Raw genomic sequence first — 61456 nt, forward strand, 5'->3', positions numbered from 1 at the left:
TATGTCAACGAAGCAGATTCACTTGTATCACACCTTATACCACATTTATACCTTAAGCCATATTATAAGATGAGTGCATTGTTGAAGTGTAAAATATATAATTCTGATTATTTTAAATTATTTTTCTTATGTACATAAAGCCCATGTGGCCAAGAAGAGAAGTAATGCAGAAAATTGGTTGGAAACATTCATTGACAATCTCTCAGATAAAATATAATTGAGTTGGAAGATTGCTGAGGTGTAGAAAATGATGAGCTGGTTGAGTTAGAAAAGCATAGAAAACTTGGACTTATAAAGAAAAATGCAATCCACCTTCAGAGACATAGATGATAAAGTGAAAATGAACATAGTAGTGTCTTTCATATATCTGTATGAATGTATGTGTGTATATTTGTATGTATAATTGTAGCCTTCTGGAAAAATAAAGTAAAAACTGCACAGTAGGGGGGTGAAAGAAAACCTACAAGGAAGCAAAGAAAAGCTGGATAGTTTTGAAAAAAAATGTCAAAAATTTATTTTATTATTTTTCTTGAAATGAAAATTTATTGCTTTATATTAAATCCTCTTATGTTCTGCTTTGTACATGGAATTTTTTTTCTTATCTGTATTTAAGTTTAAAATAAAATTAAAACTTAAAAAAAAAAAGATTCATCCCAAATCCACCACCATTCCAGAAGGATTTTCTGGATGGCTCACCCTATCTCTATTGACCTCTTTGAGATTACTTTTCATTTTGACTGTATTTATATTATGTGTACAATTGCTTGAATATAATTTCCCCTATTAGAATGTGATCTCCTTGAAAATAACTGGTGTGTTTTTCTTTTGTTTTCATCCACAGCACTTAGAACAGGGCTGAGAACATATTAAACTCAACAAATGCTTGGTAATGAAGTGAAATGCTAAGAGTAGGTAGAGATGCATTGGAAAATAAATGATATGGAATGAAATATGTCAGTTTTTAAGAATGCACATTCTTAAAAGAATTTGAGAAAAAGTAGTATTTCAAGAAATACCCCCAAATGACTGGACCCTAAACATTTTTATGACTGTGGAATTATAGGTACTTTTTTGGGTTAGAAGCATTAGAGAACTGTAATGCTGAAACAGACACTTAGAGACTATTTTTCTTTCTTTTCTTTTAGGTGTGCATTCATTATTACAGTTCAACAAGCTATTATCTAGTTATGTCTCTTCTTGGGCAAGATATGTTCTGTCTGGAATGCCTACCCACCTTGTTAGGGTCCTTAGTAGAAACTCAATATCTGGGGGATTGTACTTTAGCTGGGGGGAATCAGGTGGTCTCAATGTCACAGTGGAACAACAAACTACAAAAGAGAAATGCTATTATCTGCTCCAGAAATGATGACAAAGACCAAGTGGCCCAGAATGCATTGCACCTTAGAGTCACCACAGGAAGAATAAAGTGATTTTCTTTCCTAGAAATGTATTTTATAAAATTCTTTTCTTCAACAATGAAAAGTAATTCTGTACAATGTGATTATTTGGGAAATATCTCTCCGTTATTTTCTGCTTTGAGCCTCTTTTACCTGATTTTCCAGGGCTCAGGCTATAAAAGTGAGTAAAATGCATGACAGAGAGTATGGTAATGATATAGCAGACTTTTCTGTAACATCGGAATTTCAATAAGGATAAAATTTGTCTACAAAAGCGGACAGTGATCTTTTCACAAATACTGTCCTTTGTCCTGAGGCACACAAAGTCCCTAACTCCCTAAAATATTTCATTTCAAGATAAGATAATTTTACTCCTGCCTGGGCAGCAAAAGAGAACCATCTATCAGATATAGCTGGGAAAGTCCTGTTGCTCAGGGAGAAGATAAATTAAAGGTTTCTATCTTATCTGTATTTCAATTAAAATTTTATTTTTTTGGTCCCCAGCAGTGCAGACAGTTGAAGTCTTGCAAAGTGAAAACACCCTTACAGTAGGTGTATAGAAAAGAAATTTTAATGGTGATGGTACATGTGATACGTTTGATGTACATTTCTTTTCATTTGAGGTTTATAAGACATTGATAGAATATTTTTTCTTTAAATGACAGTGGACACAGCAGTGAGCACCACCATCTCAGTGAACTCTTTATCATGGGGTCTTTTTCTTTTGACCTTATTTTAATCTTTATAAATCTGACTAAAAGGATTCCATAAAAGATCTAACAAGATATTCTAGTTAACAGGTCAGTAACCATGTAAACATTATTGTCTATGTGTGAAAAGTGACTAGGCTGTTTATAGCCTTGATACAACAATCCCACTGAGTATATACCTTAAGGATGTTAATAGTAGAAATACAATTACCAAATATATTCACAGATCACTTTTGTTGTAGGAAAACACTGGAATAAAGTGGGTGCCACAATATCAAGCAATGCCATAATATTTTTCATGTTTTTGATAAAATATAATTTTATTGTAATAAATGAGGGATATGAGGATTTTGGATAAAAATTAGAAGATTGGGATGAATTGATACAAAGTAAAGCAAATATGGGGCAGCTAGATGATGGTACAGTGAATAGAGTATCAGTTCTGGAGTCAGGAGGACATGAATTCAAATTCAGACTCAGAAATCTGACATTATCTGTATGATCTTGGGCAAGTCACTTAACCCTGATTGCCTTATTTCACACCTCCCAAAGAACAAAAAAAGAAGAAGAAAAGTAAAGAAAGTAGTACTAGGAAAGCACTTTATAAATCTCTAATATTGTGAACCAAAAAAAAAATTAAAGCAGTCAAATTGTTATTATTTTCAATGATCAGTCCCAGAACCAGAAAATAAGTAATAGAATATAATTCCATCCTGTTCATGGAGGAATTGGGAGAGTATGAGTACCTAATTTGCATAAACCATCTGTTATAAGGTTGATAGTTCATTTTGCATGACTGTTTTACTGTGTTATAAGGGAGACCTTCCTAAATAAGTATATTGGGAAATGGCTGTAGTTTGAGAACAAATGGCATTGATGAACTTAAACAAATTTATAAAATGATAAATATGAAAAGGTTAAAAGAAAAATTTATTCCTTTTTTTTTGTTTGCCTTTTGGAGGGCAATTGGGGTTAAGTAACCTGCCCAAGGTTACACAGCTAGTTGTGTGAGGGTGTATGTGTGTGTGTGGGGGGGTGTTAAGTGTCTGAGGCAGGAACCAAACTCAGATCCTCCCAATTCACCAGGGCCAGGGCCGGCACTCTACTCACTGCGCCACCTAACTGCCCCCAAAAATTTATTTCTTAAACTACTCATTTACTTTTTAGAGCAAAATAGTCTTATGAAAAGAGTGATAGGGTTGAAGTCAGAGATACCTGATGTTAAGTCCAACAACTTATTAATTATATATAATCTTGACATGGTACCTCCTTTCTTTGAAATTCAGTTGTCTCATTTATAATATAGGGCTGGCAACACAGTATTATTTTGAGAAACAAATGAGCTAAATTTATAAAGAAATGTATAAATGTCAGCTTTTACTAAGTATTAATATATAAAAGTGGTTAAGAAAATCTTAAAAGAAATGAAGTGAAATGCAAAATATAAATTTAAAAAGTAAAATAAAATTGAAGTGACATGTTTTCAAAATACAAAAAATAGGAGAAAATACCAAAATCATAAAGGAAGACTTTATTATTATTAATTTATTATCCCAATCATCCAATCTATAACTGGGGCTATAGTAGGTATGCTTTCAATGAGCCTACAGAAGATGAACTTACAACTTAATGTTTTATTTAATTACAAAATAATTATTTTGTTCATTTGTAAAAACTCTCCAGAATGTTATGTATATAATCACAATGCCATGATACCCATTTATCCCAAGAATATGGAAATTAGCTTGAGTACCAGAAGATGAATATAAAAGCATAGTAGAGGGGGAGTCGAGATGGAGGAGTAGAAACAGGACTTCCGTGTGTCTATGGGTTCCACCTCCTCCAAAAAATGACTTTAGAAAAACGTTGGAGCTACAGAACCCAAAAAAATGACAGAGAGAAGCTAACCTCCTCCTGAGGACAGCCTGGCAGACCTGCAAGAAGCAGCCAGCACAGCACTCTGGGAGCTGAGTCCAGCCCTGCAGGAGCCCATGGTTTTAGCCACAGGGCGGCTTGACCACTATGGAAATGTTTTGCGTAGCTACACATTTACTACCCTTTGCTTATCTTCCCAGTGAGGATGGGTGAATAAGGAGGAGGGGAAAGAATTAAAAATTTTAAAATCAAATGTTTAAAATACATATATACATATTATTATTATTATTATTATTATTTTACATGTAACTGGGAAATGAGATATACATGCACTGGGGCATAGAGATACACCATGCCCTACTGGAAAATCTGAGGGGAATGGGAGGAGGATATAGGAGAGAACAGATTGGGGGAGGGGATATTCAGTGGGATCTCTGTTTTGGCATGGTGGGTAGGGAAAAATGGAGGGAAAATTTGTAACTCTAAATCTTGTGGAAATGAATGATGTAAACTAAAAAATAAAAAAGAGAAAAAAAGCATAGTAGAATCCTATGAAAAAGTGAAGTCAAGCTTAGAATGAACTGAAGCTGGTGCAGGCTTTTAAGGATAATCCAGGACATCTTTTCAACTTTGAGAAGAAAAATTAACATTAAAGGAGAGTATGACCCTTTATTTAAATGATAGGGAAAATGGTAACTGAGAACAGAGAACACAGAGCTGCTTAATATAACCTTGTTTCCATTTTCTCTGCTAAAGAGAAAATCAAATTAGAAATGTCAGAACAAAAATCACATTCAGAGAATTGATAGCCAAGTAAGAAAAGTGTAAGAGAGGACCTAACTACACTTGATAAATTAAATTTACCTAATTACATCACTATATATTGAAAAAACTGGCATGTATGACCACTGAGTAAGTTTTTAGTGATGTTTGAAAGAGCACAGAAAATGGGAAAGGTATAGCAAAAACTGGGAAAGAGAAAATTCTGCTTTGATTTGTTTATAAAATTGGAAAAGGTCAAGGTCTGCAAACCATATATTGAAATGCTTAACCAGGATTCCTAGGTGTATTCTACATTGCATCATTTTAGAGAAGATTGACAAATACCTAGAAAGTAAAGCATGAGCCCAATGAATTAGCATCACTTCATTAAACACAGGCCACATTGCACTAATGTTTTTTTCTTTTTTTCCCTTTCTTGATAGGTTTACTAAAGTGGAAGGTGTAAAAAAAATACTGTAATTGTGTTTTACCTAATAAAATAATATCTAAATAAATTTTAAATAAAATATTTTATTCTATTCCTAGGAATAAGATAAGAAATATCCATTAGATAATAAATTCAGAAATTATTTCATGGCTAGAATAAATTAGCAATTGTTAGTGCGTTTATTTTAAAGTGGCAGGAGGTCTCTAGAAAGACAACTCCAGGCATCTATGCTTGGTGCTGTACTATTTATCATTTTAGCAATACCTAGGATGAAAGCATAAATAGCCTGTTCATAAAATTTGAGATGGAACAAAACTGGAAGAAATAAGCAACAATGAATGACAAAGTCATAGTACAAAAGGATCTTGACAGACTGACTGAAAGAAAATCACATCCGATAAGGATAAATGCAAGATTTATAGAGGGGCAAGATTTGCTCTGTTTGCCATCAGAGAACAGAAGTTGGAACAATGGACAGAAGTTGAAAAGAGATATTAGTTATCAATTTAGGGAAACCTTGTAAAAAGTTAACACAGCTCAAAGGTGAAATGACTTTCTGCAAGAAATGGTCAATTCACCCATCTTGGCGGTTTTTAAACAGAAGTTAGACAATCCTTTTCAAGTATATTATAGGTGAATTACTGTATATATTGGTCAGAATAGATGGCTTTCACTCTTCCTTTTAACTTTCAAATTCTGTGATTCTGTAACAATTTCTACCTGTATTCTATTAAACAAGATTTAAAAATAAGCCTAATCTGTTATGAGTGATGAAGAGACAAAGTTTGAAATTATTAATAAAATTATGGTCACAAACCCAACCCACTTTTCATACTGGGAACTGGAGAGATTGAAAGCCAACACCAACTAGGATGATGTACAGCGGGGACTTTCAGTGACTTGAAGCCATTACCATAGTTGTGACTGCCTGGAAGCAACTCTGAAATGCTTACCAATTAGATTCTTACAAAACTATACCAACCAGTGTCATATAATTATTCTTTTTTTATTTTTTTTAATTTACTTTTATTTTACAACATTCAATTTCAAAGTCCCTTTAGTTTCGTTTTTCTCCCCCCCCCCCTTTTTCCTCCCCCAACCCTATCATGGTGGCATGCACTTAAATGTGGGAGCTACATATATCTTCATATTAGTCATTAGTCAGGTTGTACTGAAGGATTGTAACTGATGGAATGATCAGTGGGAAAGAAGAAACACAACCAAAAAAGGAAAAGAGAGAGAGCAAGTAGTTTGTTTCACTCTGCATTCAGACTCTGCATCTCTTTCTCTGGATGTAGGTATCTCTTTCAGTCATGAGTCTTTTGGAGTTGTATTATAACCTTACATTGATGAGAAGGACACAGTCTATTGATGTTGGTCATCACACATATTTTGTGTCTGATTGTGTAGAGAATTCTCCTGGTTCTGCTCTTCTCATTCAGCATCAGTTTATATAAATTTCTCCAGGTTATTGTGAAGTCCATCTGCAACTCATATTTATTTATTTATTTTAAAGCAATTGGGGTTAAGCAACTTAAGAATAAGGTTACATGGCCAGTTATTTCTGGGTGTGGTGCTAAGTATCAAAGCCCAGATTTGATCCCCAAAGTCATCCCAACACTGAAGCCAGTGCTCTTATTTGCTGAGCCACCTGGCCTCTCCTAAGAAATTGCGGTTAAGTAACTTCCTCAAGGTTAAACCGCCAGGTGTTTCTGGGTGGGTGCTAAGTGTCTGAGCCTGGATTCAATCGTCAGTTCATCCCGACTCTGGAGCTGGTGCTCTTACTCGCTGTGCTACCTGGCCTCCCCTTGCTCCTCATTTATTATAGCACAGTAGTATTCCATTACATTTACATACCACAGCTTGTTCAGCCATTCTCTGATTGATGGGCACCCCCATGATTTCTAATTCTTTGCCACCACAAAAAGAGTCACTATAAATATTTTTGTACATATAGGTCCACCTCCCATTTCTTTGATCTCTTTGGGATATAACCCTAGAAGAGGTATTGCTGGGTCAAAGGATGTGCACTTATTTATAGTCCTTTGAGCATAATTCTAGATTGCTCTCCAGAATGGCTGGATCAGCTCACAACTCAACCAACAATGTATTAGTATTCCAGTTTTTCCACATCCCCTCCAACATTTATCATTTTCCTGATTCGTCATCTTAACCAGTCTGGCTGCTGAGATGTGGTAGCTAAGAGTTGTTTTGATTTGCATTACTCTAATCTCTAGTGATTTAGAACATTTTTTCATATGCTTATAGATATCTTTAATTTCATCTTCTGAGAGCTGCCTGTTCATATCCTTTGACCATTTATCAACTGGGATGTAGCTTGTATTCTTATAAACTTGATTCAATTCTTTGTATATTTTAGAAATGTGGGCTTTATCACAGACATTGATTGTAAAGATTCTTTCTCAATTTTCCACTTCCCACTTAATCTTGGTGACATTGGCTTTATTTGTACAGAAACTTTTCAATTTAATGTTATCAAAATTGCCCAGTTTTCATTTTATAATGCTATCTAACTCTTGTTTCATGATAAAGTCTTTCCCTTTCCATAGATCTGACAGGTAAACTATCCCTTGCTCTCCCAGATTGTTTGCAATATCAGCCTTTATACCTAAATCAGGCATCCATTTCAACTTTATTTTGGTGTACAGTCTTAGACCCAGATAGTGGGTTTATGCCCAATTTCTGCCATACTATGTTTCAGTTTCCCCAGCAGTTTTTGTCAAATAATGAGTTCCTATCCCCAAAACTGGGGTCTTTGGGTTTATCAAACAGTAGATTACTATATTCATTGGCTTCTGGGGCTCCTGTACCCAGTCTATTCCATTAGTCCACTACTCTATTCCTCAGCCAGTACCAGCTAGTTTTGATATCTACTGCTTTGCAATACAGATTAAAGTCTGGTATGGCTAGCCCACCTTCTCTAGCATTTCCTTTAATTAATTGCCTTGATATTCTGGACCTTTTTTTCTTCAAAATGAATTTTGCTACTATTTTTCTACCTATACAATGTAATTTTTTGGTAGATTTATTGGTATGGCACTAAATATGTAATTCAACTTAGGTAAAATTGTCATTTTTATTATATTATCTCAACCCAGCAATTAGTATTTGATGCTTTTTTTCCAATTAGCTAGATCTGACTTTATTTGTATGAGAAGTGTTTTGTAATTTTGTTCATATACATCCTTGGTTTGTTTTGACAGGTAGATTCCCACATATTTTATGATGTCTACAGTAACTTTAAATGGGATTTCTCTTTCTATCTCTTGCTGTTGGATTTCATTAGAGGTATATAGTAATGCTGAGGATTATTTAGGTTTATTTAATATCCTGCAACTTTGGCAAAATTGTTTATTTTCTCAGGTAGTTTTAAACTTGATTCTCTAGTATTTCATGAGTATATCATCATATCATCTGCAAAGAGTGATAGCTTAGTCTCTTCTTTGCCTAACTTGATTCCTTCAATTACATTTTCTTCTCTTATTGGTACTGCTAACATTTCTAGTACTATATTGAACAGGAGGGTTGATAGTGGATATCCTTGTTTTACCCCTGATTTTATTGGAAATGCTTCTAGTTTATCCCCATTGCATATAATACTTGCTAATGATTTTAGGTAGATTCTACTTATTGTTTTAAGGAAGACTCCATTGATTCCTATACTTTCCAGTGTTTTTAATAGGAATTGGTGTTGTATTTTGTCAAAAGCCTTTTCTTCATCTATTGAGTTAATCATATGTTTTCTGCTAATTTTTTTTGTTGTTTTTGTTGATGTGGTCAATTATAATGATAGCTTTCATGATATTTAAACACTCTTGCATTCCTGGAATAAAACTTACCTGATCAGAGTATATTATTCTTGTGATGAGTTGCTGTAGTCTTTCTGCCAATGTTTTATTTGGAAATTTTGCATCCATATTCATAAGGGAAATTAATCTGTAATTTTCTTTTTTCAGTTTTGTCTCTTCCTGATTTAGCGATCAGTACCATATTTGTTTCATAAAAAGAATATGGTAGGGCTCCTTCTTCTCCAAGTTTCCCAAATAGTTTGTAAAGTATTGGAGACAATTGTTCTTTAAATGTTTGTTAGAATTCCCTAGTAAAGCCATCTTGCCCTGGAGATTTTTTCTTAGGGAGTTCCTTTATGGCTTGTTCAATTTCTTTATCTGATATAGGGTTATTTAAGTAGTTTATTTTCTGTTCAGTTATATTGGGCAGCTTACATTTTTGTAAATATTTATCCATTTCACTGATTGTCAAATTTATGTGCATACAATTGGGCAAAATAATTCCTGATTATTGTTTTAATTTCAACTTCATTGCAGGTAGATTCACCTTTTGTGTTTTTGATATTCATAATTTGATTTACTTCTTTCTTTTTATTTAATGCATTGACTAAGGGTCTATCAAATTTGTTGTTTTTTTCATAATACCAGCTATTAGTTTTATTTATTAATTCAATAGTTTTCTTAAATTCAAAATCTCTCCTTTGGTTTTCATTCTTTCTAATTAAGTATTTATTGGGGATTTTCAATTTGTTATTTTTCTAGCTTTTTCAGATGCATGTCCAATTTAGTGACCTATATTTTCTCTATTTTATTTATGTATACATTCAGGAATATAAAACTTCCCCTAAGAACTGCTTTTGCTTTATCCCACAAGTTTTGGTATGTTGTCTCATTATTGTCATACTCTTTGAATCAGTTTACCGATTATTTTAATAATTTCTTGTTTGACCCACTCATTCTTTTGGATTAAGTTATTTAGTTTCCAATTAGTTTTCAGTCTATCCTCCCATGGCCCTTTATTACATATAATTTTTTATTGCATCATGATCTGAGAAGGATGTACCTAATATTTCTGCCTTTCTGCATTGAATTGTGAGGTTTTTATACCCTTGTACATGGTCAAGTTTTGTATATGTGTCATGTACCGCTGAGAAGAAAGTATATTCCTTTTTATCCCCATTCAATTTTCCCCAGAGCTTTATCATATCTATCTTCTCTATGATTCTATTTACCTCCTTAACTTCTTTCTTGTTTATTTTGAGTTTATATTAAGCTCAGGGAGGGGGAGATTGAAGTCCCCCACTAGAATAGTTTTGCTATCGATTTCTTCCTCTAACACCCTTAACTTCTTTTTTTTAAATTCTTTAATTTATTAATTTGTTTGTTTCCTTTTAGTTTACAGGATTCATTTCCACAATTCCTTGAATTTCACATTTTGTCCCCCTTCTCCCTCCCCTCCCCCCCATGGCATCTTATAATCAAGTATAGGATCTGTAGATACTTTCACATTATACAATGGTCAGGTTATAAGGATGGATTGTACCAGCTGGGATGAAAAATGGTATAGAGGACATAAAATCAAATAAGAGAATGAAAAAGATCAGGTATTTTGCTTCCACCTGGATATAAATTTAGTTCTTTCTAGTTCTTTCTCTGGATGCACGTTTTTCTCTCCATCATGCGTCTTTTGGGATTGACTTATATCCCTGCATTGTTGAGAAGAGTCCAGTCTATCAAAGTTGGTCATCACACATATGTTGTGTCTGTAATTGTGTACAAATTCCTCCTGGTTCTACTCTTCTCACTCAGCATCAGTTCTTTTAAGCCTCTCCAGGTAAATATGAAGACTGCCTGCTCCCCATTTCTTATAGCGCAATAATATTCCATAACATGCATATACCACAACTTGTTCAGCCATTCCCTAATTGATGGACACCCCCTTAATTTCCAATTCTTTGCCACAACAAAAAGAGCTGCTATAAACATTTTTGTACATATGGGTCTTTCTCCCATTTCTATGATCTCTTTGGGATATAACCCTAGGAGTGGTATTGCTGGATCAAAGGGTATGAAAGTATTTATAGCCCTTTGGGCATAGTTCCAGATTGCTCTCCAGAAAGGCTGGATCAGTTCACAGCTCCACCAACAATGCATTAGTGTTCCAGTTTGCCCACATCCTCTCCAGCATTTGTCATTTTCCTGTTTTGTCATCTTAGCCAATCTGACTGGTGAGATGTGGTACCTCAGAGTTGTTTTGATTTGCATTTCTCTAATCAATAGTGAATTAGAGCATTTCTTCATGTGCTTATAGACAGCTTTAATTTCTTTCTCTGAAAACTGCCTGTTCATATCCTTTGACCATTTGTCAATTGGGGAATGACTTGTATTCTTATAAATTTGACTCAGTTCTCTGTATATTTTAGAGATGAGTCCTTTGTCAGAGACATAGATTGTAAAGATTCTTTCCCAATTTCCCACCTCCCTCTTAATCTTGGTTACATTGGCTTTATTTGTACAGAAACTTTTCAATTTCATGTAGTCAAAATTATCCATTTTACATTTTATAATGTTCTCTAATTCCTGTTTTGTCATAAAGTCATTCCCTCTCCACAAGTCTGATAGGTAAACTATTCTTTGTTTTCCGAGACTGCTTACAGTATCAACCTTTATACCTAGATCATGAACCCATTTAGACTTGATTTTGGTATATGGTGTTAGATAATGGTCTATGCCCAGTTTCTGCCATACTATATTCCAGTTTTCCCAGCAGTTTTTGTCAAATAGTGAGTTCTTATCCCCAAAACCAGGGTCTGGGGGTTTATCAAACAATACATTACTGTAGTCATTGACTTCTGAATCTCATGTGCCTAATCTATTCCATTGATCCACTCCTCTATTCCTAAGCCAGTACCAAGTAGTTTTGATGACTGCTGCTTTATAGTACAGATTGAAATCTGGTAAAGCTAGTCCACCTTCCCTAGCATTTCTTTTCATTAATTCCCTTGATATTCTGGACCGTTTATTCTTCCAGATGAATTTTGTTACTATTTTTTCTAACTCTATAAAGTAGTTTTTTGGTAAATTAATTGGTATGGCACTAAATATATAATTGAATTTAGGTAAAATTGTCATTTTTATTATATTAGCTCGACCCAGGCATGAGCAATTGATATTTTTCCAATTAGTTAGATCTGACTTTATTTGTGTGAAAAGTGTTTTGTAGTTATGATCATACAGGTCCTGGGTTTGTTTTGGCAGGTAGATTCCCAAATATTTTATAATGTCTACAGTAACTTTAAATGGGATTTCTCTTTCTACTTCTTGCTGTTGAGTTTCATTGGAAATATATAGGAATGCCGAGGATTTATGTGGGTTTATTTTATATCCTGCAACTTTGCCAAATTTATTTATTGTCTCAAGCAGTTTTTTACTTGATTCTCTAGGATTCTCTAAGTATATCATCATATCATCTGTGAAGAGTGATAGCTTGGTCTCTTCTTTGCCTAACTTGATTCCTTTGATTTCGTTTTCTTCTCTAATTGCTACTGCTAACATTTCTAGTACCAGATTGAATAAGAGGGTTGATAGTGGACACCCTTGTTTCACCCCTGATCTTATAGGAAATGCTTCCAGTTTCTCCCCATTACATATAATACTTGCTGATGGCTTTAAATAGATGCTACCTATTATTTTAAGGAAGGCTCCATTTATTCCTATACTTTCTAATGTTTTTAATAGGAATGGATGTTGTATTTTGTCAAAAGCCTTTTCTGCATCTATTGAGATGATCATGTGGTTTCTGCTAGTTTTATTGTTGATATGATCAATTATACTGATGGTTTTCCTAATATTAAACCATCCTTGCATTCCTGGAATAAATCCTACTTGATCAAAGTGTATTATTCTTGAGATAAGTTGCTGTAGTCTTTTGGCTAGTATTTTATTTAGAATTTTTGCATCTATATTCATGAGGGAGATTGGTCTATAATTTTCTTTCTCTGTTTTATCTCTTCCTGATTTAGGTATCAGTACCATATTTGTGTCATAAAAAGAATTTGGTAGGACTCTTTCTTCACTAATTTTCCCAAATAATTTGTAGAGTATTGGAATCAATTGTTCTTTAAATGTTTGATAGAATTCACTAGTGAATCCATCTGGCCCTGGAGATTTTTTCCTAGGGAGGTGACTGATGGCTTGTTCAATTTCTTTTTCTGAGATGGGATTATTTAAGTAATTTACTTCCTCTTCAGTTAATCTGGGCAACTTGTATGTTTCTAAATATTCATCCATTTCCCTAAGTTTGTCAAATTTATGTGCATACAATTGGGAAAAATAATTCCTAATTATTGTTTTGATTTCCTCTTCATTGGAGGTAGATTCACCCTTTTCATTTTTGATACTCATAATTTGGTTTCCTTCTTTCTTTTTTTTTTTATCATATTGACTAAGGGTCTATCAATTTTGTTGGTTTTTTCATAAAACCAGCTCTTGGTTTTATTTATTAGTTCAATAGTTTTCTCAATTTCGATTTTATTAATCTCTCCTTTAGTCTTCAATATTTCTAGTTTAGTATTTAATTGGGGATTTTGAATTTGTTCTTTTTCTAGGTTTTTTATTTGCATGCCCAATTCGTTGAGCTCCCTTTTCTCTAATTTAATCACGTATGCACTCAGGGATATAAAACTTCCCCTAAGAACTGCCTTTAATGTATCCCACAGATTTTGGTATGTTGTCTCATTATTATCATTCTCTTGAATGAAATTACTGATTGTTTCTATAATTTCTTGTTTGACCCACTCATTCTTTAGGGTCAAATTGTTTAATTTCCAGTTAATTTTTAGTCTGTCTTTCCCTGGCCCTTTATTGCATATAATTTTTATTGCATCATGATCTGAGAATGATGCGTCTAATATTTCTGCCTTACTGCATAGAATTGTGAGGTTTTTATGCCCTAGAACATGGTCAATTTTTGAATATGTGCCACGAACCGCTGAGAAGAAAGTATATTCCTTTTTATCCCCATTCAGTTTTCTCCAGAGATCTATCATACCTATCCTCTCTAAAATCCTGTTCACCTCCTTAACTTCTTTCTTGTTTATTTTGAGGTTGGATTTATCAAGTTCAGATATGGGGAGATTAAGGTCTCCCACTATTATAGTTTTGCTATCTATTTCTTCCTCTAATTCCTTTACCTTCACCTCTAGGAATTTGGATGCTACACCACTTGGTGCATATATGTTAAGTAGTGATATTGCTTCATTCTCGATGGTGCCTTTTAACAGGATGTATTTTCCTTCCTTATCTCTTTTAATTAGGTCAATTTTTGCATTTGCTTTATCTGAGATAAGGATGCTACCCCTGCTTTTTTTACTTTAGCTGAGGCATGATATATTTTACTCCAACCTTTTACCTTTACCTTGTGTGTATCCCTCTGTTTCAAATGTGTTTCTTGTAAACAGCAGATTGTAGGATTATGATTTCTAATCCAATCTGCTATCTGTCTCCGTTTTATAGGAGAGTTCATTCCATTCACATTTACAGTTATGATTGTTATCTGTTTCTTTCCCCTCATCCTATTCCTGCCCCTGTTAATATTCGTATTTTCCCTCCCTTCTCCCTTCCCCCCCTTAATAGTTTTCCTTTTGACCACCACCTCCCTCAGTGTTCCCTTTTTGGCCCCCCTCCCTTTTCCTCCCCTTTTCCTCTTACTACTTCCCTCCCTACAAACCACCCCCACCCCCCTTTTGTAACCCTTTCCCCCTCCTACTACCTGTAGGATATTGTTACACTAATGAGGTATGCTATTTTTTCTTCGCATCAAGAATAACAGGAACAGATCTCATGTGAAGCTCCTCTCCCTCCCCTCTTTCCCTCTAAAATGATGTGTGTTCTCCTTGTTTACCTTTCTAAGTCACTGTTGCTTCTCGTAATTGGAGGTCGAATTTTCCATTGAGTTCTGGCTTTTTTATTAAGAAGGTCTGGAACTCTGTTATATCATTGAATGACCATCTCTTTGCCTGGAAGAATATGCTCAGTCTCGCTGGGTATGTGATCCTTGGTTGTAATCCGAGCTGTTTTGCCTTCCTGAAAATAGTATTCCACTGCCTCCGATCTTTCAGTGTGGAGGATGACAAATCCTGTGCAATCCTCACTGTGGACCCTCGATATTTGAATTGTTTCTTTCTGGCCGCTTGAAGTATTTTCTCTTTTATCTGGTAGTTCTGGAGTTTGGCCACAACATTTCGAGGATTTTTCAGTTTGGGATCTCTTACAGCAGGTGTCCGGTGGATTTTGTCCATTTCTATTTTTCCCTCAGGTTCTAGTATCTCAGGGCAGTTTTCCTTAACGAGCTCTTGGAGAATGTTGTCCAGGCTCATTTTTTTCATCATAATTTTATGGTAGGCCTATGATTCTCAGATTATCTCTCCTGGATCTGTTTTCCAGGTCAGTTATTTTTTCTTTGAGGTATTTTACCTCTTTTTCTAATTTTTCATTTTTGTTGTTTTGCTTGGCTAATTCTTGGTTCCTCATAGAGTTATTTGTTTCTATTTGTTTAAATCTGGTTTTTAGCAAATCATTTTCCTTGGTTAATTTTTGAAGCTCCTTTTCCATATCATACACTTTTCTTTTTAGAGAGATGTTTTCCTCATTATAATGCTTTTCGAATTCTGCTATTTTTGTTTTGAGAAAATTATTCATTTTCTCTTCTATCTCTCTCATTTTGCTTTCAAAGTTCCTTTTGATCTCATCTAGGAGAGCCTTCTGTGCTTGGGATCCACTCCCTGTTGAAGTTTCAGCTGTGGGTGTGGAGTCCACATTGTCTCCCTCTGAGGTTGGTTCCTCCCTCTCAGGATAGTAGGACTCCAGAGTCTTTGTCTTTGTAGTCTGCTTTCTACCCATTTTGAGGCAGTGTCCTAGCCACGCCCTTCCTCTAGGATCCCAAGCCTTTACTGTAGAGGGTTTTGCCCTGGGGCAAGAGTTACTATATTTTCAGGGTCAGAGGGGGGGTTTGGAGCAAGTGGGGTTCACTCTGTCATCCTTGTCTTTGGAGGTCCTGAAAGGGGCTTTTTTTTTTTTTTTAAGATTTCTGGGTTATGAAGTGGTAGCCCCAGGAGTGTTTGCTGTCCGGTATAGGGGCCCCTGTATTTGCTTCTTACCTGGCTCTTTCCAGTCCCAGCCCTTTAATGATAGGCCTGGTAGTGGACCTTGTGGTTGGTGGGAAGACTTGCCCTCCGAGTTGATCAGGTCCCTTCCAGGCCTGCATCCGCCAGCCACTCCACGCCTTCCCACACAGGCCGCTGCGCCTTCCCGGCCTGCGTCCGCTGTCGCCGCTGCCACCGCCACCTCCGCCGCCACTGCCAGGCCTTCCCAGGCTGAGCCCGTGGCGCTGCCACCGCTGGGCCTTCCCAGGCTGCGCCCGCCGCGTCGCCGCCGCGCGCCTTCCCAGCCTCGAACCTCTCACTCTGTCCTTTGTGTCTATGTGTTGATAAATCTGGAAACGGCCCCAGCTGCTGCTGATCTGGAGTCCCTCAGGCTGGTGGCTAGTCAGGCCCGCCCTGGGGCTAAAGCCTCGGTGTGGGGCTGGACTCAGCTCCCAGAGCGCTGCGCTGGCCGATTCCTGCTGGCCTGCCGGGGTGTCCTGAGCAGGAGGTTAGCTTCTGCGTGTCAGTATGTGGGTTCTGCAGCTCCAAGGTGTGTTTAGAGTCCCCTTTTTACATGGATTGGGGAGGGTGGAAGCTGGAGCCGCCGGAAGGTCTTGCTTCTACTCCGCTGTCTTGGCTCCGCCCCCTTAACTTCTTCTTTATGAATTTCGATGCTGTATCAATCTGTGCATAGATTTTTAGTAATGATATTGCTTCATTTTCAAGGGTGCCTTTTAGCAGGATGTAGTTTCCTTCCTTATTCCTTTTCATTAGATCTATTTTTTTGCTTTTGCTTTGTCTGAGATAAGAATTGCTTCCGCTTTTTTTTTTTCACTTTAGCTGAGGTATGATATATTTTACTCCAGCCTTTTACCTTTACCCTGTGTGTATCCCCTTGTTTCAGATGTGTTTCTTGTAAACAGCGTATTGTAGGATTATGGTTTTTAATCCATTCTGCTATCTGCCTCTGTTTTATGTGAGAGTTGATCCCATTCACATTCACAGTTATGATTACTATCTATTTCCCTCCATCCTATTCCCTCCTCAGTTTATGCTTTTATTTTTCTCCCCTTCTCCCTTCCTCTCCTTAAGAGTTTTCCTTTTGACCACTGCCTCCCTCAATATTTCCTTCTTTTTAGCCCACTTGTGTTTTTCTCCACTTGCACCTTACTTCTTCCCTCCCTTTTGACCCTCTTTCATAGCCCTTACCCCTCTTCCTCAAATCAAGATTGACAAGGACAAATCTCATTCAATACTCCTCTACCTCTCCTCTTTCCCTCTATTATGATAAGTTTTGTGTCTCTTCTCAATAGAGTACTATACTTAACTGATTGTGTTATTCCCTCCTTGCAGTAGAACCAATGAGGGAAAAGCTCATATAATGTTCATCTCCCTCCTTTCTTTCCCTCTACTATATTGCTTTAATGCCTCTTTGTGTGTCATAGTTTACCCTTTTCTGCTTCATTCTTTCCTCTTCTTCCATCGCAGTCCCTTTGCAGCCTTTAATAAGGTTTTTTACCACCATTTTGTGTAATTTATACCCACACCCTCTATTTGTCTATAAACAGTATGCTTTTATTAAATAAGAGGGTGAGTGTGTGTGTGTGTGTGTGTGTGCGTGTGTGTTTTCCTTATTTACCTTTCTATGTCTCTCTTGTGTCTTGTACTTGGAGGATGAATTTTCCATTGAGCTCTGACTTCTTCTTCAGGAAGCTCTGGAAATCCATTATATCATTGAATGACCATCTCCTTGCCTGGAACGAAATGTTCAATTTTGCTGGATAGGTGATCCTTGGTTGTAATCCAAGATAGTTTGCCTTTCAAAAAATCATATTCCAGTTCCTCTGATCTTTCATTGTAGAAGCTAACAGATCCTGTGTGATCCTCACTGTGGTACCATGATATTTGAATTGTTTCTTTCTGGCTGCTTGTAGTATTTTCTCCTTTACCTGATAGTTCTGGAATTTGGCCAGAACATTTAAAGCACTTTTCAATTTGGGATCTCTTTCAAGAGGTGACCAGCGGATACTCTCAATTTCTACTTTACCCTCTGGCTCTAGTATCTCAGGGAAGTTTTCCTTGATAAGCTCTTGGAAGATGTTGTCCAGGCTCATTTTTTTCATCATGATTTTCTGGTAGGCCTATAATGCTCAGAATATCACTCCTGGGTCTGTTTTGCAGGTCAGTTATTTTTCCATTGAGATATTTTACATCTTTTTCTAATTTTTTATTCTTGATAACTTTTTTTGCCTGATTCTTGGTTCCTCATAGAGTTATTTGCATCAATTTGGTTGATTCTAGTTTTTAGTGAATTATTTTCCTTGGTTAGTTTTTGAAGCTCCTTTTCCATATCACACATTTTTCTTTTTAAGGAGCTGTTTTCTTCATTGTAATATTTTTCTAATTTTGCAATTTTTATTTATATAATTATTCATTTCATCTTCTACCTCTCTAATTTCACTTTCAAAGTTCTTTTTGATCTCATCTAAGAATGCTTTCTGTTCTTGAGACCAGTTCCCTGTTGAAGCTTCAGCTGTGGGTGTGGAGTCAACACTGTCTCCCTCTGAATTTGGTTCCTCCCACTCACAATAGTAGGACTCCATAGTCTTTGTCTTTGCAGTCTGCTTTTTACCCATTTTGAGGCAGCGTCCTAGCCACACTCTTCCTCAAGGGTTCCCAAACCTTTCTATTTAAAGTTCTCCTCGGGGGCAATAATTACTATGTTTTCAGGGTCCAAGGGGAGGTTTTGAGCAGCCAGGGTTCACTCTGCCCTCCTGGTACCTTGAGGTCCAGATAGGGGATTTTTAAATTTCCAGGCTGTGGGTTGGTAGTCCCAGGAGTAGCTGCTGCCACTTCCAGGGACCCTGGGTTTGACTCTTACCCAGCATAGTCCAATCCCAACCCTTCAATGATAGGCCTGGCAATGGTCCTTGTGGTTGGTGGGTCAACTTGTTGCCACATTGATCAGGCCTTGTCTGGGCCTCTACAATCCCCAGTGTCTGAGCCTTTGAGTGCCCTGGCGTCTGTGCCTCTCTGCCAATCCACATCCATAATTTTTCTTTTTGATCCTAGAAACAAATGAGTGGCAAAATTTTTCTGGCAGCCCTCAAAATTCACTGAAATGTTAAGCTTGACACAGAATATGGTGGAGTAACCACTCTCATTTTGATTTCTTATTCCCCAAGCAAGCAAGATGGATGTGGCAAAAAACAGGAAAGTCAATACTCTACCTGCTGAAAATCATCTCCATCCAGATTTCCTTGACCACTAAAGTAGGCAAATTATATCACATCAATTGAAGATTTGAATGATTTTTACCATATTCAAATGCTATTTCATAATAAAATTGAAAATACTTATTATCAGCTATGGGCAAGGGCTTCATGATGCTTTTTGTAAATGTTATCATCAGCTCCAATTGGTACAATGCATTGCAGATAAATGCAGGGCATTCACAAAAACAACTATTTATAAACCCATATTAAATGAATTAAGAGTATTAATTGATGAGTTATTTAAATTTGAAGATGAAAAAGAGGAAGAACCTGAAGGCACTGAAAATGTACACTTTTCACAAAGTCTGAAAGTGCTTCTTAATAATGAAACAGATGGCAAAAAATAATGTCAATGTCTTAAAAAGATTTTGAAGAGGAGATGGGTAGGCATAACGATATTTTGAATAGACCTTTTGAGTTTCTCAACACAAAGCCAACTGCCAGAACAATTTATTTGTACAAAGTAATTTATAATATTTGATATAACCATTATAACATTAATTTCAAAAACTTGTCCCAAAGAAACTGGAATACTGTTGCTATACTGAAAAAAAATGAATGAAAGTTATAGTTAAAACATCACCTATGAGGAGTCTAAGATGACTAAATTTTATATAACACATTCATGGAAGATTGTTAATTATGAGGGCTAGAGAGAGACTGAGGATAATGAAAATTTATTAAGAAATATTATTTCCTGAAAGAAATCATTGAAAGTATTTCTTCTGAATAAGATATGCTGAGAATAATATGTCTTGAAGAGAATTTTTGAGAGATTTTTGACTGTCATGCTGAAAGTTAAATGATTAACAGATTTGGAGTGGGGGTGATGTTTTTGTTTGGTTTTGGTTTGTTTGTAAACCAAAGTTGAGGAGAAACCAGTATTTCATAGTCATGATTCAGGACACTGTCTTTCTTACTCCAATACATTATTGAACTATAGCTCAGAATCTTATTCAGCATTAATAAATTGTATTGTCAAGAACGCTGATACTTATTTAAGGTTATAATTCTGGTGAGGTAGATATAGAGAGGAAGATAACTGAGAGAAAGCTTGTGAGAAACTTTTCTCTATTTAATATCCATAAATACAGGTAGGGGTTCAAAGAAAATAGAAAAAAAATAGTATGAGAGCTTGATAATTTTTTTAATTCATGAGGAAATGTTAAAATATAGTTTTTGATTTCCTCAGAATCTGGGATAGATATTAGTCAGGTTATAAAGAAAGATTGTAACAGATGGAATGAACAAGGGGAAAGAGGAAGAAAAACAAACAAAAAAGGAGTAAGAGAGGCAGTTTGCTTCAATCTGCATTCAAACTCTGTCTTTCTAGTTCTTTCTTTGAATATAGACATCTATCTCCATCACAAGTCTTTTGGAGTTGTCTTATAACCCTTCATTGCTGAGAAGAGTCCAGTCTACCAAAGATGGTCATCACACATATGTTTTGTCCATAATTGTGTATAGATTTCTCCTGGTTCTGGTCTTTGCACTCAGCATCAGTTCATATAAGCCTCTCCAGGTAAATATGAAGTCAATCTGCTCCTCATTTGTTATAGCAAAATAGCATTCCATTACATGCGTATACCACAACTACTTTAGCCATTCCACAATTGATGGGCATCTACTTAATTTCCAATTCTTGGCCATCACAAAAGGCTGCTATAAACAATTGTTTACCTATGGATCTTCCCAGTTTTATGATCTCATTAGGATACAACCCTAGAAGTGGTATTGCTGGGTCAAAGGGTATGAAATGATTTATAGCCTTTTGTGCATAGTTCCAGATTGCTCTCCAGAATGGTTGAATCAGTTCACACGTCCACTAACAATGCATTAGAGCTCCAAGTTTTTCCAGCATTTATCATTTTCCTTATTGGTCATCTTAGCCAATCTGACTGGTGAGATGTGGTATCTCAGAGTTGTTTTGATTTTCATTTCTCTAATCAATAGTGATTTAGTGGATTTTTTCATATGCTTATAGATATCTTCCTCTGAAAACTTCCTGTTCATATCCCTTTACCACTAATCAATTGGGGAATGACTTGTATTCTTATAGATTTGAATAAATTCTCTGTATATTTTAGAAATAAAGACATTATCAGAGACACTTTGTAAAAATTCTTAACCAATTTTCCACTTCTCTCTTAATCTTGGCTTCATTGGCTTTGTTTGTACAGAAACTTTTCAATTTAATGTAATCAAAATTATCCATTTCACATTTTATAGTGCTCTCTAATTCTTGTTTGGTCATAAATTCTTCCCCTCTCCATAAATATGACAGTTAAACTATTACTTGCTTTCCCAGATTGCTTACAGTATCACCCTTTATACCTACACCATGCGCCCATGTAGACTTGATTTTGGTACATGGTGTTACATAATGGTCTATGCCCAGTTTCTGTCATACTATATTCCAGTTTTCCCAGCAGTTTTTGTCAAATAATGAGTTCTTATCACAAAAACTTGGGTCTTTGGGTTTATCAAACAGGATATTACTATAGTCATTGACTGCCAAGTCTCGTCTACCCAGTCTATTCCATTGATCCACTACTCTATTCTTTAGCCAGTCCCAAGTGGTTTTGATGATTGCTTATTTATAATACAGATTAAAATATGGTATGGGTAGGCCACCTTCCCTAACATTTATTTTCATTAATTCCCTTGATATTCTGAATCTTTTGTTTTTCAAAATGAATTTTGTTCCTATTTTTTAGCTCTATAAAGTAATTTTTGTTAGGTTAATTTGTATGGCATGAAATATGTAATTTGATTTAGGTAAAATTGTTATTTCTATTATATTAACTTGACCCAGTCATGAGCAATTGATATTTTTCCAATTAGTTAAATCTGACTTAATTTTTGTGAAAAGTGTTTTTAGTTGTGTTCATATAAGTACTGGGTTTGTTTTGGCAGGTAGATTACCAAATATTTTATAATGTTTGCAATAACTTTAAATGGTATTTCTTTTTCTATCTCTTGCTTTTGGGTTTCATTAGAAATATATAGTCATGGCAGGGATTTATGTGGGTTTATTTTATATCCTGCAAATTGGCCAAATTTATTTATTTTCTCAAGTAGTTTTTTACTTGATTCTTTAGGATTCTCTAAGTATATTATCATATCATCTTCAAAGAGTGAGAGATTGGTCTCTTCTTTGCCTAATTTGATTCCTTTGATTTCTTTTTCTTCTCTTATCGGTACTGCTAACACTTCTAGTACCATATTGAATAAGAAGGGTGATAGTGGACATCCTTGTTTCACCCCTGATCTTATCGGAGATGCTTCTAGCTTATCCCCATTACATATAATACTTGCTGGTGGCTTTAAATAGATGCTACCCATTATTTTAAGGAAGATTCCATTTATTCCTATACTTTCTAATAGGAATGGATGTTGTATTTTGTCAAAAATCTTTTTCTGGGGGTGACCAGTTGGCACATTGAGTAAGAGCACCAGCCCCGTCGTTGGGAGACCTGGGATCAGTTCCGGCCTCAGATAGTTGGCACCCACACAAAATAACTGGCCATGTAACCTTGTGCAAGTTATTTAATCCCTATTGCTTAAAAAAAGTCTTTTTCTGCATATATTGAGATAATCATATGGTTTCTGCTAGTTTTATTGTTGATATGATCAATTATACTGATGGTTTTCCTAATATTAAACCATTCTTGCATTCCTGGAAAAATCCTACCTGATCAAAGTGTGTTATTCTTATGATAAGTTGCTGTAGACTTTTTGCTGATATTTTATTTGCAATTTTTGCATCAATATTCATGATAAAAATTGGTCATAATTTTCTTTCTCTGTTTTATCTCTTTCTGATTTAGGAATCAGTATCATATTTGTCATAAAAAGAATTTGGTAGGACTCCTCCTTCACTAAGTTTCCTCGAGTAGTTTGTAGAGTATTGGAATCAATTTTTCTTTAAATGTTTTAATAGAAATTGCTATTAAATCCATCTTGCCCTGGAGATTTTTATCCCAGGGAGTTCACTGATGGCTAGTTCACCTTTTTTTTTTCTGAGATGAGGATATTTAAGTAATTTACTTCCCCTTCCGTTAATCTGGGAAACTTGTATTTTTGTAACTATTCATCCATTTCCCTAAGATTGTCAAATTTATGTGCATACATTTAGCAAAATACTTCCCAATTATTGTTTTAATTTACTCTTCATTTGAGGTATATATACTCTTTTCATTTTTGATATTTGTAATTTGTTTTTCTCCTTTCTTTTTTTATTTTATTGACTAAAGATCTATCAATTTTATTGCTTTTTTCATAAAAGCAACACAGTTTTTTAAAATTAGTTCAATAGTTTTCTTAATTTCAATCTTATTACACTCTCCTTTGGTTTTCAGTATTTCTAATTTAGTATTTAGTTGGGGATTTTCAAATTTTTGAAGCTCTTTTTTAAGCTTTTTCAATTGCATTCCCAATTCATTGACCTCCATTTTCTGTAATTTATTCATGTATGCATTCAGGGATTTAAAACTTCCCTAAGAACTGTCTTTGCTGCTTACCTCAAGTTTTAGTATGTTGTCTCATTATTGTCATTCTCTTGAATGAAGTTACTGATTGTTTCTATAATTTCTTGTTTGGCCCACTCTTTCTTTAGGACTTAATTATTTATTTTCCAATTAGTTTTTAGTTTATCTTTCCATGGCTATTTATTGCATATGATTTTTATTGAATCATGATCTGAGAAGGATTCATTTAATATGTTTGCCTTTTTTCACTGAATTGTGAGGATTTTATGCCCTAGTACATGGTCAGATTTTGTGTATGTGCCATGTACTACTGAGAAGAAGGTATATTCCTATTATACCCATTCAGTTTTCTCCAGAGATCTATCATAGCCATCCTCTCTAAAATTCCATTTGCCTTGTTAACTTCTTTCTTGTTTGTTTTGAGGTTAGATTTATCAAGGTCAGAGGGGGGAGACTGAAGTCCCCCACTAGTATAGTTTTGTCTTCTATTTCTTCCTCTGATTCCCTTAACTTCTCCCCTAAGAATTTGGATGCTATACCACTTGGTGCATATATATTAAGTAATGATATTGCTTCATTCTCAATGGTGCCTTTTAGCAGGATATGGTTACCTTCATTCTCTCTTTTAATTAGATCTATTTTTGCTTTTGCTTTATCTGAGATGAGGATTGCTACCCCTGCTTTTTGTTTTTACTTTAACTGAAGCATAATATATTCTACTCCAGCCTTTTACCTTTACCCAGTGTGTATCCCCTTTTTTCAAATGTGTTTCTTGTAGACAACATATTGTAGGATTATGGTTTTAATTTGTTCTGCTATCCACCTCTATTTTATTCATTGTTATGATTGCTATCTGCATCTTTCCTTCCATCCTCTTCCCTCCCCTGCTTATGTTTTTGTTTCTTCCTTCTCCTCCTTAAGAGTTTTCCTTTTGACCACCACCTCCCTCAATATTCCCTCCCTGTTATCCCCACTCTTTACATATCCTTTCCCCCTACTATTATTTCCCTCCCTTCTAACCACACCCCCCTTTTATTATCTCTCCCTTACCCTTCCTATTGCCTGTAGGACACAATGGATTTTTATACTTATGGGAGAATGTTATTCCCTCTTTGACCCCAAACCAATGAGAGTAAATTTCATGCAGTGTTCTTCTGCCTCCCTCCTTTTCCTTTTTTGTTTTTGTGTCTTTTCACTTTAGAATCTTAAACTTAACTGATTATATTGATCCTTCTTTGAACCTGAACCAATGAGAATAAAGTTTGTATGATGTTCATCTCCCTCCCTCCTTCCCCTCTACTATAGTATGTTTTTATGCCTCTTAGTGTTGCATAATTTACCTTTTTCTGCCTCCTCCTTTCCTTTTCTCCCTTTGCACTCCCTTTGAACCCCTTAGTAAGGTTTTTTCAATATTCACATTAGTTCATTTATACCCACACCCTCTATCTATGTTTATCCCTTTTAAATGTCATGATAATTAGATAAATTTCAATATTGACAGTTATCAGCTTCTCATATAGGGATATAAACAGTTTGCTCTCATAGTGTCCCATGTTATGTGCATGTGTGTATGTGTGTGTGTGTGTGTTTTCCTTGTTTGCCTTTTTATGTCTTTCTTGAGTTTTGCAATTGGAGATCAAATTTTCCATTGAGCTCTGACTTTTTCATCAGGAAAATCTGGAAGTCCCTTATTTCATTAAATGACCATCTCCTTTACTGAAAGATTATGCTCAGTTTTGCCTGGTATTTGATCCTTGGTTGAAATCCTAGCTCTTTTGCCTTATGTAATATCAAATTCCAGTCCCTCTAATGTTTGAAAGTAGAAGCTGCTAGGTCCTGTGTAATTCTGACTGTAGTTTCACAATAATTGAATTGTTTCTTTTTGGCTGCCTGCAGTATTTTCTCCTTAACATTTTAATTCTGGAATTTGGCTACTATATTCCTTGGATTTTTCAATTTGGGATCTCTTTCAGCAGGAATCTGGTGAATTTTTTGGATAGCTTTTTTACCCTCTGATTCTAGGACTTCAGGACAGTTTTCTCTGACAATCTCTTGGAGGATGTTGTCCAGGCTGCTTTTTTCATCATTGCTTTCCAGTAGACTAATAATTCTTAGGTTTTCTCTCCTGAATCTGTTCTCCAGATTACCTGTTTTTTCAGTGAGGTATTTTACACTTCTAATTTTTCATTCTTCATATTTTGTTTACCTGACTCTTGATGTATCATAGAGACTTTAGGTTCAATTTGACTAGTTCTAACTTTTAGTGAATTTTTTTCCTCAGTTTTTGAAGCTCCTTTTTTAGGGAAGTATTTTCTCCTGTTAGATTTTGAACTTCCCATCCCATTTCACACATTTTACTTTTTAGGGACTTTTTTTCTTCTGTGAGATATTCTTTCCAATTTGGTCACTGTAGATTTAAATTTATCTTCTACCCCTCTAATTTGGCTTTTAAAATCATTCTTGAGCTCCTCCAAGAATTCTTTTTGGGTTTGAGACTAGTTCATATTTTTTTCTGTGGTCTCAGGTTTGGATACAATCCATGGTGTCTCCTGAAATGATTATTCTGGTTCACAATAATAGCATTTCATCATCCTTGGTCTTCCCTTTGCAAGTTCCTTGTGGCCCATTGTGATTGCCTATTTCCTGACCTTTGAAGTATATGTCTGCTTCTGGGGTATACAGGGCTCTGACCCATACTTGTCAAGCTGGGAAGTAGTTGCTGGTTTTTTTGTCTGGGTGCCTGCACTGAAGACAAGGCCAGTGTTTCCCCTGAGTTAGGAAGGGGTGGTCTGGTCACTTCAGATTTCTGCCTCTTTGCCCCTGGGCTACAGCTCAGGCAGGCTTAACAGCTGGCAGTTAGCAGAGCTGGTGTCTGCAGATTCCCATGGTGGAGCTAAAGTCCACTTGAGCTTGTGTTGTTAGTGCTTGCTGGTTCCACCACCCTGGGCTTTGGAAGCTCCTGCTGGTCAGCTGAGATGGGGCTTGTTGGGCCCCTCCTGCCCTTCACTTCAGATTCCTTACTCCCTTGGTTGCCTCTTAAGACTGTGGCTATTACCATTATTTCAGGATTTTACTCTGGGTGGGACATTAATCTCTGGGTTTTCTGGGTCAGGGAGTGGGAATTGGAGCAGCTAGGGATCACTTTGCCATCTTGGCCTCTGGAAATTTAGGTAGGTGATTTTTAAACTTCTAGGCTGTAGGCTGGTAGCTCCAGGAGAAGCTACTCTGACTACTGCAGGCCCTGTGCTTTCTCTTATCCAGCTCCAACTAATCCTCCATCCTCTGGTGAGATGGCTGCAAGTCACTCTTGGGGTGGGTGAGTCTGTTGGCTGGGCTTCTTCTCACTCTGCTGTAGTCTGCTCTCTGCTCCACTCTCGTGCAGCTGCCATGTACTCCACACTCCCCCTGCCAAACATATGTGTGCACTTCCCTGGCCTTGTTATATGCCATGCTCAATCTCCTGATGTTTTCTGCCACTCAATAATCCATTCAGATTGACATTTTTAAAGTTTAGTGACAGAATTCATGGAGGAGCTTAGAAACATTGCTGCTTCCATTCTGCCATCTTGGCTCCACCCTCCAGAAAGAGTATTTTCTAAAGTATTGAAGATCTGATTTTGATGTTTTTTCTTTCCCATAGATATTTTCTCTATCATAAAATCTCAGTAATTCACAATATCATAAATGGAAAGTTTCTGACAGTTAACTAATGATGAAATCACTTTTTATTTGATGCATATTAATTTCAAAAATGTACTTTAATAACTTTGCCTTTTTGTGTTATACAGTTAGTAAATTGTATGGTCAGATATACTGATGTATTTAAACCAATGGGACTGGAGGAATTAAAATAGAATGATAAAGGGAGGAAGAGAAAAGAGGGAGAGAGAGAGAGAGAGAGAGAGAGAGAGAGAGAGAGAGAGAGAGAGAGAGAGAGAGAGAGTGAAGGGAGAGAGAGAGATAAAAAAAAACTTATGGGAAATATAATCCTCACATTTATGCGATATTAATAAACTAGGAATGGAGTTAAAATTAATTGATTTATAAATGTACAGAACGTACACTTATACTAATTCATGAGGAGATATTAAAACATAGTCCCATGTTTCTTGAGTAAGCTATTAAATACTAGCAAAAAAAAAAATCTTTAGATTATTAAGTCAATAACTAACTGGCATGTGCAACACCAAATTCCTATCAACTGATCAAGAGATTAGAATAATAACCTGTGTAATTATAGGCCAATTATATAATATATCCTTTACACAGAGCATTCTGTTTTTATTACTCCAAAACATATAAATTTTTACCAATAAATCCCACCAGTATCTTGGATGAAGAGGTGAAAAGGTATACTCAAAATTCCCATGAGTATAAAGAATAACTCATTAAGATTATTGAATAAGCCACCCCAAACTACCATAACATTTAAATGCTATTTACTATCACCAAGTGCTTTAATTCTGTTGTGCACTCTAGTCAAGAAGTATAAATATGTAATGTAGTTAGAGTGGCAAATTATTTTCTTTAAAAAAAAAACATATTATGAACATAATAGTATCAATAGAATAATGGCTAGGGAACAAAGCATCTTCTAGAGACAAAATTAAAATATCCCATGACTCTGCCTGGCTTTAAATCTTTTGCTAAAATTAATAGAAATGGACATGATATTCAATTTGAAGAGGTAGTCACACTGAATCATATTATTAATGGGTTTATGTGCACAGATAATATAAAATAATATTTCACTTAAAGGCACCATAAATTGTTATTTAATATCATGGGAATTTTCTCCACCAATATCTGTTGGATTTGAGGTAAAATAATCTTAATGTGTAAAAGAAAATTTGAATCTGAAATTCAAATTTAATCAACAGATGAAATTAATGCTTGAAAATATCATGATCATTTCAAGGCAAGGCACATTTAACAAAAAGTTAAGAGTGAGAATGCAGTAGCTATTTACTTTTAAAGTGAGACCAGCATCCAGAAATCAAATCTTGATGAAAAGAATGCATTTTATTTTGGGGAGCCAAAGAGGGTTGATCCAGGACTCAGATAATTACCTTGATATCAGTGGACCCGAATATTAAAGACCTCTTTCAGAGGTTACTTTTCCTCAAATTAGCTCCTGAGTTCTTTTGATATGGGTTACACTTACAAGGAAGTTGTTTGAGTTCTGAGACCAATAAGCTCTGCCCCAAGACTTTAGTTCTTCAAAACCAAAACATTTGAATTCTTAGGTGGTCAGTTCTTATGCAGATGTACTTGATGATGTGGCTTTGGCTTCAGGCCTTAAAGCCAGCTCTCAGGAGCATCCTTTGTAATGTGACTGCATATGAAAAGTTAACTTTCTCTTCCTAAGACTCTCTGGCACCTATAGAAGTAATCCTTATCAAATTATCTATTTTGTGTTACTTCCAGTACAAACAGACTAGGTAATGATTAGAAAACTTGAGTCCCCTTCCTTTGTCTCTTTTGCTCTATGAAAACCTTGTCCTGAGAATCAATAAATGGAGCTCATCATTCTTCCTTGAGCTACCCACATGGCTCCAAAATCATGCTAGGTGCTTGACACTGAGCAGCCCATGGCATTTGAGAAAAAATAGCATCTATACAATACTGGAATTAATGAATAATCATAAGAAAGTAAATGGATTGAAAGATCCAGGCAACCAAAAAAAAAAAAAAAGAAATTCCATACATTATTAATGAAACACAGGACTTCTAAGTGCAAAAACTAATCTAAACAAAACTAATATAAAATAAAATAAGAAACAAAACTTTATACATTGCTTATGAAAAACATAGCGGCTAACTTGTTCTTCCAGAACCTAGAACAGTGCCTGGCACACAGTAATCACTTAATAAATATGTGCTTGCTGGTTTGACTGAAGTGAGATATATAAACAACCATGAATTTAACTACCTGGTTGAGTATGTTCTGAACATATTTATTTTATATTCTCATTCATTCACTCTTATACATATATATATATATGGCATATTCATACTCACATAAACATACACATATTTTCTCCCACTTCAAAAAAAGTAAGATTTTTTTGAGATTAGGGAGGCTTTCTTTTTTATCTTTATATCTATATCTGGCACACAGATATTTAATAAATGCTTGTTAATTGAAAGATTAACACTTCTTGTCAAAGAGGAGGAAGAGGATTGATAGATGTTTTAGAACATAAGAAAAACAGGGGAAGTACTGGACTGGAGCTTGTTGGCATTTCCCTTTGGTTATATTGATTATTGCTTCATTTGGTGCCATTTTTAAAATCTTTTCTGGGCAGCTTTATTAGCAGAGTGATACTTGATTGACATCTTTCCTATTTCAACATTAATGAAGAGTTCCTCCAGTATACTTTCCACTGTACAGCAATGTCTACTGTGTAAATTCACAAGCATAATCCAAATGAAAAATCCAACTATCCCACGAGGATGTCACAAAATTTCATTTGTTCCCTCTATCTTAATAATCTATATCCAGAAATACCACCACCACACCCAAAAGAGAACATTTTCTTTAAAAGTGCTAAAGCTTTTCAGAATATCATTGAAGAAAGTTATTATCCTCTATAGTACTTCAAGTTTTCCTTAATTGTAGTTTATGGGAAAGCAACAAGCTCTACTAATTTCTAGTTATATTATTATGAGTTAGTCACCTTAGCTTTCTGACCCATGGTTTTCTTACCTCCCAAAGGTGAAGAAAAATACTTCACTACCAAGTTAAAAAGCTGTTTTGAATCTCAAATGACATAGTAGACTTGAAAGTGCTTTGCAACTATTGAGTGCTATATAATTTTGAGTGAATAGCATTTCTATCTTTGCTAGGATTATCTTATATCTATCAGTGCTTCTAAGCCTTTTAAAAATCTAGTTTTATATATATATATATACACACATACATTGTCTAGCTACCTTTGAGGTAATGAGCTTCCAAGTTTCCCACCCATTGCACTGAATATCACATTTTTCTTTCTACTAATTCTAAAATTATTTTCTTAATCTTTGAGAGGTATGTTAATGCTTGCTCTACCATACAAGATATTGTGAATAAGTTGTTTCTCCTTTTCTCTGTAAAGTTAATGATTTTATAAATAGCAATCTTATCTTCAATGATGCCTTGTGACTGAAAAAATCCTAAGACTCTCCAAAGAATTTTACTTTGTTTTTGTTTGTTTGGTTACTTGCTTGTTTGTTTGATTTTTACATAATACCTGGTTCAATTTGATTTGAAAGTAAGCAAATACATAATCTTTCTTAGAGTATTCAGGGTCATTGAACTTGTAGGAACCTGTCCTCTCCCCACCTTCAAGAAAAGACTGGATTTAAATTGTAGAAGTGAGCTCTCTGGCTGGATTTCAGGTCCCATAGATTTTTCTAACCTAGGGAAAGATCTGTAGCATTAGTTCAGTAGCTCTGAATAACCTCATAAAAATACCAAAATAATTTCAAACCTACCTCGTTTACAGGACTATTGTGAAAATCCAAAGAAATAAAGAATATGAAAGAATTATTTGAACTGAAAAGTTCTAGGAACATATGAATTGAGGCAGTGATTTATGGAAAGATGACTGGCTCAGGAGTGAGAGAACCTGAGTTCAAATTGTGTGACCTTTGGCACATCTCTCTTAAGAACTTCTATGAATTCTTCTTGGGCAAGTGATCATTTGACATTACTCTTTTGGGGGTTTCTTTACTTCAGGATCTTCCTCTGAAGATGAACCACAGTCATCTCTATTCCCATAATAGGTTTCTAAGGTCAGATTCTCCCTTCCTGTGCATGTTTTTTTTGTAGCAATAGCTTAATTTTTTGTAATCACCTCTAGCCCTGGAATAAAGGAAATAGTGCTTCTTGCCCCAGACTTTCAGTTTTCCCCTCTGGCCTGGAATCAAAGCCAAACCTTCAAATTCCTGTAAGTGCCCAGGCCAGGGGCTTTCTGCTCCACTGCTTCTGCATCCACCCAGGGATGGGCTAGTTCCTTCTCACTCCAGGTGCTTTTTGCAGCACAGCTGGTTCTAGTGTCCCTGGTCATCAGAGGTTCCCTGGATTTTCCCAGGCTCAAATGCCCAACACTTCTCACTATCCCAAGGGTAAAAACTGTCCCTGTGACTGGGGCTGAGACAACCTCTCAAACCAACTAACCCCAGGGCTTGCCACTTGTTGTTAAAAGAAAACCTAGCCCAGAGGTATTTACTCTTCAGCGGACAAAATCTATTCCTGGGATTTTTCTTCAGATCTTCTCAAATTGTCCCAAGAAGATCCCAGTTGTGCCCCTGTTCTTATTTGTCTCCAGCCACACTTTGTTTGGCCTAAGGTGCTTTTGTGGCAGAAAATCTTGATAGCTTGGAATTTTCTCACCTACTCTGTCATCTTCCCAGAATCCTCTCAGAGAACCAAATTTTTTCTTTAAACAAGACAAAAAAACAAAACTAAAAAATCTCAAACTTATCACTCCTAATGTGCATGCTAATATTTGACTGATATTTCATTGTCTATTTTTGAGCATATCAATTGAAAATCAATAGTAAGATACATGAGATATGGTCACAGTTGATAGATGCACAGAGCTATTTTTGTGTTTGTATGTACCCAACATTTTGGTGTCTAGTGATGGCCTATAGAAGATGGGGAGCTAAGCAACTGAAATGCAGTGATGAATGAATTTTTTATTTTACTGCAATTGAAAAGTAGCAGAAAGCTGTCTAATAGCTATTCTCCTGTTTAGTGAACAGGGCTGGCATTAGGTAATGGCAGCAGAAAACATTAGAGACAATTGTACTTGATGTAAGGTTCAGTTAGATTCATTCACAGTGTATAGTCATTTCCAAATGGCAGTGACTGCCCTGTGTTCTGTAGCAATGTCTAATATTTCTAAACATATTTCGGCTCTGTGACACCTTAATGGTATACAATAACAATATGCATCCCTTTCAGAAAAATGGATACTCTCATTTTTCTAAACATTGTGCCTTTAGCTCTAACCACTTCCATTTAAATGCAAATTTCAATCATGTCCACCTTCCCATATTGCAACATGTGCATAAGAGAAAGACACCTTAAATCCAAAATTTTTTTCCATGATAAAGGAGATTGCTTACAGGGTTGCCAGGTCATGCTTACTTCCTCCATGTTGTTTTTTCTTCAGAAAATTTCTCTGGGCAATTTTAAAGGGTATACTTTGTCAGGAAAATGTCATCCTGGTCATTTTTCCCCCTTTTGGCTGTTACTTTGTTTTGTTCCCCTTGACCAAAAGACTTTCACCTTCCATTTAGTTTTGAAAGTATACCCAAGATAATTGCCATGAAGGTATCTTGTGCAAACATCCTGAGGAGTTATTAACTCCAATCACAACTAAATTTGCATTTCACCCAACCTTACCTACCAAGGTGAAATAGTTTAATATCCAAATTGAATCTTACATGCCAAAGAATTATAAACAGTCATACAGACCATTTGATAATTATATATACATAATTTCCTTTGAAGCCGGTGAAAACTTAAGTACTCTGAAAATATGAACTTATATAATTATTATTTAGTTTTAAGGAAATCATCAAAATTCAGGATACAAGATAAAAAAGGTGATATAAAACCTTAAATTCTATCTTTTTTGTTTTATTTCTTGCTTTTCTCTTATGATAGATTTAACAAAACTTGTAATGTATTCTGGAAGGATTTATTTCCTTTGGTAACTCTTCAGAAGAAAAATTTCTAAACCTTGGAAATTCGTGTATAAACGTCAACTATAACTCCTTTCTCTGAGCCTAATCACTCTCAGATTACTTTTAGACAAAAGATGTCACTGTGATGACATTTTAAAGAGTGGACTTAAGTTGTAAATACTTTTCTTAGAAATAGGAGGAATTAATCTTCACAATCCCTATACTACATTGCAAGAACTTTAGAGATTTTTAAATCTCCTTCATTTTAAATGGATAGGCCTGCTATCCTAGAAGGACTTTGGGCACCTTTTCCACTAAGAAGGTCCAACTGAGGACAAATATCAAGTAGATATTTCTCTCTCTCTCTCTCTCTCTCTCTCTCTCTCTCTCTGTTCACCACCTTATTTTTATTGTAAAAACTTTAGTGCCACACACCTCCATCTCTGCAGAAACTATTTTTTTTTTCCAATAAGAGAAATTTTTAGACCTTTTCTGCTTTTCCCCACCTTCTTTGGCATCATCTTTTCTCTGATGGGAAAGGAATAGTGTGAAGTACTAAACTCATCCCAAAGTCTTCCTTTATAGAGGCCAGAAATTAGGCTTCTAGCTTACTCTACTCTCTAGCTAAAGCTCTGCTTGGATTTGACTCTATGAAAGACATCATGCTGCATATGCTTGACATCTCTTACCCCCATCCCACACATTCTGCATTTTTATGTGTGTTGTCTTCTCCTATTAAATTATAAATTCCTTGAGGTCAGAGACTATATTTTCTTCCTTACTTGTATCCCTGGAGCTTGGCACAGTACCTGCCAAATAGTAGGTATTTACTTAATAAATATTTCTTTAATTGATTTTTTTTTGTGAAGAAACTCAAATTTAATTTAATAAGAAAATTCCACTTATCTTTTATCATCATATCTATATTCACCCTATATAGTTGTGAATATTTTTTTATTTCATGTCCTTCTCAGTTTATGATATGACTTTTAATATCTAGGTCATGTATGAATTTGATTCTGATTGTTCATAACCTACATTTATAGATAAAGAATTAAGAATGTCATCTTTGAAAACCTTCCTGTTACTTTCTCATATTTTCCTTAAGTATATATGAGGTAAATGAGTACTCCATTCTCTGAAAATATTTTCAAAGAGGAGAAAATTGGCATATAGGTCAGGATATGCCAACACTGTTTTTGGACAATAATGCCAATTGTACTCCTTTCCCTTCTTTTTAAAAATTTTTTTCTTTGGGTATCTTGAAAAGACATTCTTGAGTACTTTTAAAATTATATAACCTAGAACATATATATATATATATATATATATATATTGGTAGAGATCTTGTAATCTTTCTCAAATTTATCTTCTATGAGGCATTATCACTTTCCTGAAGAACAGAACAGGTACTGAGGTAAGTCTTAATTGAATAATTCTGCTATTATTTTGGTCAGGAATGTCCTTATGTCTCTCGGTTTTACTTATAGGGAAAAGGTCATACTTATATCGTTTGTTTCCTATTGTATCATGCACCCGTTTTGACCATCAGACTAAGTTTTCACATTAAGAATGTGAACTTTTAAATTGAAATGCATAGATGGTCTAAAAACTGAATAATACTGAGGAGCTTCTGACCCTTTTGACCACTCTATAGCTGTCATTGCAGATCTGAAGATGATTTTGCATTTTTCCCCTTTATTTCATTGGTCATCATACCTAGAAGCCACTCTACCAGTGACAATCCATTCTGCTCATCTTAGACAGAATCATCAAGGAAAAGCAGACCCTGCTTGTTACCAGAATTTTACCTGAAGACTTTCCAACAAAGTATTATTTGGGGAGCTTGTGTTGTATTGGCTTAGCCTTTAATGTGACTCAATATGGCCTCTATAATTCACCATCTAAGAATTTTTGTTGAGGCAATCATAAGAGAAGCTTATATTTATAGCTATTATCTCCGTTGAGCCTAAGTAAACTCTCATGAGGTAGTTAGGTGACCACTGAAAAGACACTTAAGTAATTTACTCTGTGTTTTTTTTAATTTGTCAAATGGGAATGATATCTGTAATGTCTGCAGTGATATGCAAATTATTTGGCATAGGCAATAATACTTAAAATGACAGAATTAAAGGGTAGATTGTGATTCCATAATGCAGTGAATTCATGGAGGAACAAGCTTATTCTACAATTCTTTGAAATATGTAGACTTAGAAATTATCATTGCATTTTACTGTGTTTAATAGAAATGAGCATTTATTTTCTCAAAGGATTTTCTATATCTATTAATATGAGAATGATTTTAATTGTATTTTATTTGTGCATCTCTGTATGTACTAATGTGTTTTGTTATTTCATTATCACTCTAGTCTGTCATGCATATAGTTGTCCTCATACTGAGGTAAGGATGGATTTCTGGCATAAATCTATATACTTAATTTCTATAACTTTGCTGATAATTCATTCATTATTTTTACATTGATATTTATTATGAATACTGACCTGAATGTAGTCTTCTTTCTATGCTGTACCACTTCCTAGATAAAGAAATAAGAAATATTTATATAATGGATATAATTTGGTGTTATATATAATTCTATTTTTGCAAACTATGTAATATTGGATTTAATCATTTTTTGAATGTTTGTTAGAATTAACTTATAAATCTCTCCAGTTTTGCTTTAATATGTCTGCCCTCCCCCATGAGTTAATTTATGCATTTACCATTTTTTTCCCAACATTGGGTTTGCTATTTTCTCTTTTTTTGTCTTGTCAATTTTGGTATTTTAGATATCCACAAATATTTATATATTTCTCTTAAATTATTCATATTTTATATTATAATTTGCCAAATTAGTTTCTAAAAAGTTTCTTTATTTTCTGTTCAAGAACTGTCAGAGATCTATTATAGCTAATGTTTTTAATTATATTTTAATCCTTAACTCTTTTATTACTTATTTTTGTTGTTCTTAAATTTTCTACATTTAAAAGGTTGCATTTAACTATTAACTAACAAAACTGTTATAGATTTCGTGCTATTTTTATTTCTTGTAAGATCATAGAGGATATGCCACCTGTACATATATTAAGTATATGATTTTCTTGCCTGTGGTGCTGCTAAGTAAAATGTATTTTCCCTCTTTACTTTGATTAAATATGTTTATTTTTAATATTGTCTTTTCTGAGGTCACCATTGCTAACCTTGCTATGGTAAATACTGTTGAAATATAATGCATTTTTCTCTGGTTTCTCATCTTGATTCTGTGTGAATATTTTCTGCTTTTTTAAAACTCTCTTATAAAGAATATATTTTGGGTTTCTGCTTTCTAAACCACTTTGTTGTGCTTTTCGATATTATGGATAAATCCATCCTAATCATATTTATGGTTAAATAGTTCATTCTGCATTTTCCTGTTTTATATTTTTGCATTCTTCCCCCATCTCTTTTTTGCTTACCTTCACTTTAGCAAAAGTAGAGATGGTGAAAAAGGAGTATGAACAACTAGGTGATCTACAATTGATGTAATCTACTTTAACTTTGCTGTCCCTCCTTTTGTTTCTTCTCTCATAGTCTGACTATTAGTTATTATAATTTCTTTTTAGCTTCTAATTACCATCTATGATTCACCCTCTAAACTTGATGTTTGTTTTGTTTGTGACGACAGTATTTCCTCACAGATGCTCTTTTATCTGAATATTTCTAATCATCACTCTCCCAGTAGCCACCTGATTCTACTTTTTATCGCAAAGTTATTGTGTGTATAAATTTGTGTGTTGAAATTTGTTTCATCTAGTTCATTTAAAAACAAGATTCATATGTTACTCACTTCCCATCCCTTCTTCCACATTTGTGTACTCTTCCCTATTCCCACCCCAATTATGAAAAATCATAAGTGCCATCCCACTATACCCATTCCCCCCTCTTACTTTTTCTTGCCTTTCACACCTTTATTAAAATGATTAAAATAGAACAAAACCACCCCTAGGTCCTTGCTTTTACTTATTTATCTCTTTCTCTTACCCTTAACGACATGAGTTCTAACAAGATACCGATATCTTTTCCCCTGATAAGAATATGACCACTGTGTCACCATATAGCCCCTTCTAATTGTTCACATATATTCAAGATTTTCTTGACTCTGGTGATTGCATTTTAAAATTTATTTTTAGCTCTGATATTTTAATAAGAAATGCTGGACTGTTCTCTATAATAACAAAGGTACATCTCATCATATTATCACAGGTAGATTTTCAGAGTAATTCCTATTAATAAGCATTTATATTTTGACTTTTCCATATATTGTATTCCAAGATTTCTTCTTATTTGTCATAGTACTTCAAAAACTGAGAATGATCTTAACTATGTTCTCAACAAGAGTTTTTTTTTTTCCCCTCAATACTTCAGGTTTTTTTTTATCTTTATCAGGAAGCTTAGAATTTTTGTTATGACTTTTCTGAGTATAACCATTTTGGGGTTCCTTTCAAGAATTTAATGATAGATTCTCTTTTTTCATTTTGGCATCTGGTTCTAATAGAACTTAGCAATTTTCACTTATGTTTTCATAAAATATAAAATAAGAATTTTTTTTTCCCATTAGCAGTTGTTTTAGGGAGTACAATGACTTTTATATTATCTCAATTTCTTGATTATAGATTCCTTCAATTTCCTTCTTTTTTAATCTTTTAAAATGTATTTTAACATTTCTTATTGACACAAGAAGTAAATTACTTCTCTTCTTTCCATTCTAATAGTCAAAGGATATGTCACACATGTGAGGTTTTATGCCTATAGTTCTAAGTTACTTTCTTCTCACAATTCTCTCCTCCAGACATTTTATTTCACATGTCATTCCACTTAAATCTATTGCTTCATTTTTTTTTCCATTTATCCTCTTGTAGTCCTACCACAGTCAGTACATTTTTTTTCTCCTTTGAAGTTCTACTTTTAAATATTGTGGAGATTTTTATTATTCTGGTTTCATGTTGAGTTTCTTTGAATCCATAATATTGCTCCAAAGCATTACATGTGTTATATTTACTCAATTTTGCCAGATCAGATTCTGTACCATGTTTCTATGATCTGGTCCGAGTAGCATATTTAATACTTGAATATTTGAACTATCTACTATCCAGAATAATTGACCTGAAAAAGAGGATGAAGACAAATTATATAAATATCATTGTACCACTGGAAAATCATCTTGATAATTTATTTCAAGAACTCATAAAACTGTTGAGAACTCTTAGATCCAAAGGCCAAAGTAGAAATGGAAATTTCTGTAGGCTACTTCCTGAAAGAAACACCAAGTAAAGCATACCAAGAAAAGAAATGGCAAAGCAAAAAATTCAGAATTTTCAGGGGGAAAATGTATTGCAAAATTTCAGGAGTAGAGCTAAGGAATCAAATGACCACAGTCAGTATTACATTAGATTTCAATAAAACTGGTTTATAGTGGGAACATGGGTGAGGTTGGAGGAGGAAGTGCTTGAAGTATAATAGAACAAATCATAAACTATAATAAAAGCTTGCAGTTAAGAATGACAATTTGAACATAGCTGGATACATGAAGAGTATTAACTGAAACCTTAGTGAGACAATATAGCTGAGGTCAAAACATACGAAAATATTATAGGGGGCTGAAAATAAAGGGATATTTTAAAGAGTGAAATACAGAGGAAATAAAAGACAGTGACATAGTCCTAGGCCAAGTGAAGAGAAAAAGAATAAAGGAATTGTATTGAACTGTACCAATTACACATGGCTATTCTTGATCCTATTCTCTTTATTTTGCCACATTTTTTTTCTTACCAAAAGGGGAAGAGGGAAAAATAGAGGAAAAAAGAAAATAAGATGTAATTTCAGAGAAAAGACAACTGACTTCACAAGAATGGGCTGCTCCCACCCACAAAATTAAAGAGATCAATAAAGGATTAGACAGCAGATTCCACTATTTTATTGTGTACAAAAGCATACTTGAAACATAAACATTCACAAAACTGAAAATGATTGATTGGAATAGCATCAGTTTGTCCTAAGTGGAATTAAAATAAAAGGGTTAATAATTATTATCTCAGAAGAGGTAGCCATAAAAATATACAAAAATACACAAAAGAGATAAGCAGATGAACTTCCATATATATATATATGTGTATATATATATATGTATATATATATAATCACTATAGATAATGAAACAATATCCTTACTAGGTTTTATGTAGTGTCTATCATAGTATCTACATATTTGAAGGAAGAGCTATAGATTGAAACAATCAGCAAAATAATAATCTTTGAGGAACTCAATGTACCCTTTCAGACCTAGAAAAAAAAAAGGCTTAGAAAGAGCTAAAAATATTAAGAACTTCAGTAGAACTTTAGAAAATTTATCTGTGGTAGGGCTATACTTATTACTAAATGGAAATTATAAAAAGTAGATAGATAGATATATAGATAGATAGTTTTATAATTACCTTTCCAAAAATTGACAATAGGAGATTGTATAAAATATAATATATAAATTTTAAAAAGTAGAAATAATAAAAATATCATTTATTGAACTCAAATAAATTAAAATTTTGTTGAATGAAAGGAATTTAAATAAATAATTCCAAATCAAATGGAAATGAAACAATATAATAATTTAAAATAATTAATTTTATCTAAGAAAATAACATGAAATAACACACTGCGACTTCTTAAGTAATTATTTCTAATTTCTTTTATCAAAATTTGGAAAGAACATATCAATGACTTGGGCAGAAAATCTTAAAAAAAAAAATCTAACAGCAACTGCCAGGCCCCCTCAAAAAAGTGTTAAACATATAAACATTTAAGTATGAGATATACAAAACAAATGATAAAAAAAGCTTATAAAATTTTAATGAATCTTTTAAAACTAAAATAGTAGGAAGGAAACAGAAATTCATCAGATCAGCAACAGAGAAGACCAAAATATCAAATTAAACATTACTAAGAGGTCACAATGTATGATAATTTTTTTTAAAAATATAAAAAAAGCATTTTTCAGAAACAAAGAAGTGAAAATAACAACATTTTTTTGGAAGCACAAAAATAATCAAAGATTTCAGGAGAGCAAATAGTGGGGGAAAAGCTAGGAATGAAGGGAGCACCAGATCTATCACTCTCATTCAGAAATAGTCAAATCTATTTGGCATCTGTTACAATATAGAAAGGATGATCAACAGAACAGTTTAGGGAAACAAAACTGAAAATAATCAATACAACATAATAGCATGTATTAAATAAGATGATTACTGTATAACATAATATTCAGATAACTCATACCAAACTACTTTACCCATTCCAGTAGAAAAATATTGAGAGGAAAACTGGAAAGCAGTTTGGCAGATATTAAGTTCAGAATTATATCTCAAACCATACACAGTAATAATTTCCAAATGAACACCTGACCTAAATAAAATTGAACAATTCATTTATTAAACTAGTAAGAAGAAAAAAAAAGCAATGGCTATGGTAAATTTCTTAATAGCACATTGTCTAAAAGTTTTCAAAGAGCAGAAAACAGATCATTTGATGACTTAAAATTGCAAACCTTTTGCATAACTAAAATCTATACACTTAAAATTGGAAAAGTAACGTGAATATGAGAAAAATATTTGTATCAAATTTCTTAGATAAATTGGTGAAATCTGGTGTACATAGTGTATTGATACAAATAAAATAGGACGAGAATCACTTGCCAGGAGAAAAGGAGTCAAAGGATATGAGAAGGCAATTTTAAAATTAAGAAATTCTAGTTATCAGTAACTATAAGCAGAAAATGTTCCATAAAATGAAAAACTCATAATATGAAAAACAACTCTAAGGTTCTACTTCACATTTATCAACTTGACAAATATGAAAAAAATAGAAAATGGCAATTTTTGCAGAGGCTGTGGGAGGACATGTATAATGTGCCCTGGTGGTGAAGTTTTGAGTTCATCCAACCACTTTGGAAAACAATCAATTTGCATCAATATGTAGAAAGGCAATAAACCATGCATACTCTTTGACCAAGATTTACCACTAATAGGCATTTAATTCCAAAAAAGTTAAAAAAAAAAAACAAAGAGAAAGAACACTATTTAGAAAAATCTAGGCAGACTTTTTATTAACTAATGTAATGTGATCAGAAGCAGAATGATCCATACAATGACTATAACTATATAAAAGAAAATAATATCGAAAGGCTCAAGAACTTTTATTGAGGAAATGGTCAATCATGACTTCAACAGAATGATAATTAAATATGATTTCCTCTTCTTGTTACATGGGTAATCTTCTATTTGTCGAGGTATAAAATACTGGTGTCTATTCACAAGGATGTGAAAAAGATGAAAACAAAAGAAAACTAGCAGTGAAAATTTCAAATATATGGAAAAGAGCAGAGGAAAGTCAGAAAAAGGCATAAATAAGCCAAGCCATTCTGTTGCTTTCCTGTTGAATTAAATAAACCCTTTAAAAAAACATGTAAGATAACTTGGCAGTTTTTTAAACACGGGACTCTTTGTTTTATTTTGTTTTGTTTTGGTTTTATATAGAGTTCTCCGTTGAGAGGCATTTGTTATTTCCCTAGTAAATAATAAAATAATTAAAGAGAATACTCATATCACATAGGTTTTAATAGCTCTATAAGTATTGAATGCTGACTTCAGAATTTCATTGTCTCAACATGCACAACTACAGATTTTTCACACTTTATGCTTAATATATCCTACTTGGAGATGACCAAGGTACTTTTGATATTAACTTTTTTCCCAGTGGTTAGAATATCTATCTATATTTTGTTTTCATTTTTATTTATTTTGTTAAATATTTCCCAATTACATTTTAATTTAGCAGGCAATGTGCATCCTAAAAGCTTTATGTTTGATACCTCTATTCCAGAAGCGGTAAAATAACTTTTTGTTGTAGTTAAATAAAAACATCTAATCCTTCATATGCTCACTGAAAGGATCCTCAGTATAAATTCAGTAATACATTGGACAACAGATATGATGTGCATCTCATTCCATTCTCACATGATTTTGATCTCCCCTAATGGGGACAACTAGGTAGTGAAGTGGATAGAGCTTAGATACAGAAAGAATCATCTTCATGAATTCAAATCTGGCCTCAAGCACTTACTAGCTATGTGACCCTATTCAGTCACTTAACCCTGCTTGCATCAGTTCCTCATCTGTAAAATGAGCTGGAGAAGGAAATGGCAAAAAATCACTACTAGATTTCTACTGTTCGAAAGTTGCTCATTTTTTGTAGCTTTCAGAATGAGTATTTTATATGGCAATATTTAGTGAGAATATTGCTTATAAGGGGAGTCTAGGTGGCACAGTGAAGTGAATAGAGCGCCAGCCAAGGAATCAGGAGGACCTGAGTTCAAATTGGGCCTCAAACACTTAAAACAAAACTAGCCGGGTGACCTTGGGAAAGTCACTTAACTGCAATTGCCCTACATTCCTCCCTCTAAAAAAAAAAGCAGAAAGAAAGAATAGTGGTTATAAATTTTCAAATTAATGTTATATCCTGGCAATTGTAAACAATTGTTTTGTCTGTGATAATAGTTTTCCAGTAGGGTTTATTTGTAAAATTCTCAGTTATATTTTGAATTTTGCATTCATAGCTTAGAGATGTATCATCTGTAACAATAGTAAATTTCTGATGCATAATTCTAATCATTAGGTTATGCATTTCTAGGTATTCAGCGGGTGCTCATTTTGACCATCTGTAGTGATGTGGTACACATTTGCTATCACCTCATTGAATATATGCATTCATAACTTAGAGTTTCTTTAAGATAGCCATATTATATAGTTTCTGGTAGCAATGATCTGATCTGGAATTGCCATCATAAATCCATCAATTTCTAGCAATGGAAATCTGCATGACACAGCCATATGTTTAATGCTTCTTTGTCCACATATTGTTGGCTGAGCTAATGTAGATGTTGCTCATGAAGAGCTTTTTGATTCCATTCTTGGCTTGAAGCCATTTCATAGGCTGCATCTGGAGGTAAACTACATTTTGGTTATATTTGGTCCATTTAATGGAATGTACCTATTTATTGTCACTTTAATAACCTCAATAGTCATTATTTCTTAATCAGGCAATGTTTGTTGGTTCTAGAATTACTTATGTAAGTTTTTTTTTTTTGCCTGTTCATAATGTGCTATGAGGAGGTCTAGCAAACCTCTTCCTTTTTATGAAGAAATATTCATCTTTCTATAGCTGTCTTAGGATGACAATCCACGTGTTTCATTAATATTGTATGAGTTTTTGTTAGGATACATTCTCAATTTGTTATGATCCATTTCAAAATTCAGAAAGTATGTTATTCCCAATGAACTTTGATTTCAAGATGCCAATAAGTCTATAATTTTTGTCCCCATTTGACAGATGAATAAACTGAGGCCCAGCCAAAGGCACACACAAGTAATAATGACATAATTAGGAATCAACCCTAGTCTCTGATTCCAAGTAAAGTTTTCTCCATCCATCACACTAGTCATCCTATAGGCCAAACAGCTGGAATTCAGATGTGCTTTCTCAACTCAAGTCTCAATTTTTGTTCAGAATATGTTGAAGACCTATCTTATTCCTAAATTGGAAATCCAAAAATCATTATCTGATGGTCATTTTGAAAGGCCCTCGGGATAGGTGATCTTTGAAGGAGGGGGCAAAGGTTCAGCTTGAACAGACTCTGGGAGAATATTTTGTTAAATTTTCAGTATAAGTATTCTTTGGAAATGAGCAAAAGCTACAATTTGGAGATTTACTTATTATATTGTTGATTGTCCAGACTTAAGAAAATGATAGAGAACATGTTAATAATATAGATTCAAAGTAAAAGTATTTCATAAAAATACTTTTCCCCCAGAGAACCGGTTATTGAACATTTCATTCCACTTGGGAAAATCCTTATGTACAATGCTTAAAATACCAGTCCTATATGCTTTTTAAATTTTTCATTGGACCTCATTGTAATTATATACTTATTTGCCTCATGTTCTTAATAACTATCAGGGAGTCCATCAAAATAATCTTTCCTCATTAGAGTTGTCCAGGAAGGATGGAGGAAATTCAAGTTTGAAATTAAATTTTTTTAAACTCACACACATAGACTCAGAATGACTCATCTGATTGGACTTGAAATTGAGGTAAATCTCATTGGCTCAGAGTCAAACAGAAGAATTTCTACCCAAAAAGCTTTTAAAAACTAATAAACCCAGGCAACACCCCAGGAAGGCTGTCATTTCCATAAGTGAGTAAAAGGCAAAGATCCCGATTAATTCAGATAGATATAATGGGGTCACTGCCTAAAAATTCCTAAGGGTGGGGGGAAAAATAATGGTTTCAGGCTAATCCTGAGTTGAATGGAGAGTTAGAGTAGTTCTTTAAATAAGAGAGTAACATGAAGAAAATGTAAGAGAGACCCCCGTATCAGTTGAATGACAGTACTTTGAAGTAATTTTGAATTATAAAGTATAGAGAGACTTAGTAGGAAGCTTTTACCTGTGTGACAGAAGATCAGAAGTGGGGAAAGGGAAATAAGTGGATGGGGGTGGGGAAAGAAGCTCCAGTTAATAACAGGCTAAAGTTCAAATTACTTAGTTCAAAGTACTATTGATTTGATAGTATCACTGCTCAGCCAGACAACATCATTGAGATAAAAAGCCAAGCCTGTAATGAAAAATAAATATGTGAAAAAAATAGTTAAAAAAATGTAGTTACAATGTATTTGAAATATATTCTTTTCAGTAGATCTGCACAATAACGTTGTAAGGTTGGGAGTGAAAATATCATTTCTCACATTTTATAGATGAACATTATTCCCCACATTTTCCAGGAGGCTTACAGAATTTTTTATCTTAGTAGTGTGATGTAGATCAGCTTACCTGATTTAAGATTCAGGGCCATTTCTTTGACCACATCTCTTCTTCCTGTAAACAACCCCTTGGGTGTACACGGCTAACCTAGGATAATCTCTCCAGAAGAAAAGTGACTTAGAGGTCATTTAAGCCAGTTCTCTTATTTTCCAGATGAAGAGCTGAGGTCTAGACAGGGGAAGTGACTTGCCCAAGGTGACATCAGTAGGAAGTTCCTTTTTCCTGTGCTCCCACAGAAATCTATATTCTCTTGTCTTCAGGGCAAATGAAGTCTTTCTTTGTCTTTTGCTTTTGAATCCTACGCTCTAATACTTCACTCAAATTGATGTGGCACTATCATGCTTTTCAACCAGTCATAGGAAAGGTTAAACTGTGCAGCCAAGGAAGTTAATGAGTTCATAGAGTGACAAGTCCTTGACCTTTGTGGGGAGGAGGGGAGAAGGAAAAGAGGTCTGTAGTAAGGGCACATCTTTCTTGAACTGCTCTGACACCACCAAGGTGTGAGCACTTCAAAACAATTTCCTCACACATTCAGCCAAAGAGCTTAACAACTGTCATAAAATGAAATGCGTAATACAGATCTCCAGCTGGAGACTTTGATGTGAGAAGGACACCCTACAAGTGAGGATCAATCTTAACTGGATTCAGATGTTTTAGTTCCAGTATACAGGGCACTTTATATTTGGGAAAACTTAAAAGAAAAATCTAGAAAGATCTATAAATCTTAAAGTGGAGTCTTTTATCAGACTCTAATTTATCATGGTATTTTAATGAGTTGGACTGGAGAAAGCTTAATGCATATGTATTGAAAATTTGGACTGTTGTTGCCTGTTTTTCATAATGCAGGCAGGCCTCAATTTACAGTGCTTTAAATTAAGAGTGATTTGCATTTGTGGCATCCTGCCATTCATACCAATGCTGCTACGCAGGGCACTTATGGCAGCCAGCACACAAATAATCATATGGTGCCTGGCTAGCTGGAGGAAATGGATCTCACTCTCCAGTATAGTAGAAAGGCCAACAACTTGATATCTTATGCCTATACTACATGAAAGGAAATATGGTGTAATGGAAAGAGGATAGAATTGGAAGTTGAGAAAACAAGTTTCTTATATTAAACTGAGCCTCAAATTAGCTGTGTAACCCTGGAGAAAGTTACCTTCCCTATCTGAGACTTTTTTCCTTCACCTATAAAATGGGGCTTGTGGGGAGGGGATTGGTCTAGATGATCTATAAGATTTTTTCTAATTCTAATTTTTCTTGACTGTATTATTGTTGCTTTGGAGAACTTTATAAGGAAAAAAGAGAAGAAAAAAATCTCTAAACAAGTTTCTTGCACTATCAAGTGACCGTAAGTCTCTCCACTCAGTTCCTAAAATATATCTAATAAAAATGCTGACAAAGATATCCCGAATTCCAGGAACTTTCTGATACTGTTCTAGGAAATGTTTACATGTATATACTGATATATACACATACGTGTGCACATATATAATGTATACACACACATATGTAAGTGCACACATATATATATAATGTAACATACATATATGTATATATTTAAATGTAGTATATAATTTTGATATTCCTTCATATGTATTATACATTTAATTATAATTTCTCCTTTATGGTACTTACCTATTTCGTTTGTAGATGTTTTCGAAAGCTTCACACAAAGCACACAGGCATATTATGATGATTTGATTAAATAGTTAGTCAAATATGATCCACTGGTATTAGGCTTTTGTTCAGGAATACAGAACTTGTCATATCACTGTTTTGGGTTGGGGTGGGGGTAGGAAGTCAGTTTCAACCTATAGTGTCTTGTCTAGTAAAATGATCCAAGTTAGAATTTCTTTTTTGCTCCATTTTCTTGGAGGACTTATACATTCTAGAATACTTAGGATTCTTTCATGCATTTAGCAAGATACTTTATTTTGTTTTGCATTAACCAGCTCATGCTAGTCCCCTGTCATCAGTTCATTTTCTAGAATGAAGTAAGTGTTTCCATGAAGACAAAATCCAATTCCATTAGTAAACCTGCGTAAACAGTGCTAGGAAGGATGCATTTGTATTTCATGTTTGCAGTTTAGTTATTTGGAAATCAATGGTTCCATAAGAGTCCTCCATGCCATTTACCTGAACATATAAACTTCTACAGATATATCCTTTGAAATGAGTTTAGGTTCCATTGAGTCAGTGGATCTATGTGGTTTTGAAAGAAGCATTGCTAACCTGTGGAATGAGCATGTAGCAGAACTAGATTTTAGCCTTGCATCTGACACTAACATGTTGTAAAACCTCTGTTGAATCATTTCCCATTCAAAAGGACTCAGAATTTTTTGGAAAATGATGGGTTTGGACTAGATTATGAATAAGTTCCCTTCCAGGTCTGAAGGCTTTACAATTCTCTATACTTTCTTTCTTATGGTCTATCCCATTTTCCTTTTCTTTGTAGCTTATGATTTCCACTTGTTAGGCTGAAAACAGAAGATCAGAGGAACATGCATCAAGAAGGAACCTCAGAAGTCATCTAGTTCAACTTCCCATTTTACTTGTGTGGTAACTAAGGACCACAGTCACATGGGTAGTGACTAGCAAAGTCAAAATTCTAATCCTATTCCTCCGATTTGAAATTCAGGGGACTTTTCATATGCTCTTTTTTCAGAATTTCCTAAAAGTTAAATATCTAATTATTAAAATATAATTCACAGAATCACATCCTGATACTCCCAGTGAGTCAGGTTAGCTACCACAAAATATTTTGAATTAATAAATGAAAAGTTCTTCATTTACCATTAAAATCATATTTGTCTTCTTTGAAAATGAAAGACAAACATTAAAAAAAATCTTTTAGTTGTTAAAAACACACACACACACAAACATAATAAAATCACAAAACATTGTGTCATAAACATTGACATAAGAATGACTGAAGGAATCCTATACCACTGTGGATACACAAGTGCTTTAAATACATTGTAAATAATTTTTGAAGTCTCATATGAGAGGAGTTTGGCTATCTTTTTAAACACAATTTTAAATAGTACCAAGGAGCTCAAGAAAACATGCGTGGCCAGAGGTAGGTAAGCTGGGACCTGTCTATCATCAGATAACATAGTGAGCAGAAAGAGACTAGAAGTCTGTAGCTACCTATAATCAATTTTTTTTTCCATAGGCAAGAGACTGAAGAAAGCAGCTAATAAATAGTGACAATATTATTTCTAGACTTAACATTTGATTCAGTGAGAATCAAAAAACATTATAGTATCATCGAAAATATTGTATGAACAACATAAAAAAAAAACACAACTAAAGGTGAGAACTTAGGTTAGTGCATGTATCCACTGCAGTACAGGATTACTGCAGTACTTTTCTTATGAATCTTTATGACACGATATTTTGGGGGGTTTAATCATTATGATGTTTGGTTTCTTGTTTTGCTGGTTTTGTTTCACTTTGTTTTTGTTTTTTTTACAATTAAATGATTTTTTTTACTTGACAAAAATTATTTATTTCTAACCCATTTTTGGAACTTTATTTTTGACTGGATTCGGATTTCGAGGTGGAGGCTCTCAGGGAAGACAGACAACGTCTCTTGGTAATCTGTTCTTGTCGTTTTCCTTTAGCCTCCTTCATTCTCTTGGCCAAAAGCTTGGCATATTCTGCTACTTCTTCCTTGTTCGTCTGCGCACCCTGCTTCTTCAGAGCAATGCATCTGCGTTTGTGCTGCAAAACACGCGGAGTCACCAGGCGCTGAATCTTAGGGGCCTTAGTCCTGGGTTTCTTACCTTCCTTGTTGAGGGGCTTTCTCACAACATACTGTCAAACATCATCTTCTTTGGACAAGTTGAAGAGTTTTCAGATTCTGCTGGCTCTTTGGGCCCCAGGCAAGGAGGTCCAGTGGTATCTGTCAGTCCTGGTATATCTTTCTCACCTTTCTTCACAATCACCAAGTTGAGGACACTCAGGTTTGGATCCACGATACAGCACCGCACAGATTTACGCTTCCTTTCTCCGGTTCTTCTAGGGCGATAGCAAGAGTGGCCCTTGCTGAGCAGCAGGCGAACCCTGCCGTGGGCCAGAACACCCTGCTTCATGGGGAAACCTTGTTTGTCCTTCCCACCACTGATTCTGACCGTGTAACCCTTCCACTAGTCTCCCAGCGCGTCGGCGGACACTTCGGTGGCCATCCGCTTCTCATAGAAGGTCCGCAGCTTCCTCTCGTCATCCACGTCGATGAGCTTCTGGCAGCCCGTAGATGGGAAGGAGATGTTCAGCTTCATCTTTGCAGAACCGCCCACTTCAGACCTGCCACGGGAAAGAGAGGAATTAAATGATTTTTTTAAATTGCTGTTGTTCATCCTTCATTTTTGAAGACAATCAATGACATCATGGGATGATGTCTTGATTCACACATGAATAGATTTAAATGAGGCAGAGATGCACAAAGTTGCAAATTCATCAGTTTCACTCTCCTTTCCAGAGTCAAAGAAGTCCAGTGGTAAGACAAAAGTCAAAGTGATTGGTGATGGCGCAAGATGGATTTTATGACCTTGGCATCTTTGATATCTGACCAAGTTCTAAACATTCCCAAACACCTGCTTCAGTCACCTTCTTGGCTGTTTATTTAATATTTTATTTCTACTCAATTACATGTAAAATTTTATTACTTTTTAAAAAAATTTTCAGATCAAAATTCTATCCCTGCCTCCCCTCCCTCTTCATTGAGAAGGCAAGAAATTTCATATAGATTATACATGTGCAGTCATGCAAAGCAACCTTAATGGCTGCGGAAACAAAATTAGTTCTGTCACTGTCATGCTGTAGAGCTGAGATCTCTGGGGAAGAATTCCTTGGTCCTGTCTATAGGTTGTAGGGGTAAATTCTGAACACAATTTTGGTTGGATAAGTGACTTCAAAAGTTTCCTCTGATGAGATCAGATGTCAAGATCAGTTAGGTAAAATGTAGCTAGAGATAATTAGACATGATGTCCTCTAACCTCACAACTATCGACAAAGAGAGATGTCACTAAATGACAAAGTAGTGGTGACAAAAATAATGATATAAATCCTGCTTGGTTTGCTATCTTCATCATTATGAGTATCATTCAACTCAATGATATCACATATACACTTGAATATGTGAAAGAGGAATGAGTTAATTAAACTATCTTTTTCCTAATTATCTCATACTCTTCCCATCATCATTCTCTAAGCTCCAAACAAATTAGACTATCATAAATGCACATATATCTTGTTTTTACTGTGTGATACTATTCACTTTACCTTTGCTCTGCTGTTCCATTTTTTAACCCAGGTGGACCTCACATGAGATTTTTAAAATGTTTTTTTTATGCTTTTACCATGAATTGTTTTGTATATATGAAAGGAATTTATAGATTGAATGTTGCAACTATCGGTACTCTTCTGTTCAAGACTAATTTAAGGAATGATGAAACAGAGATTCACAAAGTTTAAGTCACTTGCCTAATAGCACACAGCTGGTTAAAAGCATGGGATCAGTGAATCTTAGAACTGAGAGACATGTTTGTGATTATTTAATCAAATAAGCTAATTTCAAAGATGGGGAAACTGAGTCCCAAAGAAATTAAATGATTTGACTATTAAACAGCTTATAAATATCAGGATGAGTATTAGAATTATTCCTAATTAATAAACCATCATTCTTCTAGTAACCTGTTTTTTTTTTACTTGTTTTCATTGCTGTTTTTCTTTTGTTTTTTCTTCTTTTCATATCATATCTACCCAGGTAACAAAATTTGTCAATTCTCCACGTGCCTTACATCCAAACCCCTCCCATTTTCTCCATCCATATGGCTGACACTTTTATTTTTTTTAACTTCAAGCCTGATCTGTTTCAGTAGCCTTATATTTCGTCTCTCAGCCTCCATTCTCACCTCTCTTCAATACATCCTCTAAACAGTTGTCAAAATGTTATTTCTAAAACACATATCAGATCATTTCTCTCCCTTGTTCAAGAAACTCTAATGCTTCCCTCTTGCCTCTGAAATAAAATTCAATGTAATCTTTGGCTTTTAAAGACTTTCAAAATTTATCAGTTTACATTTTCAGGGTTATTATACTTTATACTCCTTAAGAAATTTCTCATTTGAAACAAATTGATCTTGCTGTTCTACTTGTACAATATGTATCTCTCATCTTTATGCCTTTGCACAAACTGTCCCCTCATGATCAAAACCTTTGCATCTTATAATATTTAACTTCCTTCAATATATTTTATTAAATTGTCTCTATGGAGGTAACTGTTGGTGCAGTGATATATAGTACTGTGCCCGGAATCAGGAAGAACAGAGATCAAATCTCACCTCAGATACTTACTGGATATGTCACCCTGAGTAAGTCATACAACTTCTGTTTCCCTCAAATTATAAATGAGGCTAATGAAGCATCCATATCACAGAGTTGTTTTGAAGATGAGAAGACATAATATTTGCAAAAGTTCTTAGGACAGTGCTTGGAATGCTATATGAACACACATTCCCTCCTCCCTCCTTAATGAGTTCAATTGTCAGCTCCTACACAAGGCATCTCTTGACCTTCACAATTCAGAGCTGATACAGCCTTCCTTTTTCCCTTTGAAACCACTTTGCATATAGTTTTTTTGTGTTCATGCTCCTCCCATTCTCCTCTCCCAAGTAAACTATAAGTTAATTTAGGCCAGAGACTCTCTCATTCTTGTATCTTTATGACAAATGCCTGAGAAAGTGCCTACTATATGGTGTGTTATTACTAAAAATTATTTGAATGGGAAATGAACTCAGATGGTGAGGTCTACAGTCTATTCCCTCTGGTCTATTTTCTGAATCATTCCCCACGTCTAAGTGTTGTTTCCCTCTTCAGTTATTCATAGTTGATGCTGTCTGAATGTGTCCTTTGCCCCTAACACATTCTTTTATTCTGAGTTACAACTAGGAATTCACCTGGAGAACACCTGGAGAAAATATATTTGAGCTGGAACTGAGAAGGGGAAGAAAAGGTTCTAAAATGCAGTCATAGGTTGAGGAACTAGGAGACCAAAATGTTTAAAGAAGAAAAGATTGCATTGAAGTGAAGCAAGTAAATCAGTCAACAATAATTTATAAAGTGCCTACTATGTACCAGACCCTGGAGGTGGCTGTGAGTCAGTTACTGAACTAATTTGGAAGGAGAGAGAATGATATGGAGGCTAATAAACCATAACAACAATGATATAGACAGTATAGAACAAAGTTCAAAGGAAGAGAAGTGGTTTCTGGGTGGCTGTAACAAAGAGATGATACAAAAATTTTCTGTGGAGGTAAAAGAATAGACCAGTTTTTCCTCTTTGCCCTGTGAATCAGATGATGAGAGAATGAATAATCAAACTTTTAAAAACTAATTTGTTTATTTTTAGTTTTCATCATTCATGTCCATAAGATTTTGAGTTCTAAATTTTCTCCCCATACCTCCCCTTCCCCCATCCCAAGATTTCATGCATTCTGGTTACCCCTCCACCCAATCTGCCCTCCTTTCAATGACTCCCCCTCCCCCCCATTCCCTTCCCCTTCATTTTCTTGTAGGGCAAGTTGAGAGACTGTTGGTGCATGATTTCATGTTTTCAGGTTATTGTACAATCAATGTAGCCTCAGAAGATGAGATGCAACAAAGTATGGAACAATTCTCTGCTGCTTGTGCTAATTTTTGCCCTAGCAATTAACACCAGGAAAACACAGGTGCTCCATCAATCACCACCACAACATCCATATACGCAACCATTGGTTACAAGCAAATACAGAAGTTTTGAATATTGTGGACAAGTGCGCTTACCTTGGCAGAGTACTTTCCAGTGATGTACACATTGATAAAGAGGTTGATGCATGCATTTCCAGAGCTGTCAATGTTTGGAAGGTTCCAAAGGAAGGTGTGGGAGAAGAGAGGCTTACTACCAAACTAAAGATCTAAACGGCCATTGTGCTGGCCTCATTGTTGCATGCCTGTGAAACCTGGACAGTCTACCAGTGCCAAGCCAGGAAACTGAATCACTTTCATTTGAATTCTCTTAGGAAGATTCTGAAGATCATGTGGGAGAATAAGGTACCAGACAGTGATGTCCTTACTTGTATTAAATTGCCAAGTATTAAAACTCTACTTCAGGAGCCAAGATGGTGGAGTAGAAACAGGACTTCCACATGGCTCCGGCTTCTACCTCCTCCAATACGTGTAAAAAATGACTCTAAATAAACGAGTTAGAGAAAGTACAATGTGACAGAGGGAAACAAATCTCCCAATGAAGGAAGCCCAGCAGGCAGGGAGGAAGGGTCCACTGCATTGCAGTGAGAGCCAAGTGCAGTCCCAACTGAGCCACAGTTTTAGTCCCAGAGCAGATTTCACAAGAGTAAATCACCAGCAGCTGTAGAGGTTTCCAAACTTGTCAATTCACAAATGCCAAAGATAATGTAAAAGGTCAGTGTTGAAATTTATTCAAACAGGGGTAGTTAAGTCTGGCTGCTAACTTGGGGTGAGAAGCAAAGGAGATGTGGTGGCTGTAGCCACTGCTATGTGGCTGCTTCCAGAGCTCTTGGCCTGTAAACTGTAGGGGGACCAAGTGACCATTCAGAGGGGACTTGCTCCTGCTTTGACTTGCTTGGATCTGGATCACAGAATTGCATGGTGGTCCTGGAGTTTGTGACTAGTTGAGCCAGAGCATATGGTGGCTGTAGAGAGGGCAGTGATCTAATAGCTCCATTGGCCACAAAACACCCAGCAATTTGGGACAAAGCTCTCCCCTCAGGAAGCAGAGTTCTACCTTGGCAAAGAGTTCAAAAGGCAAATAATTGGCTGCCAATATGAACAAGCAATGGACGCACAAAGAGACAATAGAATCCTTTCTTGGGGAAAAAAAGATCAAGGCATGAGGCAGAAGGAAGACATCAAAGTCAAAATTCCTGCATCAAAAGCCTCCAAGAAAAATATAAAGTGGTTACAGTCCATGGAGGAGCTCAAGAGGGATTTTTAAAATCAAGTAAGAGAAGTGGAGGAAAACTTGGGAAGAGAAATGAGAATGATGCAAGAAAGTCATGAAAAATGAGTCAACAACATGCTAAAGGAGACCCAAAAATTCACTGAATAAAATGACACCTTAAAAAAAAAAAGAATGGGCGGCTAGGTGGCACAGTGAGCAAAGCGCTGGTCCCTGAGTCTGGAGGAACTGAGTTTGGATCTGGCCTCAGACACTTAACACACAAAAAAATTGCCGTGTAACCTTGGGCAAGTTACTTGACCCCAATTGCCCTCCAAAAAGGCAAAAAAAAAAAGACTAACTCAATCTGCAAAAGAGGCCCAAAAAGCCAATGAGGAGAAGAATGACTTAAAAAGCTGAATTTGCCAGATGGAAAAGTAATTTCAAAAAGTCACTAAAGAGAATAAGTCCCTCAAAATTAGAATGGAGCAATTGGAAGCTAATGACTTTATGAGAAATCAAGATATTATAAAAGATATCTAAATAAATGAAAAAAAAATAGAAGGCAATGTGAAATATCTCATCGGAAAAGCCACTGACTTGGAAAATAGATACAGGAGAGATAATTTAAAAATTATCAGACTACCTGAAAGTGATGATGCAAAAGAAAAAAAAAAGAACCTAGACACCATCTTGCAAGAAATTATCAAGCAAAATTTCCCTAATATTCTATAACAAGAGGGCAAAATAGAAATTGAAAGAATTCACTGATTGCCTCTTGAAAAAGATCCCAAAATGAAAACTCCTAGGAAAATTACAGCCAGATTCCAGAGTTCCTGGGTCAAGGAAAAAATACTGCAAGCAGTCAGAAAGAAACAATTTGAGTATTGTGGAAACACAATCAAGATAACACAAGACCTAGCAGCTTCTACATTAAGGGATAGAAGGATTTGGAAGATGATATTCTGGGGATCAAAGGAGGTAGGACTAAAACCAAGAATCACCTACCCATCAAAACTGATTTTTATGTTTCAGGGGGAAATATGATCATTCCATGAAATGGAGGATTTTCAAGCATTCTTTTTTGTTTCATTTTTCAAATGCTTTATTAATTTTTGATTTACATCATTCATTGCCGCCAGATTTTGAGTTACATATTTTCTCCCTGTTTTTTGCCTACCCACCTCCAAAAATAGTAGTCCCACAGGATATCCCCTCCTCCAATCTGCTCTCTCCCATATTTTCTCCAATACCCCTTTCGAATTTTCCAGTGGATCTATATTCCCCAGTGCCTGTATATCTTATTTCCCGATTACATGTAAAATAGTATTAATAATAGTGTGTATGTATATATATTTGATTTTAAAACTTTGAATGCCACATTTATTCCCTTCCTCCCTTGTCACCAACCCTTACTGGGAAGATAAGCATTTCAGTATAGATTGTACATTTTGGCTAATGCAAAATTATAACATAGTAGATATATTGTAGAAGACTGATTATATTTCACTCCCTCCTATCCCACCTCCCACTTGTTCTATCCTCTACTTTGATTCCGTCCCTTTTCAAAAGTGGGTGCTTCCAACTTCTCTCCCCCCAAGCCTGCCCTCCCTTCCATCATCACCCCTCTCATCTCTTTCACCCCTTGCTCTCCTAGAGGATGAGATCCCCAATTTGGTGTGTATTTCATTCCCTCCCCAAGCCAAATTCAATGGAAATAAGGTTGACCCATGAACTTTTGCCTTCCTATTCTTCCCCTCCATTGTAACCATATTCCCTTGTCTCTTTTTATGAGATAACTTACCCCATTCTATCTCTCCCAATCTCTTCTCATTATATTCCTCTCTCACCTCTTAATTTCACCTTTCAAGTATCATCCCTTCCTGTTAAATTGGTCCTGTGCTCTCTATCTATGTATACCTGTAAACATGTATACACACATTCAAATATGTATTCATATACCCATATGCCCTCATATACAGACATATATATATATATATATGTATATATATTCCCTTCAACTACTAAGAAAATTTTCATAAGTTACAATTATCATTTTTCCATGTAGGAATATTAATAGTTCAACTTTGATAAGTTCCTTATGATTTCTTTTCCCTGTTTACCTTCTCATGCATCTCTTGCTTCTTGTATCTGAATGTCAAATTTTCTATTCATCTCTGTTTTTTTTTCAGCAAGAATGCTTGAAAGTCCTCCATTCCACTGAATGATCATATTTTCCCCAGAAACATGATACTCAGTTTTGCTGGGTAGGTGACTCTTGGTTTTAATCCCAGCTCCTTTGACTTCTGGAATATCATATTCCAAGCCCTTCGATCCCTCAGTCTAGAAGCTGCCAGATCCTGTGTTATCCTGATCGTGTTTCCACAATATTCAAATTGTTTCTTCCTGGTTGCTTGTAATTCTTTCTCCTTAATCTCGGAATTCCTGAACCTGGCTATAATGTTCCTAGGAGTGGTCTCTTTGGGATCTTTTTCAGGATGTCATCAGTGGAGTCTTTCAACTTTGATTTTGCCCTCTGGTTCTAAAACGTCAAGGCAATTTTCTTTGAGGACTTCGTAGATGATGGTTTCTAGGTTCTTTCTTTGATCATGTCTTTCAGGTAGTCCAATGATTTTTGAATTATCTCTCCTGGATCTGTTTTCCAGGTCAGTGGTTTTTCTCATGAGATATTTCACATTGTCTTCTATTCTTTCATGTGTTTGTATCTGTTTAACAGCATCTGGATTTCTCATAAAGTCATTAGATTCTATTTGTTCTAATCTAATTCTGAAGCAATGATTCTCCTCAGTGAGCTTTTGAGATTCTTTTTCCATCTGGCAAATTTGGCTTTTTAAGGCATTCTTCTCCTAATTGCCTTTTTGAGCCTCTTTTGCTATTTGAGTTAATTTATTTTTCAAGGTGTTATTTTCCTCAGTCAGGCTGTTGACTCTCATTTCATAATTTTCTTACCTCGTTCTCATTTCTCTTCCCAATTTTTCCCGCACTTCTCTTGTCTGCTTCTTAAGGTTCTCTGGACTGTAACCAGCTGGTATTTTCCATTGAAGCTTTTGGTGCAGGAGTTCTGACTTCACTGTCTTCCTCCTGTTCCATGCTTTGGTCTTTTTGATCCCATAATAAGAGTCTAATGTTGGAATCTTCTTTCTACTTTGTTTCTTTTGCCTTGTCGTGTTGCCCCTCAGTCCCTTGACACCTGGGCTTTTTGCCCCAGTAGGACTCTGCCACCAGATAGGGGAGATTTCCTCCCAAACGCTGGGGTTTTCTCAGCTGCCAGAGGTATTAGTTGGGTGCCCTCTCTGAGGTCTCCACATGCTCTGGCAAGCTGGACACATACCCCAGGACCTGTACCCTAGACTGCAATCCAGATCCAAGAAATTTAAAGCAAGAGCAATTATCCCTAAGACTGGTGCTTGGTCCCCCTACACTATGCAGGCAAGGAGCTGAAGCTGCCATGTGGTGCTGGCTGGCTGTGCCAACGTCTCAGCAGCTTCTTGTCCCAGGGGCCAAAGCCATTCATTCCCACTTACTGAGTCCCAAAGTCCAGACTGCACTGACCTCTAACTTTGTCTTTTGCATCTATGTGTTGATAAATCTGGAAATGGTCACAACTGCTGCTGATCTGGAGTCCCTCAGGCTGGCAGCTGGTCAGGCCTGCCCTGGGGCTAAAGCCTAGGCGTGGGGATGTTGTTGGCTCCCAGAGCACTGAGCTGGCCAATTCCTGCTGGCCTGCTTTGCTGTCCTTAGCAGGAGATTAGCTTCTCTTTTTCATTTTGTGGGTTCTGCAGCTCCAAAGTTTGTTTAGAGTCCCCTTTTTACATGGATTGGAGAAGGTGGAACCAGGAGGAGTGGGGAGGTCCTGCTTCTACTCTGCCATCTTGACTCTGCCCCCCCCTTTTTTCAAGCATTCTTGATGAAAAAACCTGAGCTGAACGTTAAATTTGACTTTCAAATACAAGAAGCAAGAAAAGCATGAAATGGTAAATAGGAAAAAGAGATCATAATGAAATTATTATGTTGAACTATTTACATTCCTACTTGGAAAAATGATATTTGTAACTCATAACATGTTTTTTCAGTATGAGGATAGGTGAAGGGAATATATGTGTGTGTGTGTGTGTATACATACATAGTTATATATATATATGTGTGTGTGTATAGGAGGGTATATATGAATATATAAATACATATGTGAGTGTGGGCATTTTTATGAGGGCACAGTATGAGCTAAATATGAAGGGATGACATCTAAAAAAATAAAATAAAGAGGTGAGAGCAGAATTTATTGGGAGAAGGAGAAAGGGAGTGATAGATTAGGGTAAATTATCTCATATAAAAGAGACAAGAGAAAACTGTTACAATGGAGAGGAACAACACAGAGGTGAAAGGGAATGGGACAACCTCATCCTCATTGAATTGGCTTAAGGAAGAAATAACATACACACTCAGTCTTACCCTACAGGAAAACATGGGGGTAGAGGCTAAGAGGAGGGAGGATAGAACAGAGGGCAATTTGGGGGAGAGGGTAGTTAGAAGCAAATACTTTTGAAAAGGGATAGGGTCAAAGGAGAAAATAAAATAAGTGGGGGGTGGGATAGGAGGGAGGAAAATATAGTTAGTCTTTCACAATATAACTTCTATGGAAATGATTTGGGTAAATATACTTGTACAATCTATATTGAATTGCTTATCTTCCCAGTGAGGGTGGGTGAGGAGGGAAGAAGAAAAAAAATCTAGAAATCAAAGTTTTGAAGCAAATGTTTAAAAATTGATTTTTTACATGCAAGTGGGAAATAAGATATGCAGGTACTGTGGTATAGAAACACATCTTGCCCTACTAGAAAGTTAGAGATATTAAGGGGAAGGATATAAAAGAGAACAGATTGGGGAAAGGAGTATTCATTAGGCTTGCTATTTTGGGGGTGGGGCATTGTGGAAAAAACGGGGAGAGAAAACATTTTAATTCAAATCTTGTGTAAATGAATGCTGAAAACCTAAAAGAAATAATAAAAGAAAACTACTTCAGAGAGAACAACTCTGATGGGCTGGCCATCTTGTTCATATGCAAGATGTATGCTTGCCGAAAAGACTATTTTATGGAGAATACACACAGCACAAACATTCACATGGTGGTCAGAGGAAGTGATTAAAGGACACTCTCAATGTCTCTATCAAGAACTTTGGAATTTATTGTGTGACATTGGAGACACTGCCACAGGACTGCCCAGCATGGCAAATCGACATCAGAGAAGGTGCTCTGCTCTATGAGCAAAGCAAAATTGAAGCTGCTTAAAGGAAATACAGGATACATATATTTGGAAATTCCACCCCAAATGTTCACATGGACTATTTGTGCCCAACCTGTGGTAGAGCATTCTGAGCTCATTCTGGTCTCATCAGCCATAATCAGACACATTGAAACTTGATTTTAGCATAGTGATGTTTTGGTCCTCTTCAAGAATGAAGGACACCAGCCAACCAATCCTGGTGCCCCCCCCCCATTTATTCTATCTTTTCCTTTGATCCTGTACCTTTTCAAAAGTGTTTCCTTGACTATCCCTCCCCCAGTCTGCCCTACCTTTTACCATCACCCCCTTTATTTCTTTACCCTTTATTTTCCTGTAGTGTAAGATTTCCAATTGAATGTATATGTTATTCCCTTCTTAAACCAAATCTTATGAAAGTAAGGCTCACTCATTCCCTCTTACCTCCACCCTCATCCCCTCTAATGTGAAACCTTCTTCTTGCCTCTTTTATATGAGATAATTAACACCATTCTATCTCATCCTTTATCCCTCTCCCAATATGTTTCTCTCACCCTTTATATATATCTTCAAATTCAACTCACCCTATGTCTTCTATCTATCTATCTCTCTAGCTAGGTAGCTAGCTATTTCCTTCAACTACTCTAATAGTGAAAAAGGTCTCATGATTTACAAATATAATCTTTCTATGTAGGGAAAGAATCAGTTCAACTTCAATAAGTGCCTTATGATTTCCCTTTCCTGGACACCTTTCATGCTTTTCTTGATTCTTGGATTTGAAAGTCTGATTTTCTCTTCACTTCTGGTCTTTTCAAAAGTAATGCTTGAAAGTTCTCTATTTCATTAAATGTTCATTTTTCCCCTGAGTATTATATGTAATTTTGTTGAATAGGTGATTCTTGGTTTTAATTTTAGATACTCTGCCCTCCAGAATATCATATTTCAAGTTCTTCAATCCTTTAATGAAGTAGCTGTTAGCTGTTGTGTTATTCTGTAGTATTTCCACAATGCTCAAATTGTTTCTTTATGGCTGCTTGAAATATTTCCTCCTTGACCTGGAAACTCTAGAATTTGGCCATAGTATTGCTGGGAGTTTTCCTTTTGGAAACTCTTTCAGGAGGCAATCAGTGGATTCTTTCAATTTTGATTTTACTCTCTGGTTATAGAACATCAGGGCAGTTTTCATTGATAATTTCTTGGAAGATGATGTCTAGCCTCTTTTTTTCATAATGGCTTTCAGGTAGTACCATAATTTTAAAATTATCTTTCCTTGATCTATTTTCCAGGTCAGTGGTTTTTCCAATGAGATATTTCAAATTATCTTCTATTTTTTTCATTCCTTTGGTTCTGTTCTATAACTTTTTGATTTCCCATAAAGTTATTAGCTTCCATTTGCTCAGTTCTTATTTTTAAGGAATTTTTTCCTTTAGTGAGCTTTTGGGCCTCCTTTTCCATTTGACCAATTCTGATTTTTAAGGCATTCTTCTCATTACCTTTTTGAACCTCTTATGCCATTTGGGTTAGTCTATTTTATGGTGTTATTTTCTTCAGTATTTGAGGGGATTCTCCTTAAGTAAGCTGTTGACTAAATTTTCACGCTTTTCCTGCATCTCATTTCTTTTCCTCTCAATTTTTCCTCTACTTCTCTTACTTGATTTTTGAAATTCTTCTTGAGCTCCTCCATAGCCTGCAACCAATTCATATTTTTCTTGTAGGCTTT

At 35.3% G+C, this 61456-nt stretch overlaps 1 long non-coding RNA gene and 1 pseudogene across 1 annotated transcript; both read right to left on the reverse strand.

The window, feature by feature from the left end:
• Positions 1–17626: 17626 nt before the first annotated feature.
• Positions 17627–45975, reverse strand: LOC138173909 (uncharacterized). Its single transcript, XR_011171572.1, has 3 exons — positions 45505–45975; positions 36095–36129; positions 17627–19211 (listed from the first exon to the last, which is right to left on the reverse strand). It is a non-coding gene; the product is annotated as an uncharacterized lncRNA (long non-coding RNA).
• A 3057-nt stretch (positions 45976–49032) lies between these two features.
• Positions 49033–49818, reverse strand: LOC138173911 (small ribosomal subunit protein eS6-like; annotated as a pseudogene).
• Between the last annotated feature and the right edge of the window lie 11638 nt (positions 49819–61456).

The sequence above is a fragment of the Petaurus breviceps genome, unplaced genomic scaffold (assembly GCF_028583685.1).
Source record: "Petaurus breviceps papuanus isolate PSGF00001 unplaced genomic scaffold, PetGlider_PUasm1.0 67, whole genome shotgun sequence".
Lineage (NCBI taxonomy): Eukaryota > Metazoa > Chordata > Mammalia > Diprotodontia > Petauridae > Petaurus > Petaurus breviceps.